General features: G+C 37.9%; 1 protein-coding gene across 1 annotated transcript; it reads left to right on the top strand.

Annotated features, from left to right (window-relative positions):
* Positions 1–49,019: 49,019 nt before the first annotated feature.
* Positions 49,020–71,544, top strand: LOC121381783 (aminopeptidase N-like). Its single transcript, XM_041511137.1, has 12 exons — positions 49,020–49,522; positions 53,193–53,360; positions 57,020–57,172; positions 58,771–58,847; positions 64,875–65,026; positions 65,562–65,675; positions 66,340–66,474; positions 66,833–66,898; positions 69,394–69,459; positions 69,891–70,066; positions 70,466–70,572; positions 71,365–71,544. Exons 1-12 carry the CDS (start codon positions 49,077–49,079, stop codon positions 71,523–71,525), a joined length of 1,821 nt encoding a protein of 606 aa, XP_041367071.1. The 5' UTR covers positions 49,020–49,076; the 3' UTR covers positions 71,526–71,544.
* The last annotated feature ends 545 nt before the right edge of the window (positions 71,545–72,089 follow it).

Raw genomic sequence — 72,089 nt, 5'->3', positions numbered from 1 at the left:
GAAAATTAAAGCACAAAGAATTAAATTTGTCAGTAGACTTTTGAGTTTAGAAGGTGAAGGTAATTGGAAATCTCTAGCAGACTATTTTTTAGGCCAGTATAAAAATTTAAATATTGATAGACACGTTTTAAAATGTAAAATTGTAAACAATAATGCAAATTTCAAATCAATGCCGAATATTTACAAAGATACACTATTAATTTGGGAAGACCTTGACATAACACGTGACACAGAAAGCTACCAACAAATTCTGTACGAACCGTTATATGACAACACAACGATAAGTAACAAAAAATACAAAAGTATACGTAGTGAAAGACTAAATTTAGTCAAAGACATATGGGACTTTGCTACGGACGACTTTATGGACTTCGCTGGTTGTTCGACCAGCGCGGCATTTCATCGCCAAATAAAAGACCTACAGGACAACTTTCCGCGACCTTTACTGTGGACATTAAAAAACGAAGACCCCTTTGATGGTGACTTAGACGCCATCTTTCGCACCAACGTAGGTGATACGAAAAAAGACGTGACAGTCACGACAACTAGGGACATATATACAGTTATGCTATTAAGAACTCACAAAGACGCATCATTTAAAACCAAATGGTTAACCATTTTCAGTGAAAACATAAACTGGAAAAATGTTTGGCAAACACTAAATTCTGGATTAATTGAAAATTACGACTTTGATTTAATTTATAAAATGATTAGAAATGTAATTGCAGTTAGAAAACACCTCTATGACTGGAAGATTGAGTCCACTCCGAAGTGCCTTGTGTGCGACGGAGTGGACTCAGTCTTGCACGCCTTTTTTCACTGCAACAAAAACAAGACTATTTATTAAACAAATTGAACCCATTTTCAAAAAAAACTTCTTGGTAAGAAATTCAAACTAAATCCATACGCAATGATTTTTGGAATCAAACATAAACCTGGTAATTATGCGTCGCAATTGGGAATTTTTCTCTGGAGTAAAGCTATAAGGGTAATTTGGACAACACGTAAATTATTAGAGGATGATAAGCCATGTAATGAAATGGCACTTTTCAAATATTTAGTTTATTCAAGGGTTGAAACAGAATACTTTGCCGCATTAGAACGGCCCAATAGAAGAGAAAAATTCTTAAAAACACTGGTGTTTCGAAGGGGTCATTGCCTCGTGCAATGACGCCTTCGACATTACATATCAATTATGAAAATTAATGGCTAAATATGCACAAAATGTAGAAAAACTAGGCCTGGACCCCCCGGCTTGTAGCTTTGGGGGCCAGGCCTGCAAACCAGGTTAATTTGTTGTAAATATCTACTCTTTTTAAATAACACACACTAAAGAAAGTAAAAGAAAACAAGAACACAAGCATGCACTAAACAATTTATTTATCATAATACAAGCACAAATACTCCTATGTACATAAATATTTTTAACATTCAAGGAGAACCTGGTTCATTGTAAATAAGTAGGATTTTGAAAAAATAAATGGGGCACCCGGCAAATCGTCCGGAAATGCCCGAAACGGAAAAAAAAAAAAAAAAAAAAAAAGTAAGAAAATAAGACTTAGTGTATTAAAGAAGTTGACGAGATTTATAAATGTAATTTGCCAGGTTTTTAACCGCTCTGGTAACTGAATAACTCGTGTCACAATCAAAACTGTTTCCTAGCTGTATTACAATTACAATTATTATTGTTATTGTTATTATTATTATCATTATTATTACTGTTAAAGGGACATTCCTGAGTTTGCTACATTGTAAGATGTTTCCGACTAATAAAATATTTCTACGATTAAACTTACATATTAAATATATTTTCCTGTTTAGAATATCAGTATCTATATATTCAATGTGTTTCTGGTTGTCTTAATATTTGTAAAAAGCCCAAACTGGACTTCGTCTTCAAATAATTTCGTACGTACGAAAAAACATATTCTAGGAAATACAATGAAATTTAACCTAGTACAAATATCGGAACGATCAGAAACACTTTTAATGGATATCCACTGATATTTTATTTATAAAAATATATTTGATATGCAATTACAATCGTTAAAAAGTCTCTTTTGGTCGATAACATCTCAGAAATTGCAGCAAACTCAGGAATGTCCCTTTAAAGTTATTATCAATTAATATCATATACAAGTAAATACATGTATTATTATATGTTATTATTTCATCCTCCTGTAAAACCATTTTGTCATGTTTGTTCTATTTATTATGCATGTTCCTAATGCCGTTGTGGAACGGCCTGAGTGTAATAAAGTTCTGTTCTGTTCAAACATCATACGATTTGCGCAGAACGTCACCCAAATGAGTTCAGTGATATAAATTAAAATCGATTATGGATAATAAACTCTCTACTAGTTCGTATCATGTGTATGTACCTCGTGACAACTATTGCACTCGGAACATAAACATGATACGAAATGGAAGAGTGATCACACGAGTGATGAAGTATAATGCCACTAAATCTGCTTTTCCTTCACTACAAATTTACCATTCAAGTTTTGTCCAGGATAAACAGCTCGGTTAATTATGTATATAGTTACTAAAGTTTGCATAGTACCAAAGGAGAGAGTTCCGTGTCAAAGTGCCAGGTGCACCGTCAAATATTTACTGAGTAAAAGCAGCTGAGGGTGTGATTGGCAGTAATATGTGGCATTGATTATTTGTGCAAATTCTATTATCCATTGACAATAAATAAATACACTTGTATTTGTTATACAGTTGTTATGCACTATATACCAGAGGTTGAAGCTAATGCGGGGTACCCCTAAAAATGGAACTACAATTTTCAGCAAAAATTACGGTTGCTATTAAAAACATTAATTAAGTCTCTTAAATGGTACGTGTCCCCCTCCCTGCCCCCATTTTCTTACAGGTAGATCAGATGTGAGGTGCCACACTTTTTATTGCTGTACTTCCTTGGTGTGTTGATACGCTGCTTATATCAGTTTTATTAGTACACATTAACATTATCGGCAAAGGGAATTGATTAGGTCTATTAGAAATTATATGCTCGAAAAATTACTTTATGAATAAAAAGATTTATATGAAATGATTATCTTATTTCGATGTTGTTTGTAATTAGACATGCTATCCTAAATCGACGCTGGTTTATCAACACATACTACTATGATTGTAATACAGACATTGGTTGGATTGCGGTTGTGGATCAGCAAGCAGCCAACTGCGACTGGGAACGATCTGACAATGCAGGATATCCTAAATTTCTCTACGCATTGAACAATAAACGAGTTACTTGAAACACGGGCAGTTAGTACATTATATGTTGCTCTTTTTAGTTAGCAATATAATCCGATTGGATTTTAAAAGTTATTATAATTTCATTAGTGATTATTTCTAAGAATGTTTTTCTTCTTTCGTGTTTGTTTACACATGTTTATCGAAAAGCACTGCACCACAAACTTGCGAACATAGGTCAGAATATGCTGAAAGAGATAATTACGTATCATCATCAAAAGTAAGGGCGGGACTTAGACCAATGGAAAAGCGCTCGCCTGATGCCTATGGTCGATGTGTTCAATAGGCTATTTCCAGTTCTACCAGAACCCCACGACTGGTATATTAAAGGCCGTAATATGTGCTAGATCCCTAGCTACCAATGGAAAAAAACGTAGCGGGTTTCTTCTGTAGTAGTGAGTCTGTTAGAGATTTTATGGCGATGAGCTACATGTTACAGGGACATTCCTGAGTTTGCTGCATTGTAGGATGTTTCCGACTAATAAAATAGTTCTACGATTAAACTTACATATTAAATATATTTTCGAATATTAGTTTCTGTATATTCAATGTGTTTTAATATTTGTAAGAAGCCCAAACTGGATTTTGTCTTCAAATAATTTCGTACGTACAAAACAAAAAATATATTTTAGGAAATAAACTGAAATTTAGCCTAGTACAAATATTAGAACGATCAGAAACACGTTTAATATACAGCCACTAATATTTTATGCCGAAAAATATATTTCACATGTAATTAAAATCGTTAAAAAGTACCTGTTAGTCGATAACAACTTAAAAATTGCAGCAAACTCAGGAATGTCCCTTTAAAATTACCAAACGTTTGACATCCAATAGCCGATGATTAGTAAATCAATGTACCCACGTTTTGTCGTTAAACGCATTTTTCATCAAATTATAACCGCACATCAATAACGTTGAATATGTATAGGCTATAATTACTATAGAATAGAATATAATAGATGTTTAACGACACCTCAAATAAATTGGCTAATGGGTGTCAAACTATGGTAAATGCAAACAGAGTAATTACTATATTATAGAAAGTTAAATAGTATAAGTATGAATATATCATAACGGCTACCATCATTTCTGATGTTCTAATCAACAGTATTATACTTACTTGATGATTACTGCCGTTTGTTATATATATTTATATAGATGTGTGTTTTCTGTTGTTTGTTTTTCTTTCTATTTTTTTTATGTCGTTTTTGGTTTTGTTACTGTTGCTTTGCTGTTTGTATAAAAATTATTTTTGACAACAATTAAATTTAGAAAAGAAAGAAATGGCCGACGTTTTCTGTTGTTTATTTTTCTTTTTATTTCTTGATGTAGTTTTTGTTGCTTTGCTGTTTGTATATTTTTGACAACAATTAGATTTAAAAAAGAAAGAAATGGCCGACGTTTTCTGTTGTTTGTTTTTGTTTCTATTTCTTGATATAATCTTTGCTTTTGTTACTGTTGCTTTGTATATTTTTGACTACAAATAAAATTTATAAACGAAAGAAATGGCTGACATGACCTTTAATGGTGCGTTACAAAACCAAGAAAAAAAAGCTCAGGTTAAAAATGCAAAATGGGTTCTCCTGATCATAATAACACCAGAGAGAGAGAGAGAGAGAGAGAGAGAGAGAGAGAGAGAGAGAGAGAGAGAGAGAGAGAGAGAGAGAGAGAGAGAGAGAGAGAGAGAGAGAGAGAGAGAGTGAGAGAGAGAGAGAGTGAGTGAGTGAGAGTGAGTGAGTCTTTTACTTTTGTTAATTGTACATTGTTGTTGTCGTATCGATAGGCGTACAGGCTCCCATTTTGTAGGGGGTTGGGGCAGGTTGTTTTTTTCCAGAATTAATCGAAATCGAAAATGCCCGAATGTGGATAACAATATTTATTGATATTAGCATTACTACAAGACGGCTATATATAGCTGAAAACGAATCACAGCACATTTTTACATGGATTACAAATGGATTCAGTATAGAATGATGCAAATACATGGTAAAATAAATTCAGGCTAGCACATTTTGTCCGAATATCTTTATCAGTTTTGAGCTATCCCATCCCCTCCCCCCCCCCCCCTCCCCCCACACACACACACCCGTCGCCCTGTCTCGTATGCTTACGATTGTAGCTCGACCTCATGTGATTTCTTTTCTTCTAATTTCAGATGTCGGTGAAGTAGATGTAATGGCAGTTTTCGTAAAGATTCGCCGTGAATAGACTTTTAAAATCAGTAAGGTGGAACTTAAAATCACTCTTGGATTGGCGGCTACAACCGCTGTTTAGAATGTTCTTGGGCCTATGATATCGCGTAATGGCGGTTTCAGTGACATGTCTTCTTTTTTCTGTTCGTTTGATTGTTGTACTAACGACTGATTCTACACATTCAGTATCGTGAGTTTGTGCTTGTGCCACAAGTACAGCTAATGAATGTGTAGACTGCTTTCCATTCTTGGATAAAATATCATCATAAAAGTTGTCTACTACAATTTGAGTGAAACGGGCGTCACCATCAGTTATGCCTGACAATGTATTGGGCATACAATTTAGTGTTTTACCACTAAATTACACCCAATGGCCGATTTTTGTTTGTGCTTGGGTGTCTTTAAACAACAACAACAATAATAATAACAATAACAATATTAATAATAATAATAATAATACAACAATTAATAATTTATTGTCGACTTATATTTCCGTACTAGTCACGAACATAGCCAAACATTAAATAGTATTCAGATAAGCCGAATACGGGTCTCGACTTTAACATGCGTAATACGATTGATTATGCATATAAAATAGAAGGAATGTATTTGTAACATGTATTCTTTTTATATTCTTATTTAGTGGGAAAAAATAAGGAAAAGTGATTTTAAAACCTTTTTGTTTTGATACACGCTTTTTAACATGAAATAATTAAAAATGCCCAAGGATGACAGTGTCATCCGCCAGATATTGGTTCTAGGATATGTCCTTAAACAAAATCAACAATAAAAAAAACCCTTAATACCAAATTTTGGGTTAGGCCAAAAATCCCCATTTCGATGCCGCAGTAAATAAAACAAATTACGTCGCTATTCAAGAAACAGATCATACGAACTGCGTCATTATTCAAAAGAGTTAACTCTTGGTCGTTTTCCTTGTAACTAAAAAAACTATTTCAATGCAGGATTTTCAGTATTTTAAAAAATAAAATTTAAATAGCCTTTATTGGAAATGAAAACATACGTAATGTAATTTTCCGATATTTGTCTACAACTTGGTAATGCATTTTCGGGATGATTTTAACTTTCTTTTATGATAAAGTTAACCGTTAACACTTAAGCAGGAAAGGTTAGTAGTTTCTAACTGCGTTCAGACACATTCATGCATTTGGAAAAAGAGCATTTCCGCTCATGCGGTGTTTGATATTTTCAATTCTAAAACAACTGCATTATAAAATATATGTTTCTCAACGATGTACACTGGACAAACACTTTCTTTAATATTTTTAAAAAAGGAAAAATCGGTTTGTCTAGCCTTCCGATCCGGTCCGCGTTTTACCAACACCCATCGCTAAAACTTGATGTCAAAAAAAAGGATAAAAGTGTCAAACAAGATACCAAAAAAATGCGGCAATCACAAGCTAAAGAGAGCGTGGACCAGTCACAGATTACAAAGTTCACAAAAACAACAGAACAGACAGACATTCCACAGATAAATTTATTGCAGATTATGGTTCAGCTAAACACCATAAGCGAGCAACTAAAAAACCCCGATCTAAATGACGCGCTAGAAAAGACAATATCTGATATCCTAAGCCGAATAGACAAAAAATTGAAAAACTGGAACTCCGAATTCTAACTTTGGAAATTAAAAATAATAATCTAGAAAAACAAAATCAAATGCTAAGAAAAAAAGTGTAAAAAACTGGAATCTGATACGAATTCCGCGTTTTTTTTCTAGCTCAGTTGCAAATAAAAAATTAAATGACTTGGAACAGTATACAAGAAAAAACACAATACGAATATTTGGTGTACCCGACGACAAGAAGGACGAAAGTGCGCAACAATCCGTCGAGTCTGCAGTCAAAATCCTTTCAAAAATAGACGTAAAAGTGACGAGTTCAGACATCGATATTGCCCATCGGACTGGCAAATTTGAACAGGACAAACCAAGACCAATTATTGGTAAGTTTGTTTGACGAATGCACAAAAACCAAGCACTGTATCAGAGAGACAAGTTAAAAGGAACCAAGATGGGAATTAGCGAAGATCTGACGGCGAAAAATGTCCAATATTTATGGAAACTAAAAGAACACGAGACGGTCGAAGCAGCATGGACGCGTGATACAAAATTCTTTGTTAAGATGAAATCATCTGGACAAATCACGCGAGTGGATCCGTCGTCGTTTCTGAACGAAGGTGCATATGATTCCGAGACCGATAACGACGACCATTGGAGCTAGAGGTAGTACTAACTTCCGGCTGGGTCAAAGTTCCAGGTGCACCCAACTTTTGATAGAGAAGTGAACACCACAAGTCCTGTGATTGGTTATAAATGTGAGTGTGTTGGTTGTAAAACAAATTAGTTTCATCTGGGCTAAAAATGTATGCAATTTTATTACATCTAGTACCACTGTGTCAAGTAGCCTTGTGCTTGGGGTACCTGTGAAAAAAAGTACTCAAATTTTGTGCGGAACTAGGGTAGTCATAGACGCTACCCGTTATCTCAGAAATGAGCAGCTTGACACCCACTTTTTTGTGATTCACTTTAAGGGTGAGGGGTGGTAGTATTTATATCCGTGGCGTTTATGTCGATTGATACGTTGCAGGTAGGAGTTTTAGCCACATATGAACTACATGAACTCCGGGCCAAAGTGGTGTATTGTCAATGGCAATATACTCAGTTGCAGACATTAACTACGACTCAGCCACCAGGATCCCATCATCCACTTCACGGGTCGCACCTCACGACAAACAAGGCGCCTCATACGAGGAGTTGTGCATTTATTGCCCGTTCTATAAAAGAATGTTCACCCCTGCACCACGGTGAGGTTAATGCACACGCAGGGGTACCATAAACAAGTCTTCAATGTCAACTAGTTACACATGTTTACAAACTACATGCTCTCCCCTGTCTCCCCTGCGCAGACAAATTTCCGGAAGATAACTGTAATCTGAGGCCAGTCACTTTGTCTAAATTTAGATCATCATGACAATGTCGACCCCTGCGCGTGCTGTAACCTCACCGTGGTGCAGGTGTGTAACATTCTCTTTGAGAATCGCCAATACAGCACAACTCCTCTTTTGGGGCACCTTGTTGGCTGTGATGTGCATCTCGTAATACTGGAATGAATGAATGTTTAACGACACCCCAGCACGAAAAATACATCGGCTATTGGGTGTCAAACTATGGTAAATGTAAACACAATGTGATGATCAACATCAATATAAAAATTCAACAGTTAAATTAAAACAGTGTAAAGAACTGTGCAAAAATACAAATATCACAGGTAGATAATATTTAAAATTTACAATAAAACGCAGTATCACGTAGGAACTGTAAAATAAGTTCTGGATGGAATCGAAATGATTCTATCACATTTCTCTGACCATAAATATCTTTTCTAGTTTCTTTGAGATGAGGACACTTCACCAAAATGTGGCGTACCGTCAGAGTACACTGACAGCGCTCACACTGAGGTGGAGGATCCTTCTTCAAAATAAATGAATGGGTCAAGTAAGTATGACCAATGCGAGCACGACACAAAGACTATTTCATCCTTCCTGTACTGTCTATAGGAGGATTGCCACTCTCCCAAGACCGGCTTGATAGCATGTAGCTTGTTCGTAACCGCACCGTCCCAATCACGTTGCCAAGTCGAAAAGATAAATTGGTTAATACTATATTTAAAATCAGTATACGGTACACCAACCCCGGCATGAGGCAAATCCAAAGCAGAGTTGGTAGCAGAATCTGCCTTACAATATGTTTATTGGCAATAGATAAAAAGACACACTTTCGTATCACCATCCCAATTAAGGGATGGTCCAGCTTCATATTACGTAAAGCTTGGAGACACGAAAGTGAGTCTGTAAAAATAATAAACTTGGAGGCTATTGAATCTTTGATTTCTTCTAAGGCTTTAATGACTGCCCAAACTTCAGCACTAAAGATCAATGCCGAGTCAGGCAGTCGTATGGAAAGACTGTAACACAAGCCACAGAATTCCCATCCCGTGATCCATCTGTATACACAGGAATGTAATCATGGTACTTGAATTTCCATGACAGATTGCTTATACACAGCAGCATCTGTGCGATCTTTCTTCAGATGCACCAGATCAAAGACACTTTTAGGTGGTGTAATACACCAGGGTGGTAAAACAACATATGAAGGAGTTTCCAAAGTGTCAGTTAAATCAATGTTGGAAAGCGACAAAAAGCGCTTAATGTGAAGACCAAATGGACGAATAGCATTTAGCCTTGCATCAAACAACTTCATATATTTGTTATCAACGTACAAGCTCTCTACATGAGATGTTCTAAATGCACCAAGACAAAGCCTAAGTCCTTGATTGTGTATAGGATCTAGCATCTGCAAGTACGACTTGCGTGCCGACCCATACACAATGCATCCATAATCAAGTTTTGACCTAACAAGAGATCGATACAGACGGAGCATAACCTTGCGGTCTGCTCCCCATTTCGTATTACCAATAACGTTTAAAATATTAAGAGCTTTTAAGCCCTTCTTTTTAACATATTTAAGATGGGGCACAAAAGATAGCTTCCTGTCAAATATAACCCCCAGAAATTTAGTCTCCTCCATAACTGGAATTGGATTTTTGTCCAAAAACAACTGTGGATCTACGTGGCAGGGTACCCACGGGACAGGGAAAACAGGGAAAATGGTTTTAAAAAATTCCCTGCAGGAAAATTCAGGGAATTTGAAATTTTGGTCTGATTTAGGGAAAATACAGGGAATTTTATTTGGGTGTAATGGAATCTGGAAAAATATCAGGGAATTTTGTTGAGTCCATATTGTATATGCATGGATATGTATACCACATCAGGTACAAATGTAATAAACCTAAGATAGTTGTGTTTTGGATTCCTTTGTCTTTTTCATGATGGTATTGAATGATAGCTACTGGTGATTTCTAGTGTATGTTTCAAAAACTATCGTAGATTTATTTTTATTGAGAAATCATCCGGTCACTATATCAAATTGTTCCACCAAGGAAAATGCCGTGTTATATGATCTACGTATAGCACCCAAAACACTAGAAGTCAAAATGGAAATAAGCGACCATTGCTCCAGAGCTTATTCTATGTATATCAGAAATGTTGAGTCATTAAATTTGGTTATGCCATACTAATGTATCATTAACAGTGACATAGTGTAGTCTTATATCTGCTTTTCTGACATTTCTGCTATACATAATAATCTTCAATGTGAACACTTATCTTTGTGATAATTAAATCTAAAACAAAAAACCTGGAAGAAAAAAATATTTTTACCAAAATATTTTTAATGAAAGTTGTGCACATATTTGGAAAAATACATTCTGATCCAAAGCCTTTATTATAAATTTACAAGGCAAGATAAGTCTCCACAGCTATGAATGACACAGGGACATTTTAATCTTAGTTTAAAATGCCCATGTATGTGTTTGCTTAAGCATGCTATCATTTCAGGTGGAAGTTTCTATCAAGCTCATGTAGACTGCCTGTAGTAATTAGACTTAGTTTTAGTTCATCATGACAACCTTCAATCCTGTATGGCTAACTGACCCTCAATTCATAGACTGGCTTTCAGCTGCTCCTGATAACCCTCACACTTGCTTCTGCAAAAAATGTCACAAGATAATATCTCTGAGTAACATGGGTAGACGGGCTCTGTCTAGTCATGTGACCTCAAAGAAACACCAGCAATGTACAAACAAAACGAATGTTGTGGGCATAGCAGCGTTCTTTAACAAGAACACAGGTTCAAATACAACTACTGGATCTTCTGCTGCTGTACCTCCAGTTAATGTACCAGGGGTGAAGGATAGTGAAGATATCAATAGACAGCTATTGCAGGAAGATAGTGAAGTTAGAGGTGAAATTATCCCTGTGCCATCTGCACCAAATGTAGCAAAATACCTTCAGAATAAGGAAACAAGAAAAGCTGAAATTCTGTGGGCCCTCAAGTGTGTAATGAATCATTTCTCATTTTCATCAAATGAAGATATGTCAGAGCTTTTCAGGACAATGTTCTATGATAGCAATATAGCTAAACACTACAGTTGTAGCCGCACCAAAATGGCATACCTTATAACATTTGGTATCGCTCCAGCTTTCAAGGACAATCTTTTGAAGACTGTGAGGGAACGTGATGTGTACACCATCATGTTTGATGAGGCCTTTAATACAGTTCTTCAGTTGGACCAAATGGACTTTGTTGTGCGATTTTGGCACACAGATGTGGTTGAAAGCAGGTACCTAGGGAGCCAGTTCATCAACCACACAAGGGCAGAGGACTTAGTGGAAGCCTTTAAGAAAGGGGTGGCGGAGCTCGATATAGCCAAGCTAGTCCAAGTAGGGATGGATGGCCCAAATGTCAATCTAACAATGGGGCAGCTACTAACTGAGGATAGGAAAGGAATTGACCCAGAGATTCCTGAGTTGCTAGAAGTTGGGGTTTGCAACCTCCATGTTCTTCATGGTGCTTTGAAAACAGGATTCAAGACAACAGGATGGGAGTTAGAGAAGCTGTTAAGATCATTGTACTGGCTGTTTCACGATTCCTTTGGGAGAAGAAGGCAGTACACAGAAATCACAAAGTCAACTGTCTTTCCAATGAACTTTTGCGCAACCCGTTGGACAGAGGATGAACCAGTTGCACAAAGGGCTATCGAGATGCTGCCAAACACCAAGAAGTACGTAGAAGAAACCCTGAAGAAAAAGAAATCCGAAATCCCTACTTGTGCATCATTCATGACTGTGAAAGAAGCTGTGTTGAACGACAAGCTTTTAGTTGCAAAGCTAGAGTTCTTCGTATTTGTTGCAAGACTATTAAAGGAGTTCTTGACCAAGTACCAAAAGGAAGAGCCACTGATCGTATATCTTGCAAAGGACATAGCTTTGCTACTGAATGATGTGCTGGGACTGTTCATCAAGCCGACAGTATTAGAGGCAAACAACAGTGGCTACAAGCTAGCAACACTAGACGTTACAAAGGCAGAGAATCATTTACCAGCTAAACAACTGAAACTTGGGAATAGCACCAGAGAAGCCCTGGAATCTGCTAGGGTATCACCGCTGCAGGTACTGAATTCAGAAATCAGTCTTGGTGTGCTTCGTGCCTTAGTGACAAAAATCCAGGAAAAGTGCCCTCTAAAGTATTCGTTTGTTCGGTCCTTGGAAGCACTTGACCCCAAGGCAATCATCGCAGAACCGGATTCTGTCCAAAGGAGCTTTTCGACCATTGCCAAGAAGATGTCGTCAGCGAAGATCAGGAGTGCTGCACAGTGTGATCGGGCAGAGATCGAATATAGGAGGATGTTGAGGGAGAAGGCAGAGGATATCCGGCAGTTCGAATTCAAACAGCACCGCCTTGATCAGTTCTATTACAACCTTCTCAGTGGCAAGGAAGAGTACACGGAGCTTTGGAGCATTGTGAAGAAGGTACTTGTAATCTCCCATGGGCAGGCTAAAGTCGAACGAGGTTTCTCAGTCAATGAGGACATGCTACAGCCAAACATAAAACAGGAAACTAGTTTCATTGAGATTGATATATGACACTATGAAGTCGCTGGACATCACAATACACAACTTCGTCATATCCGATGAGTTGTTGCAGTCCTGCAATCATGGGAGAGCCAAATATGAACTATACCTCATGGACCAACAGAAAGCTAAACTCCAGGAAGAAAAAAAAGAGAAAAGCTAGTGAAATTGAAGAGACCTACATTAAAGAAAAGAAGAGATTGAAGAGTTTAGAGCAACAAGTTGATAGCTGTGTGACAGAATCAGACAAAAAGGCAAAGGAAGCTTTGAAGAAACAAGACTTCAAACTCCTAGCCCAGTCTGTTGCTCTCAAAGAGAAGGCCGATAAAATGAGAAAGAAAGAGATAGCAGATCAGATGAAATTGGTGGAAGATTTAAAGTCAAAACTTTGATAAAGGTGAAAGTAACACTAACAAACATTTTGAAAGTAAAAGGACACACGAAGACTTATTTTGACTATTTCACTGAAGCTTTGTGTTCTGTTAACATGTCAATGTACATGCACAGACAAGTTGTTTCAAAATATAAAGACAGTTCAGATGTTTGAAATATTATTTGCTGAACTTTGAACAAATAATGTTTGTAAAGTCTATTAATATGTTACCCATCTTTTTGATTGCTGTACTAGTACAAATATAAACACAGATGGGAGTAGAAGGCTATACCAGAATCTATATACAAGTATTGCTATATTTTAAACCATAATCTTTATATTCAGCATGTAGCTTTTATATGTACTTATAATACAGCATAATGCCTAATGTTTTCCCCAAGAACCACAATGAAACTTAATTTTGTAGTTTGTATGGCTAGACAATATTAACAGTACGTAACTGGAACACTGGAAAAATAAAAAAATAAAAATTAATGAGTTGAAATGTACACACACACACACACACACACACACACACACACACGCACATATATATATATATATATATATATATATATATATATATATATATATATATATATATATATATATTGTCACAATATGTTGATTAGACACATCGTACTCCACAAGCAAACGCATTATGTCATTGGTGTTGCCGGACAAGTGGGATAGTTCAGCAGTGTGATCCAATTGGTTTATAGTGATCAAGAGCACATGGATGTATTATTGTGGGTGTCCCTAATAACATAATTTATATGGAATAACTTTAGCATTAAAAACTATCCAAGGGTGTAATTTTGCAATTCCACACAGATATTCTATAGGTGACTTAAATTATACACTGTGGCAGTTTTAATTATTTAAAAATATGGATTTCTTCAAAATAAAACTTCTTCAAAGTCATAAAGGTAGAAGGTATGCTTTCCTAAATAAACAATTTAAATTTCAAAAATACATTTGTTTTTAGAAACTACAGTTAAAATATCCTTGCGTAACATCCATGACAAAAACGTAACACCAATGAGATTCAAGACTACATGTATCCTTGAAACACTATTATTCTTGAGACTACCACTACCTACTTGTTCCTTAAATGTTTTTCTTTCTTTTTTTCAGCCTACAACTATTAAAGGCCTATTAGAATAATTGTGTGTTTCTGTATTGATAAGATACGGCCGGTCAGACAGTTTAAAAAATATACTAAATTCAGATACTGAATTTTATTTTTGTTTAAATATTAAATAAAAAATGTATTCATTAATTAATTGTAGTTACTTTCGTGCTTGTATTAAAGCTCAAAATCTATTTTACTGTATACTTTTATTCCCCATAACAAGTTAAAGTGTTAATCCTACTTTTGCTTTCACGCAAGCGCTGCAAAACTCTACTCTTAATGTTCCAAATATTTTCCGAAAACGAGGATGCCTTATAAATGCGATGCGATAAATGTGATGCCATTGTAATGTTTTCAGTACATACACTATACAGCAAATCAAACAAATTATGTCACTATTCAAGAAATAAATAATACGAACTACGTCATTATTCAAAAGACTCTTGGTCTTTTTCCTTTTAACTAAAAAAACTATTTCAATGCAGGATTTTCAATATTTTAAAAAAATAAAATTTAAATAGCCTTTATTGGAAATGAAAACGTACGTAATGTAATTTTCCGATATTTGGCTACAACTTGGTAATGCATTTTCGGTATGATTTTAACTTTCCTTTATGATACAGTTAACCCTTTAACACTTAAAGAGGAAAGGTTAGTAGTTTCTAACTGCGTTCAGACACATGCATGCATTTGGAAAAATAACATTTCCGCGCATGCGCTGTTCGATATTTTCAATGTTTAAAACAATTACATTATAAAATATATGTTTCTCAACTGTACACAGTGGATGAACACTTTGTTTAATATTTTTTTAAAAGGAAATAATCGGTTTGTCCAGCGTTCCGATCCGGTCCGCGTTTTACCAACACCCATCGCTAAAACTTGAAGTCAGTAGGGATTGCGTTCGTACCAGTGAATAGATTGTAAAATATCAATTTCCTAATGAATTAATTCTTAATTAACCGAATTTATACCATTAATTACAGTTATTACGAATTGATTATTTGTCTACTATTCAATACAGTCGAGGCACAAACAATTTAGCAAACCTTTTGCAGATCGAATATATAATAACTGAAAACAAATTCTAACAATAAGTGTCTTAAAAGTCATAAAAATTAAATGATTTGGCCTTGTTGATCTGTCACTGTGAGGTCTTGTGGCACGCACCGAATGTTAATCATCTTCCTCTATTTTAAGTCAATTTCTACGAGTCTAGTGGGCCCGATATTGGTAATTTTAAGAAATAAACAAAAACGACTCATAGTCGGTCCAACAGGGAATGCCTTTTTTATACTATGAAATTTACTACATGTTATTTATTTCTGTGCCGATGTTTTGTAAACTGTAACTTGTGCAACCTGTCGAGGCCCTCATTACACTCACGCTAGAGAATGAATGAATGAATGAATGGATGGATGTTTAACGACACCCCAGCACTAAAAATACATCGGCTATTGGGTGTCAAACTATGGTAATGCAAACAAATAAGGTGATGATCAACATCCATATCAAAATTCAAAATTTAAATAAAAACAGTGTAAAGAAGTGTGCAAAAATACAAATATCACAGATAGATGCTGACTTTTACTCAAAATTTCAATTGTGCTGTATTGGCCATTCTCAAAGAGAATGTTACACCCCTGCACCACGGTGAGGTTACAGCACGCGCAGGGGTCACGCTAGAGAGTGCCCAGAACACATCAAAACTATACGTATTCTGGCGTAGAGGACCAAAAAGACAGGATATTCAGGGTGGGATCGCCCGGTGGTATCTGCACCCCTGTCTCTAGCCACTTGGCAGATCCCTGTAAAGCAACCTCACAAAGACCCCATACAGAAGCTTCTCATGCAGCTAATGGGGGGGGGGGGGGGGTGTGTAAAAATGTAGATCCATATCAACATCTTTCGGCGCTCCATTAGATTAGGGCCATTTCTGGGCCATTTTTGGAAGGAGCATTAAAACAAGTCCCCCATCAGAAATTTACAATTGCCTGTGACGCGCTCAATAGTCACCTAGCAGTCAAAATAGAAGCTTTTATATTGAATAATAACAACATCTGGTATAAGGAAAAATACTTATTGAATATAGGGGAAATTGTAAACCAGAAATATAATTAATTCATGTAATTATTAAATTTACTTAGTATTGTTTCTCGCCTATTATACTATTATACTACTAGTATTACTAATAAAGATGACTTATTTAACAAAACTAATAATAATATTAACAATAGTATTAAAATTCCAGTTAATATTAAATAAATAAAAGGCCTGTCGGTACTCGCACCCATGGACCAGAACTAAAAAACAATTTTGATTGATTTTAATAATAATGTAGATGTAATTTCCATTCAAGAGTCCTGGATTGCAAAACTTAATAATAAACAAAAATTAACTAAGGTTTTTACAGAATTCCGTGTTATACTGGGCTCTGTTTCAATAGTGGAGTCACATCCAGGGGCGGGATCGCTACTTACATTAAAAGTAATATCTCCCACTTACTCATTCATAATGTCATGTCCATATAGTGAGTCCCTGGGGATATCCATTCATAGCTAAAATGAAAAAAATTAATTTTTAATATTTCTTATTTTCATGTTCATCCAGGTGCCACAACAAGAAATACTACTGTTAAAAGAATTTCAAAAATTATTGGTAACTATGATTCGAATTTAATTGTAACTGGTGATTTTACTTGTAAAAATACACTTTGGGATTCAAATGTTACCAATCAACAAAGCCAGATACTAGAACATTTTATGGAAAAGTATGATCTGGTCTGTTTAAATGATTATATATATATATATATATATATATATATATATATATATGTGTGTGTGTGTGTGTGTGTAGGTATATATATATACACATGTTTCATTATTAATAGGTTTATAAGCGTGTTGTTTTTCTATTTTTTTTTATCCAGATTCTAATAAACATATTTATTATTATCCTGTTCAATTATTTAGACCCAAAGTTTTTTGCAAATGTTACGTGTATTTCCTATTCGATATTTGTTTTCTTTGCATTTACATGAAAACAAACCCAAACCCCGACAGGTTTTATATACAAATCATCATATAAAATGCACGAAGTTGACTTAATGTACTTTTTAAAAATCTCTGTGTCTTTTGAATGCACGTTATTTCTCCTATAAATAACTAAGGTCATTTGCATATCAAAAGCATCATTCTATAGTGCGTTTCAAATTAATGTTCGGTTCTATCGTCCTATCCGCACAAATCGTAGTATGACCTATATTTAAGAAAATATCTGTAAACATGAAGCAGGCGCGGATTCAGGTGGGGAGTTCAAGTGACAAAACCTCAGTTTGTAAAAAAACATATGTATTAAATATTATAATTATATTGTGGAATACACAAGCGTGCGCGCTGAAGGGAGAGACAGACAGACAGAGAGAGAGAGAGAGAGAGAGAGAGAGAGAGAGAGAGAGAGAGAGATGTCATTTATGTAACGACGCACTCAACATATTTTAATCTATGGTTATAGGGAGAGAGAGAGAAGAATATGGTATGCATGCAATTGGTGGAGGTGTGACCCTCTGCACAACCCCAACCCCACTTAAGGCTTCTTTTGTATATGGAGCGGGACGTAGCTCAGAGGTAAAGCGTTCGCTCATGGTAGGTCGACTGATCGATCCCACATGGTGGACCCATTGGGTTGTGTCTAGTTCCAGCCTGTGCACCACAACTGATGTATAAAGGCTGTGGTATGTGCTATCCTGTCTATGGGATGGTGCATATAAAACGTCCCTTATTGCTTATCAAAATTGCTTATGGGAAACAGTGGCCCATGTGGCGGTAGCGAGTTTCTTTCTCACTGTCATAATGCTCCTTAACCGTTTTGTCTGACGCCACATAAACATATCAAATGCGTTGAGTGTGTCGTTAAATAAACATTTCTCTCGTATGTATGTGTAGTCTATATGCATTTCTAGTCGATTAGTTTATAGGTTGTTAGGTTGTTTGATAGTGAATGACATGGAAATAAATTGTTTTTGGTGTTAAAGAGTTCATGCATACATTAAAGTAATACTCCTGATGGGTATGGAGAAATAACTTAATCAGTCGACGAACTCATTTCTTCATCACTATCTTCGTTAAGGGGGACTATCACAGGGGGTATTTTATTTCTTATAAAACTATTTTGTTTTCTAAAATCTTCTTCGATCTTTATTACATGTTTAACTGCGTCAGAGAAATGTGTAGGTGTGACAGAGTTCAATGCATGTGCAAGTTCTCTCCGCACCGTGGTCATTTTACCATCATTATGACGAGCTATGTGCCCTTTGACTTGACTCCAGATCAGTTCTATCGGATTGAGTTCAGAATGTCTTGGCGGCAGTCTTAGACACAAGTGCCCATGGCGTTCAGCAATATCATCAGTAACAAATTGCTTTGCACATTTGTTACTTTTAACAAGTTCATAAAGAACTGGCTTTGTCATGTTACTCTCAAAAGGTATATTTTTGTTTCGTAGCCACGACTGAATTTCTTCCTTTTTAGCGTTTAGTGCAGGACATCGTGTAATCTCAGTTAATTTGTTGTGGTAGCTTGCGTTATCCATGACGATAACAGAAGGTTCTGGTAGAGAGGGCATAAGTTGTTCTTCAAACCATTTGATGAAATTTTCATGATTCATCTCACCATGATAGTCTCCGTCTGTTTTTTTAGCCTCAAAGATCAATTCACAGCCATCTATCAATCCATATTTATCACAGCCAGCATGACAAATAATAAGTCTTTTTCCCTTCCCAGTCACCGAACAGAGTTTAGGAACTCGATCAGCAGCGTCTGATTTCGGCAGGTGATTGGCGGTACTTGTGCCCGGGTGGATATCTGTCCAGTGGTGGAATGTTGTGTGGTTGACATTCACCCAGGTCTCATCTTGATACACTATTAAATACCCCTGTTCTCGTAAACTGGATATTTCATGGAGATAGGACAGTCTCCTGTCTGATATATTGGCGTCCTCAAAAATCACTTTTCCGGTTGTAGACATATGTTGGTATTTAAAATCGAGGTCATGGAGTGTTCTTCGTAAAGTTAATATGGATATGTTGATTCCACATTCTTCCCTTAAAGCCACGTTAATCTTATGTAATGTAGGTAATTCGCCCTCTCTATAAAATCTGTATACTCGTCGTCTAATAAGTTTTCGGTCGCCTTTTTTAACAGTGATTTCTGTGCTTGGATTCGTAGAGCTTAGATTTTTCACAGTTCTGTTTACTGTTGAAACCGAAACTTTAAGTGCAGCGGCAACTCGATCAACAATTCGATAAGAAGCATACCTAGGTCTACCGCGCTGATATTCATCTTCAAAATAATCGAAAACGTTCTTAATACACGATTTTACATCAACTGAAGTGTTTTTCGATTTACTCATATTTTTCTTCAAATAACAATAACAAGAATGTCGACTAATACATTTTCAATGAATTTATATACCCTACCTAACTTGTATTTTACGTGGTTTACACATTGCTACAATAGCACGTGCAGTCATAGATCGAAATAATGATGTTATTGACCAAGCAATGCTATCGTATTTTGAACATTCAGGGCTGTGTCTGCGGGATGAAAAAGTGGTTGAACCCATACGAGTCCGAACAATAGCCCTTTGGTTTTTCGCATTACAAATGTAACATCCAACCCCCAAACCCCAGCCCCTAGCACCACCCTAAATACTATATATAATATATATATATATATATATATATATATATATATATATATATATACGTATGAGTTCCCAATTTAGAGGCAAATTAAATAAAAAAATTATTATTATTTGATGTTGGTGGCCTTTGACCTTTTATCCCCCCCCCGGTCTTCTGGGTCCGGCCCTGCATTAAATTTATTTATAAATTTGGAAGGCACATTCCTGCGGTGTGTGAGGTGATTTACAGTCGATTCTTGCAGTCTCTAGGTCTACTTCAGTCGATTCTTGCCTGTACTTTTTCGCTTTCCAGTTATGCAGCCAATCCAGCAACACGTTGTCGAGTGCGCTGTGCAATTACACCCCCCCCCCCCCCCACCTGGGGGGATTAATTGCCACATACGGAAGCTTATTAGAATATCGAGTCACGTACACCGGGTCACGGGCAACCGTGACCTTGGTGTACGGAGATCGCATCCAGAAGAAAGGAAGGTGGAGGAAGAGGAGACGTGCGCCAGCGGCGGCGCAGGGGGGGTCAAAACCGGTGGCTAAACCGCCGGCGGCGACTCCTTCTGTTAGACCGCCCAACGCCACTCAACCGAGGAAGACGACCAGGATGGAAGAGGTTCCGGCGGTTTTGGCCATATGGCTAGGTGATTGCTGACCTTCCCAATCCACCCACTGGTCACGCCCAAGTTCCGAATATGATTGGCACTTCTTAAACTTTAATGCTAATCTTGTTGTGGGGCTTGAACCTACCCTTCTTGGGCCTAAATTTAAAGTAGAAATGTTTTTTATCAAGATTCTAATAAACATATTTATTAGTTTCAACAAAAAAATTGATATATTAATTTAACAGTCACCTTTAATAATAATAATAAAATCTGTTATGAGAGTGCCATGACTGGACAGAACGTCGGCTGGACTGGGGGGGGGGGGGGGATGGAATGTCGGAAGTTAGGGCTTTAAAAGTAGGGCGTCGGCGGTTTTGGCCATAGGGCTAGGTGATTGCTGACCTTCCCTTATCCCAATCCAACCACTGGTCACACCCGTGTTCCGAATGCGATTGGCACTTCTCCAACTTTAATGCTAATCTTGTTGGGCTTGAACCAACCCTTCTTGGGTCTAAATTTAAAGTAGACTTAGTTTTAGTGATGTTTATTAAATAAAGCCCCTGAATGTGTCAAGATTTGTTATTGTAGTAAATACTTGTCGTGTGTCGTTTACTGTTTATTTTTAGCCTCGTGTTATACAGTGTATTTTTAGCAAGTAATATATTTATATTTAAAACTATTGATTTTATACTCGTATGTGTGTATATATGTGTTTGTGTGTGTGTTTTTAAAATTTAATTTTAAATATTATATATAGATATAGATATAGATGTGTGTGTGTGTGTGTGTGTGTGTGTGTGTGTGTGTGGTGTTCTATGTTTGTATGATTGTGTGTGAACGTATTGGTGGTGTTTGGCAGTACTCGCCCCTGCTCCGGGGTCTTGCCTTTTTACAAATATAATTAAATGTTTTTAAATTGGCCTTATGCTATTTTATTATTAATAAGTTTATAAGCGTGCTTTTTTGTATTTTTTATATTATTTTTTATCCATATTCTAATAAACATATTTAGTAGTTTCAATATAAAAAACAGATATATATTAATTTAAGAGTCACCTTTAATAATAATAATAATAATAATATCTGTTTTTTATATTATTTTTTATCCATATTCTAATAAACATATTTAGTAGTTTCAATATAAAAAACAGATATATATTAATTGAAGAGTCACCTTTAATAATAATAATAATAATAATAATAATATCTGTTGTGAGAGTGCCATGACTGGACAGATCGACGGCTGGACTGGGGGGGGGGGGGGGGGGGGGGGTGTGGAATGTCGGAAGTTAGGGTTTTAAAAGTAGGGCCTTAGGGCGTCAGCGTTTTTGGCCATAGGGCTAGGTGATTGCTGACCTTCCCTTATCCCAATCCAACCACTGGCCACGCCCAAGTTCCAAATACGATTGGCACTTCTTAAACTTTAATGCTAATCTTGTTGTAGGGCTTGAACCAACCCTTCTTGGGCCTAAATTTAAAGTAGATTTAGTTTTAGTGATGGTTATTAAATAATTATTTTTGGACTATCCCATCAAAAATCAAATACTTGTGTGTCGTTTACTGTTTATTTTTAGCCTTGTGATATACAGTGTATTTTTAACAAGTAATATATTTATATTTAAAAGTATTGATTTTATACCCGTTTGTGTGTGTGTGTGTGTGTGTGTGTGTGTGTGTGTGTGGTGTGGTGTGGTGTGGTGTGGTGTTCTATGTTTGTATGATTGTGTGTGAAAGTATTGGTGTTGTTTGGCAGTACTCGCCCCTGCTCCGGGGTCTTGCCTTTTTACAATTATAATTAAATGTTTTTAAATTGGCCTTATGCTATTTTATTTTTAATAGGTTTATAAGCGTGCTTTTTTGTGGGTTATTTTTTTATCCAGATTCTAATAAACATATTTAGTAGTTTCAATATAAAAAATAGATATATTAATCTAACAGTCACCTTTAACAATAATAATAACAATATCTGTTATGAGAGTGCCATGACTGGACAGATCGACGGCTGGACTCGGGGGGGGGGGGGGGGGGGGGGGCTTGGGAGATGGAATGTCGGAAGTTAGGGTCTTAAAAGTAGGGCCTTAGGGCGTCGGCGATTTTGGCCATAGGGCTAGGTGATTGCTGACCTTCCCTTCTCCCAATCCAACCACTGGCCAAGTTCTAAATTTAAGTAGAATTAGCGTTAGTGATGTTTGTTAAATAATTCTTTTGGATTAGCCCATCAAAAATTAAAGCACCTCATTTATGTCAAAATGTATTGTGTAGTAAAGACAATAAAAAAAAAATTGGGCGCATCTGAAAGCACTCCTTCGCATTTTTCTTTTTCTTGTTTGGATTAGATTCTAAACATTCTAAATTGTTCAATTAAATAACTACCTCCTGTCCCGAGTCAGGCCCCTGATCATATCGGAGACATTACTCGTGAGAGGCGTGTTCGAAACCCCAGTGGTACTTGAGCTCGTAAAGCTAGTTGTCCATTGCCCATTATAAGATGAGTATTTTTCCAAGCCCTTGTCTGGATATATAAGGGTGGTCAGTCGGTTATTATTGTTAAATTTTATTAACTTACCATCTCTATTTAATTAATTTGGTTTATAGAAGTAATATTTATAAGCAAACTGCAGTTAAGTTTACATTTATTGGAGATACAATCAATACTCGTTTAATATAACTGGAGTTGAAAGAAAGCGATCTATCTATCTGTTGGAAACTTACATGTGAAGATTTTTATTTTCATTTACATATAACTGTTGAATAAATTTATAATTCTGGAAACTGGATCACTTCGGCTTTGTTATCTTTGTATGTTGTTTATATTCTCTGGACATTGTTGATATCCTTGTGACTCGGCCACAACAATACACATATACACATACATACATACATACATACATACATACATCACCGGTACGAATATGGTCGACTTAAGATCGTTCTATTTTTGTGGAACGTAGTTGGTCTGATTGGTAGCGTTCCGGCCCAACAATTGCGGGCGATTGGGTGCCACAGGTTCGGGTCTTGGTAACGGCATGAGGAAATTTGTGAAGGCAATAAAAGAGTTTAATATTCCCTGTGCCAGTGCGTCATTGAATATATGTATGTTTAAGTCAAAACCCAACATACATACAATAGAGATATTCAAAATATAAAAATACATATATAGCCAGTGCCAGGTCTGTCCACATCTGCATGTAAGTCAAACGTTGCCAAGCCATGGGGCCTTAGAACCGCGTGGTTGTTGGACCGGTACGAATATGGTCGACTAACGATCATTCTATTTTTGTGGAACGTAGTTGGTCTGATTGGTAGCGTTCCGGCCCATCAATTGCGGGTGATTGGGTGCCACAGGTTCGGGTCTCGGTAACGGCATGAGGATATTTGTGAAGGCAATAAAGGATTTTAATATCCCCTATGCCAGTGCGTCATTGAATATATGTATGTTTAAGTCAAAACCCGACATACATACAATAGAGATATTAAAAATACATATATACATACACATATACATACATACATACATACATACATACATACATGCAATACAATACATACATTACAACATATCGGGGTTTTTTTGTACAATGTTGCTAAATGACCATGTTTGTTAATGTTCCTGGAATGGGACAGCATGCCCAAATGCACCCTAAAACAAATTTAACGCACGTTGTGTGACAATTGCAGGAAATCGGCGTGAAATGGTCAAATTTTGGCGAATGCAAGTGACACTCGGGGAAAAGACTGGGGTTAGTGATGGGTAGTTAAAGCTGCAATGCTCGCAATGATGCCTCATTTTCATTTCGACGTAGACGAGTTACAAGATGCCAAGACTAAGCCTGCCGAATCGAAACATACATGGTTTTTGGCTACATGAATGTCAAGCTTACATTTTAAATTTAATTTACTTGTTATTGATAATTAATAATAACAATTGATAGGTATTGAAATAAGTGCATGTGCATTTGAGTTAGCATTTAGAAAAGAACATTTTAAACAGAACATTTGTAATGGACATAGATTTGCATGATATTCACAAATTCTTTTGCCAAATAACCACATACCGTTTTGACAGACCGTGTCGCTTGGGAAATTCCGTTGTGTAGAATTCCGTGATAAACTAGTCGTCCGGATTTTGGGTTTTCGTTGACATGAATATTGATGCATTTCTGTTGGTCCAACAGTTCTATTTCTGTCAAATCTTGCTTAGAAAAAGTTCTTTTTCGCAAGATTGTGCTCCTATCAATTATACTTGGTCCAGTTATACTGGATTGTACTTATATGAAGCATCATGTAGATGGTGTTGTAGTCGCTTCGCTGTAGTCAGGTAGATGTCCATTGTACTCGCTTAGCTGAAGGTCTGTGTAGATCTTGCTGTTGTACTCATACATTAGGTAATATAGAATTGAGATATGTCGTGGCCATCAACAATCTCAACTCTGCCATCTACCTTGTTGTACTCGCCTGGCTGTAGAATAAGTAGATTTTTGTTGTATTCTTTGTGTTTGAACGAATGCTTCTTAGCCGGATTCGCTTCAGTGTGAGAGTGCTGAATCTTGCCATCGGATCTCCACCAATTAACACAGCGTAATATTGCTGATGAATGTTAATGAATGAACAGAAGTCTTAAAGTTGGTGATGTAGTTTCTTGTATTTGACTTTCCAAATATCAAACATGATTAATAAATTACCAACATGGTGATACAGATAATATACAAGTCAGAACTCTTGGGTGAATGACACACAGGTCTCCCGACAGAGTTGACATTGCGACTGAGACCTCAAGATGATGAAAAACAAGCATTTTGGGAAAACCTGATAAACCTAGGGTTTTTTTTTTTTTTTTTATCTTGCAATAACATAATCATAACCATTGAAAAGATGGTACCCAAAAATGGTTTATACTTATGTATAAACCGAAAATTATAGTATAATTTCATTATGACAGCAGGTTTCCTTGTTTTTATGAAATATAAAAAGCATTTCTTGCGTTATTTTGCCGTTTACGAGACGTCGCCCATTGTTAATATCAGCTCAAACAATAGAACTCACGTGGTCATGCAAGACCGATTTATTCCGCATGGGCAGACGTCATGGAATATGCCCGTCTTGCATGGCTAGGGATGGGAGAAATAAAGGATCCCTTGTGGCTAATCGAAAAGAGAAGCCCATGGAGTGGCTTTTCCTTTCTAATTATAATATTATGTGGTCCTTAACCACATGACAAACGTTCGATAACTGTAACTGAAATGTGTCGAGTGCGTCGTTAAATATTATATGTTTTTCTTTCTTTCTCGTAATAATAAAGAATATAATAGGTAGTCAGGGGTTTCCCCAGGGCCGTTAGTCGTAACGGCCCGACACGCCTTGGTCCGTAAAGTAAGCGCTTTGACGGCGTGGAAGCGCCTTAAATCAATTGCCGCTACGCCTTAAATTGAAGTGCTTTAGAAAAACAATTATCACAAGTACGAGCGTGGCAGTCGACTACCTCTTGCAAACAACTTGTGTACTAGTATATTAAGCACACCTAATCACTATGACAGGTAAAAGACTTCCTAACTACTTAACAATGGACCAGTCGTCTGCTTACAATTGGTGTTTGGTAATTTTACCACATCTACTGGGACCACTAATCCGTCAGGAAGGCGCGTGCCAAGCAATCAAACTTCAAGGCCGATCAAGGAGGATGCCCATTGACAGAATCAGCTGTACCATTTAACTGAATAAAGGATAGACGAAGCATTTTTTTTTAAAGTACAGTTAAGTTGGCAATCGATCATTTCTCTCCTAACACCCCCTTCCCAAAACACACACACACACACACACACACACACACACACACACACACACACACACATACACACACACTTTTAACTTTGTAAAGTCTTTGAACCAAAGTAATAAAAACAAACCGACAATGCGTTTCAATTTGAATACACATGCCAGTTCAGGGCCGAAATACAATGTAGGCTGAGTTCCACCAGACCGAGTGAAAACAAAACTTTCGCTACACTGGTTTGTGCGCTTCACGTTAAACCAAATGGAAACGACGGACACTAATCAACTAGTTCGCGAACGTCAGGAAGAACGTTCGTTGGCTGAACTGAGGAGAGCTCTCGGCGCGAATATACGTAGTGTAGTAGTATTGGTATAAAGTGCTTCTACTGACAGTAGCTATTATCTCAGGTTGTCCATTGCTGGATTCTCGTACATGTTTCAAATCCCCTCAGTGGAGGTTGATTATTGTATGTTACATTTGTGTAATAAACCATTTCGATCCGCTGAATAATTATTAATAGGATAGTAGTCATGATGAGAACAGGGATTGTTTAAATTTTAATTTAATGTTTAAAACTCTGGTGTTTTTTGGGGATTTAGATTCAGATCTAACCATGCATGAGATATTCCAACAGTTGTACCAGTATCTCAAAAGCTGTTATACGTCATACCCTGACTGGGGGGAAAACAAACATAAATGATCTAAAGGCATACTGTCACGGATTTAAGGACCTTATTTCTCTAAAAATGGATAATAAATACAAATTACATTGATTGTTGGAAACCAAATCCAGTTATCGTATCACCTTAACTGAACCATAATGCAGTGAAATCCATGCCAACCTTCTCGGCAATTTTAGTTTTTGAATTATGGACCATTGCCATAATTCAATTATTTTTACAAAATATCATTAATAAATGGAGTATGGTGGTTATGAAGACGGTTGAATAAACTACATTTAGGGACAAATCGAACTATTTTTGTTCAGGTAATACTTTGTTAGACCATTAAATTAGGTCTGTGACAATATGCCTTTAACTAAAATTAATATTCTTAGGTCTATTTTCATTTAGAGCTCTACCTGAACGTTTGCACACATTGGTCGTTTCAATCAATTGTTATTATTATTTTTAGGGCAGTATGGTGCCATTTTGACCATTATTCATTGTAATGAACCCAATGTCATTTTGGTCAGGAAAATAACTTTTGTTACATGTCTCTTTTGTCTTTATGTCATCAGTACAACATTATAATAACAACAAGCATTAAAACAGTCCATAGAAAAGCAACATATTAAACAGTAAAAATGAATTTTGGTCCATTTAATTATGTATGTGTTATACAAGTTAACAAAATTAGACAAAGTTGAGGACCTTTCCGTAGATACTATTTAGACGAATGTATGACAACACTGCCAGGAATGGCTGTGAATTGCTGTGAATGGCTGTTAATGGCTGTGAATGGCTGTTAATGTGCAATATGTTTTACACTCTTTATAATATGGCACGGGGCGGGACATCGCTCAGTGGTAAAGCGCTCGCTTCATGCGCGATCGGTTTCGAATCGATCCCCGTCGGTGGGCCCATTGGGCTATTTCTCATTCCAGCCAATACGACTGGTATATCAAAGGCTGTGGTATGTGCCATCCTGCCTGTGTGATGTGATGGTGCATATATAATATATCTTGGTACTTATGGAAAAATGTAGCGGGTTTCCTCTCTAAGATTATAAGTCAAAATTACCAATTGTTTGACATCCAATGTGCAGGGAGGCATTTTCTTCTCTTGATCGGTTGATTGTTACCTTTGAAAAACACACTTTGAATCATGTCTATTGATTCGGAGCTCATACCCTATGACGTCACACACCGTGACCGCCATCTTTTTGAGAAGGGTCTATGGGGAATATGTATTATCAGGAATTATGAATAATACCTAAAATTATCAGGTAATATATGTAATTATTATGCATAATATGTGAAATATAGTTAGTTATTGTTATATATAAACCCTGAAATTGTTTTATCTGTAAAGGGCGGGACGTAGACCAGTTGCAAAGCGCTCGGTTGATGCGCGGCCGGTGTGGGATCAATCCCCGTCGGTGGCTAGTTCTTGTTCCAGCCAGTGCACCACGACTGGTATATCAAAGGCCGTGGTATGTGCTATCTGTCTGTGAGATGGTGTATATAAAAAAAAAAAAATGCTGCTAATGGAAAACTTTAACGGGTTTCCTCTCTAAGACTATATGTCAAAATTACCAAATGTTTGACATCCAATAGCCGATGATTAATAAATCAATGTGCTCCAGTGGTGTCGTTAAACAAAACAAACGTTTTTGTTTCATTCTGTAAAGGCTCATATAGAATGGATGCGGTGCGTGCGTGCGGTCCGACTGTTGCGTCTGTTTTTTATATATCTATTGTGTTACCACTACTATCCGACACGTAAAACTGTTGCGTCTGTTAGTTATATATCTATTGTGTTACCACTACTATCCGACACATAAAACTGTTGCGTCTATCTATTGTGTTACCACTACTATTCGACACGTAAAACTGTTGCGTCTGTTAGTTATATATCTATTGTGTTATCACTACTATCCGACACGTAAAACTGTTGCGTCTGTTAGTTATATATCTATTGTGTTATCACTACTATCCGACACATAAAACTGTTGCGTCTGTTAGTTATATATCTATTGTGTTATCACTACTATCCGACACGTAAAACTCGCTTTGAAACATGCACTGTATATCAAGCTTGACAGGCGGGGGTTGGGGGGGGGGGGGGGGGGGGGGGGGGGGGGGACGGAGGGGAAACAACAACATTGCAATAAACTATTGATAATGTTTGGATTATGTTTCCGCTGGTAAATGTAGATCTGCCGTTCCTAGACGCAGTGTAGCTAAGGCGTAAAGATAACTGTGTGCATCCTGGAACATCGCGAAAAAACAAAGGGTAGGATAACTTGGCTTTACAAAAATAATAACCCTTACGGGTCCAGATAAAATGTTATGTAAGTACTCTTTTCAACTATACATTAAAAACAAAAATCCACGAAGAAAAGTAATAAATGATGTCATCGAAAACAAAAATTAGGGCTGGCCATTTGTTTTCTAAGTAGGGTTGGAAATACTCTTTTAGGCCTATGCATCACAGATATTGCCACAGACCACAATGATTTACGCTATATGTTTCAAGATAGCATTAGTGGCTATAGCACTTTTATTAATATCAGCAGGCCCATAGTTGTTATGCACCTTTGCCTGCCTGAGGGCAACATACTCTGAAAAGAACAACCCCTGTTGTCCAGCTCTTTCTCCCAGGATATTGGTTTAAACAAACACACCCACTAAACCTGGTCGGAGTACACCCATTTTACACAAAAAAAACACTACTTTTGCATGGGCCGGAATGACAACGAAAAAGTCTTCAATGTCAACATGTGTGTATGTCACATTCAGTCTAATAGTTGCCACGTCAAAGCTGCCTGCCATGGAATGATTACTACTTGCGCGGATACATTTCTGGATTTTGGTCAACCAAATGGGAAGATAACTGTGATCTGAGGCCAGATGATCTGCTGAGTCGGAAATGGACCACACCTAACACAATTGTATTACAACTGTAGAGTCCGGTAATATATTAAAGGGACCAGCATGAGTTTGCTACAGTTGTTAAGATGTTGTCGATTAACGAAGACTGTTTTAACGACTGTATAATTACATGTTAAAATATAGCTTTCTGCACAAAATTTAGATTTTTGCCAAAAAATATACATTTTGTAGGCATACATACATATTTATGTATAAAATAATATTATGTGCACATTGCGAGGAATGGTATGTAGTATCGGGTTACTATCGATATAATTCTATAGTAAATGGGTAATGCATACATAGCAATAATATATAATATAATAATATATGTCATGTATCAATGTTGTCTGGTCTATGCGTGGTAGCAGTGTTCAAATACTCACACAATTTAATTAGTTGTTTTGAATTGTCGCTGGACAGCAGTTGAGTTAATTTAAATGTTGATGGTTTATTATAATAAAAAGGTTTAATATATTTATCTCTTATGTTACTGTAGAAAGGACATACTAGAACAAAGTGATATCCGTCTTCTACTACATTCATATTGCACAAACTACAAATTCTATTATTCTTGTCAATATAAAAACTTAGCTATATTTGATAACTATGTTGTATTTGACCATTTGTAGATGTTAAAGTTTGTTTTAAGTGGGGTTTTTTTAACGACACCAGTGAAGCACATTGATTAAAATCGTCGGCTGTTGGATGTCAATCATTTGGTAATTCTGACTCGTAGTCATCAGAAGAAACCCGCTATTTTTTTTCATTAGCAGCAAGGGATCGTTTATATGTACTTTCCCATACCACGGCCTTAGACCAGTTGTGGTGCACTGGATGGAACGAGAAAACAATTGTTTAGTATTGTCTGTATATACATAGACATCCAGTCTGTCTAGTTGTCGGCATTTTCAGACACCTATGGAATGACCGTAAATCTGAACGACAAACAGCCGTTTGCCACTCCCAGACAAGTTTACTAGACAGACAGACAGAAAAAGTATTTATTTACGTCTCACCTTGTGTACAGATTAATATAAAAACAAGATATCAACAGCAATAATACTGTAATACAGTAGTAAACGTACACAAGCCACTCCTATGGAGTTATGAGAGACTTAAATATTAAAAGACTACCAAAAATATTTAAAAGTAAAATATGTATATGTCTATATGTATAAAAATCTTTGACGACGTAATAAAATAAGATTGCAACTTTTGACTGTAATTTTAACAATATCCGGCTAGCTTAAAAGTAATTACATGTTTTCTTTATCTAAAAGGTTATTAAAGTTTACTACAGCAGCTACTGCCTTTCTAACGCGATCTACTCTAATTTCATCATAAAGAGGACAGTGAATAAGAACATGTTCTTCAGATTCTGCATAATTAACACAGTTAAAACAGGTTCTTTTGTGAATCTCCAATAGACCTCTTTCACATTCCACCGGGCATGTGCCCGTTGCGGGGAACTCGAGGACGCAAACCGCGAACTCACTCGAGATCTCGCAAAAATAGACCTGTGGACAAGTTGCGGGGCATAGACAATGGGAGGCCACGCAATAGGAATGTGAATATATCCATGATTAATTATTCTATTAATAGGGAACTCGAAAATTCTGTCGACATCCAACAAGACTTATTGGAGACATTTGTGAATTATTGCTTATCAAGAAATAAAAAATAGTTTGTTGTTAACGCCCGACAAACCATCGGTTCGGATTCGTACGCAATAAATATCGGACATGGGCTGAAATAATATTAATATGTGCGTGCGTGTATGTATGGAGATATTTATTGTATTTAACATAATTTAAATATTTATAAAGCATTATACGGATAAATACATTCAGGATTCTTGTCGAGATTTCTTTTCCACAAGTTATTTAAAATTTTGTTCGATATTTGAAATAAAATTAAATGATACATATGAAAGTTAAGCTATAGTATATAAAACATTAGAATCAGGCCCGTAGGAACGATATCTGGAGTTGGGGGAGGGGAGGGGGCACAATCTGTAGTGGAGGAACACAGTCTAGTTGGTGGTGGGGGGGGGGGGGGAGCAAAAGCCATATTTTAAACCGGGTTTATAAAAGTGGGGCTATAGTTCCCCCACCTCCGACTTCTTGGTTGCTACCGACATGAGAATGGTCAGAAATGTAACTGTATTGCATATACAGCTATTTAAATTCGAAGCAAGATTATTTAACCTAAGAAAGATGTAAATTTTATTTATAACTGATTAGACTAGCCGACAGCTTGATAATAGAGCTGCAAACTCAGGATGGTATCTTTATTATAAACTCATGAGGGTTTATTATGCGCAGTCATAAGGTACTTCGTTTGAATGTTTGAAGCAAACATATTAAAGGGGCATTCCCGAGTTTGCTGCAATTTTTAAGATGTTATCGACTAACAGAGACTTTTTAACTATTATAATTACATATCAAATATATTTTCCTGCATAACATATTAGAGGCTGTATATTAAACGTGTTTCTCATCGTTTTAATATTTGTACTAGCGTAAATTTAATTTTATTTCCTAAAATAACAAGAACGTCTGTCCGAGGTTCCATTTGCTGAAAGTTCGATCCTCCTCAGTGGGCCCGTTTGATTATTTCCCGTCCCAACCAATGATCCATCAAAGGACATCGTGTATGCTATCCTGTATGTGGGATGTGAGAAGTATGCCATGTATCATTTATTATAAATACATTGGTACGACTGAAAACAAACGGTTTCTTGTCGTGGCTCTGTGACCAGGCCATTTTACATGCACACCACAACTTAATGCAACTTGTTAACGTATATTTCGCAACAAAAGTTCGTGTATTATTCTCGAGTGTAACCGGCGTCATCTCATTGTTTGGCAAGGGTTCTATATATATATATATATATATATATATATATATATATATATATATATATATGGGGGGGGGGGGGGGAGCCTTCGGCGCTCGCGTTTGATGAGTTCCATTTACATATAATTTCGATTCTTCTTTTGAGCCGCGTTTACTCGGTTTCTGACGTCATGCTAAGTTGTAGGTTTTCGCCTGTGACGGCTCATATATGTTTTAAAACTTCGTAAATATCAGATATTATTTCAAGTGAAGTTGTATGTATCTAATATAAATGATAGTGAAAATAAAAATAATAAAATAACATAAATAAATACATAAATAAATAAATAATTAGTGGATAGACATGTAACATTGATTAGTAGTTGTACGACTGGGTTTTTTTTTTTAATGAAACGATAAGGGGAAAATAGAGCTGTGTTAAAGGTCTATGTGAGTTATGGGTTTTGTTGTTACTTTTAGGGGGAAGGGGAGGCATATTTTATTAAATTTTAAATACTGATACATGTGGAGAATTAAACATCACAAGAAATCCGCGTGAGTATTGTTAAAAGTATTAAACACATTCCACTAAAGTTATTTTATTGTATGAATCTTTTAATTTTGCGTTGTTAAAATACTCTTGACAGGCGGCTCCAGAGACTTCGTCTAAATTAATGTTTCACTGCTTTTGGTCTTAAACCATTCCGATGTAAACTTTAGTAGACCGTTTTTCGCAGCCATTTTAACATCTTATACGAAATATGTACGTTAGTCGTTAGAGATTCACAGTTCCTACGAAGCTACTCACGACGTTCATGACAACTGTCGATCATGCCCCTCAATTTGTATATAGCCTCGATGTCGTCCAATTTGGCAAGGGACGGTACTCTTCGCGCACATGCGCAATGGGAATGTGACAGAGGTCTATTTGTGAATCTCCAATCTACCTGCTTCTAACCTTAAAGGCGCGATACCACTACGAAACATTAATAACGCACGTCGATATGACTTAGGCACAGGCGTAGTAACATAAAATCCAGTGGTGAAACCATGTTTAAAATTTCTATATGTATTTCCTCCATTTTTTCCTAATGTTTTTGTTTTGCGTTTCTGTTATAGAAATTGGATTTTTAAAAAGATTCATTGTATTATTAAAACCCAGAGCACTAAATTTTCTGTGAAAAAAAAAAAAAAAACTAGCACCGGGCAGAGTTCATTAGTGACATACACTCATGAATCACTGTCATAACTGTGTTCGCGAAAGCTGAACCTATCCTGCCCCACCGGTGACTCCCGCCATGAGTACAGCCACACTAGCTGTCAAATCTGTCACTTCATTTAAAACGATGACACAATAATAAGTGTGCAAGCGTTTCACAGAAGAGATGAAAAAGCATGCATACGTTCACAACGACAGAGCATCAGCCTATTGCAATAAAAGAATATCACTATAACGTTCCACAGCAGTTCTTGTTTTGCTACGGAAGACTGAAATGACGACTTCAGACTTCAGACCATAATTTTCGTGCCCATATCCACAAAGGTTCGAGCATGCCCACCCCGGACTTAGCCTCGGACTTCGCCAGTGACCAATTCCGGGGCGGGAGGGGGGGGGGATAAGTTTGAGGTGGGCGGAATTTGGAATAAAATTAGTAAGTTCAAAAATTATCATGTCTGGTGAAATTGAGGCCAAACAAAAATTTTGACTGCTCATCCAAAATTGAAGGTGATTAGAGCAATTTAGACGGACTGCCAAAAATAAAAGGTGTCAGACTATTTACAAAAAAACAACAACAAACTTTTAGAAATGACGACCAAAAGTTTAAACTCTGACAAGTCCATACTCACGGAGGCTTGGATGTTGGAAAGGTTGGCTAGGGGGAGGAGAGCCACACCCTCGTGTCCAGATGGGGGATCAGCTGGTGGATCTCTGGCTTCGCTAGCAGTCTGGTGATCGCAGGATACTGTTCGCTGAACACCTTCTTCATCAAACAGTGTATAGAAATGTTGTCCATCTCTGCAAACAGTAGAGCCTGGCTGTAGCGGTTGTGGTGTGTTACACACACAGCTGTTCGTCCGTCCTTGAACGTCACTGGGTGCATCTCAAACCCCCCCTCCGTTTGGCATGTCCTCAAAGATCCTACACCTCGGAACAGTGAGCAGCCTCTTGGTTTTTGGAACGTCCAAGATAAAGCAGTTGGCGTAGCGTCGACTCAGCTTCCCTTGCAGAATCCAGGGCTCCGCGGTGTCTCCGTACTCTGCACCTTCGGGTGGTGGCTGTGGCTGTTTCGGCGGTGTCCTGGTGGTAGTGGCCGCCGTCGACGCTTCCGCTTTTCGCTTGCCAAAGGCACCTTGACGGTCCTGCGTCCCACCTGGTGTCACCGGTAAAGTTGGCGACGGATCCGGGGACGCAAAAGTAGGCCGAGGTGGAGTGGGCCGCCGAATCGGAGTTTCACCGATCGCTGTATTGAACTCCGCTGCTTGGCCCGTCTTTAAAGTAGAAGCTGGGCAGGTCGGCGCTGGTCCCTCTTCCGTCCTCTTCTCTGGCTAAACAACACGGGGCGGCGACGCAGAAGGAGCCGCTGCCGGCGGTTTAGCCACCGGGGTTGCCCCCCCCCCCCCCCTGAACCGCACCTGGCGCGTTTTTCCTCTTCCTCCATCTTGTCCTCTTCTTCTGTGGTGCCGCGTCGTCGTACACCAAAGTCACGGTTGCCCGTGACCCAGTGTAAGCGACGCGGGACTCCAACAGTAGGCCTCAGATTACAGTTATCTTCCCATTTGGTTGTCGAAAATCCGGAAGTTTCACCGCGCAAGTAGTCTGCTGTTTGACTGTGATTATTTCATGGCAGACAGCTATGAAGTGGCAACTGTTTGACTGAAGTGACAGGGGATAGCATGTAGTTTGTAAACATGTGTAACTTGTTGACATTGAAGACTTGTTTGTGGTAATTCCGGCCCATGCAAAAGTAGTGCTTTTTGTGTAAAATGGGTGTACTCCGGCCTGGTTTAGAGGGTGTGTCTGTTTAAACCAATATGCTGGGAGAAAGAGCTGGACAACAGGGGTTGTCCTTTTCAGGGTATGTGTCCCCCATGCAGGCAAAGGTACATACAAAACTTCACGGGCCTGCTGATATTAATAAAAATGTTATAGCCACTAAGGCTATATAGAAACATATAGCGAAATTAATTGTGGTCTGAGGCCTGATATAGTTCACACATTACACCGGTTAAATGCTTGATTCTGATGAAAGAATTATAACCAGAGAGGTGAAATTACACAGACTGATTGTGCATACCACAAGGAATATGAAAACTAATTTATTTATTTTCTAAATATTTTATTAAATTAAAAAACATTTTTTTTGAATTTATTAAAAATTAAAATTAAAATGTTCAACTTTTAAATTTCAGTATCCTCCAAAATAGCATAAAATGACCTCTAATGTTACTACAGGTTGTTGCAATATTTTTTAACAGTTTTGAGCTAATAATTTGGTAAAAAAGAGCAAAAGTTGGATTTTGTTAGTCAATATTGAGATTTTAATTTGTTTTACATATTGAATTTTAATGAGTTTCTCAATTATTGCAATTGGACAGAAGATCTAAATATAATGAATATATCACTACTAAATGTAATTAAACACTTTAAATAAATAGTATACAGTTTTTAACAAGATTAAGTACTCTAATAATACATTTCACCTACATTTATGTAAATTACACACTTCAGTCATTTTTCAAAAATGGTCTTTTATCCTTAGAAAATCTAATAGGCTAATATTCTATGCTGTCTGAATGTATTTATTGTGTTCAGTAATCAGATGCTGGTATACTTGTCAAGTTTATTGCAGAAAATGTGCCAAAAAGGTTAACATTTGGCTTGTAATACATATGGCAGAATAATCCATAATGCATATTCAGTGGTCATTACTACAAACATCCTTCCAATCAAGAAATACTACACTCAGGTATCCCAGACACTGGCACATGACTACACTTGTTAACAGTTATCACTGGAAACTGAAAAATATGGTGCAAGTACCTCTTGGTAGGATTTATATCAGCATTTTGTGACAAAATCTTCATTTTCAAAGTTGTCGTCAACAAAAAACATATTATGGTGTATACCTAAGTAATATCTGTAGGGCATATTCATATTAATATGCATTTATATGGACTGTTTTGCCTTTTACAAAGTGGCTACATGTCTAATACAGTAAATGAAGTAGATTAAGTAAATACAGCAGGTCAAAATTGAATATGAGGCCTATCATGTCTAATTTTCCCTGAAATTAGTGTGTAAACATTTGTTGCAAATGGCCCCAATTTTGTGACTTTCACCATCCCTCTGACACATTTCTAATAATGTATCATGAATTCAGTCACCATATCTTTACTAAGCCTCCACTTATCATATCTAAAATGCAAAATTTTACAGTTTTAGATTTTTTTGTTTTTCAAACATTTAAATTTAAGTTTAATATTTCATTAAAAATGAAGTAAAATCTAATAATTGATTTTTTTTCCTTTAAATATTTCAAAATCTTTCCAAGACAACACTGTGCAGATAGAACATATGTAGAAGAAAAATATAGCTGCTCATTGTATGAAGAAATTCCAAAATTTGATAAAGTTATTACATTTTGAAGTTGGTGTCCCTCAAGTTTCCATTGCTAAAATTGGCCATGGCAAGGCACTGTGGTAGGTGTTTTAACACAGCCTCTGTATACTCTCATTTTAAAGGTGACATACCGATACTTACTGAGCATTGCTTTAATATGTATATCATTGGAATGCATTAGTGTGGGCCAGTTTTTAGGGGAAAAAATGGACTGATAGGCCTCAGATTACAGTTATCTTCCCATTTGGTTGTCGAAAATCCGGAAGTTTCACCGCGCAAGTAGTCTGCTGTTTGACTGTGATTATTTCATGGCAGACAGCTATGAAGTGGCAACTGTTTGACTGAAGTGACAGGGGATAGCATGTAGTTTGTAAACATGTGTAACTTGTTGACATTGAAGACTTGTTTGTGGTAATTCCGGCCCATGCAAAAGTAGTGCTTTTTGTGTAAAATGGGTGTACTCCGGCCTGGTTTAGAGGGTGTGTCTGTTTAAACCAATATGCTGGGAGAAAGAGCTGGACAACAGGGGTTGTCCTTTTCAGGGTATGTGTCCCCCATGCAGGCAAAGGTACATACAAAACTTCACGGGCCTGCTGATATTAATAAAAATGTTATAGCCACTAAGGCTATATAGAAACATATAGCGAAATTAATTGTGGTCTGAGGCCTAGTACTCCGTAACTTGCGATGAGTCCCCCCAGGTGGGGGGATAACTCAAGAGAGCATGTACTAACGGCTAGCTTCATCAAGCAAGCGACTCGGGAATGGGCAACGGGCAACTCTTTTTACGTGCCCCTATCCACGAAGGTTCAGGCACGCCCACCACGGATTTAGCCTCTGACTTCGCCAGTGACTAACTCCGGAGCAGGAGGGGAGGGGGGGGGGGGGGGGGTAAGTTTGAGGTGGGCGGAATTTGGAATAAAGCCATTTAGTAAGGTCAACGCGAGCGCGGACCAAATAGCAGACACTTCGTAAACTTGAAGTACACCGAGAGGGAGCCGTGCTCTGATTGGCTGAATTTCGATTCCTCGGTGAAGCCTGTATTTTACTAAGTCTACAAAGAGTAACTGCATCCAAAACATGTCCGGACTCTAAAATTTAACCCAAAATAGTTAAGACTGCTCAGCCAAAAGGTTTTTAAGGTGATTTTGAGCAATTGAACGGGCGCCAAAATAAAATGCGTTAGACTACTTATAAAAAAATAAACATAAGAATTTTGAACTGCTTCCAAAACGTTTAAAGTCTAACTAGCCCAAAAAAAAGAGGTTGTTACCTGTCCTAGGAAAGGTTGTTAGCGGGGATGTCGTCACGGAGAGGCGATGAATAGGGACGAGTCCAGATGGGCGAGGGCGTACCGGTTTGCGGACTTGGCGATGCTCTCGGTGATTGGACGGTAATCTTCCCCGGCAACGGTCTTGATGACGCGGTGGATGGTCGGGTTGTCCATTTCATCGAGAAGCATCCCTTGGTTGAAAAGTCCCTTCCGGCGAACGGTAAGGCAGATCCCTCGCCCATCGTTTATCGTGATCCTACGCACCGAGAACTCTCCTTCAGTTCGTGGCAGAGGTTGATAAGACTCCGGAGTCGGTCCACAAAGGAGCTGACGGACATCCCCAATGTTAGTCTTCACCAGCCTCGAGTAGCGTGTTGGTAGCTTGCCGGCCTGCAGTGACCAAGGTTGTTCAGAGGGCTGGTCATTCACTGGAGATGAAGTAGGTGGGGGCGGTTGTATCGGCGGACTTGGCTTGGCTGATTGGTCGCCTGGTGACACTATCGCCTTTCGTTTTCCAACGAGTACAAGACGGGCCTGGGTCTCTACAGCGCCACTCTTCCTGGGTGGGGGTGGCATCGCTGGAATCCCGGGGGTTGAAGTAGTCGGGGTTGATGGTGGCGATTCCATCTGGGCCTGGTTAAGGACCGTGTCCGCCACTGGCGAGTCGTCGACTGTATCCTGCAAAGCTGGAACAGCTGGCCTCACTGGTGTTGACTTGGGCTTGGGGGGTACAACGGGAAAAGTCGCCGCCGGTAGTTGAGCTACCGGTTTTGACCTCCCCCGGTCCGCCCCTGGCGCGTCCGTCTTCCTCCTCCTTCTCCTCCTAGTTGGTTTCTTTACCGGGTCACCGTACACCAAAGTCACGGTTGCCCGTGACCCGGTGTACGCGACGCGGTACTCCAATAACACTCCATACGTTGTTATGAGTCCCCCCAGGTGGGGGGTAACTCCAGAGAGCATGAACATACGTCCTGCTTCATCGTAACAAGAATTGGAATGCAAGAATCGAAGTGGACTCGGGAATGTGAAATGACGACGTGCAGTAAACTATTTATAATGCTTGGTTTAACACCGCTTTGCTTCAACCCAGTTGCAAAACATTGGTGAGGAGTGTATCTTCGATATTTGCAAGGTTTCGAGTAATTCACTAATCATTGTATTCTACTCATCTTTAGGTATCGGAGACCGGTTGTTGTTTTCTCTGTTGCTCTTAAACATGATTTTATTTAGAAAAAAAATCATCATCCATTTTGATAGACTTAATGTCTGGGAGACATTAATGTCAGCTTGTTCAATATTTAGATCACAAATAAATGCTACAAGTCTGCCATAATCAGTAGTAGAAGATCAAACCGCAAGCATAAGCAGTATTACTTAACCACATTTACTTCAAAAATGGTTCTTTATTAGATGATTTCCATGGACTATACGTAATTCTTGAGTGAATATTTGACACCCGATAGCCGATGATTAATAAATCAAAGTGCTCTAGTGGTGTTGTTAAACAAAGTTTAATTTTATTACTTGGAAATTCCAGGAATTATACACCCTTTTTTGTTTACGACACGACTAGAGCACATTGATTTATTTATCATCGGCTTTTCGATGTCAAACATTTTATAATATAGTCTTTGATAGAAAATCCGCAACATTTTTTCCACTATAACAGCAAGGGATCTTTTATATGCACCATCCCAAAGATAGGATAGCACATACCACGGCCTTTGATATAGCAGCCGTAGTACACTGGCTGAAACGCGGATCGATCCTTGAATGACCGCGCATCAGGCGAGGCTACATCCAGCCCCATGTCGTCAACTAAACGCACGTGGATTAAATAAATCGGATGATATCTCAGCCGTATTGCTGGGAAACGGTTGGAAATTTAGCATCGATCATCATTTATAATATATACTCTTCAAAAAAAGTAGGGGAACTCTAATAAGAATTTAAAATTGCCAACACTGTAAGGTATATTAACTGTGGGGAATGGTTATATGATAATAGTGAATTGATTGGGCAAACATTACAACCGGTAGTTCAGTATTACAGTAGGTTTTATGACCACCAAAGATCTTAAAGGACGATTGGGGTCAGAAGTGAAATTTGAAAGTTGACGGTTTTTTATCAGTAAATCGCAAATTCAAAGAATAAAAATGACTAAAAATAAAACAATAACTACTGTATGATCAACAGAATGAAAACATATTTGACAGAAATAATGTTCCACAGTGATTAATGGACCTTCCTGGAAATTGTCAAAATCGAGAATGACACCCCACGCACGTGATGTGTTTCGGTGTGTTGATAAACAGACCTGAACGTTCTTTACTAGGATGCCTGGTCAAAACGTATGTTTTAATAGTTCAGGTTCCCCTATATAATCGGTTGGCCCCAACCGATCAACTTTCGATTACACAATCGGTTAGAATTATATCAGAATAACAAGGATTTGAATAATGAATCGTGCATCTGCTGTCGTGTTCCCCAGGATGAAAGAAAGTTTGATTGCTCTAGTGGTGTCTTTAAACAATCATCGGCTATTGTATGTCAAACATAGTCTTATAGAAGAAACCCGCTACATTTTTCTATGAATAGCAAGGGATATTGTATATGAACCATCCCACAGACAAGATAGCACATACCACGACATTTGATGTACCAGTCGTGATGCACTAGTTGGAAAGAGAAATAGCCCAATCGGCCCACCGACGAGGAACGATCCCAGACCGACTGCGTATCAGGTGAGCGTTTTTACCACTGAGATACGTCCCGCCCCCTCCCCCCAGAATGAAGACCTCATTTCACGCTTAATAACTAATATATGTTTGCGTTATGTTAACATAAAACCAAACCCTTACCCGAACATATTCAGTTCACCATTTAAAACGGATGAACAACATTTTTACTGTAAACAGTTTCCCACACAATCGATTGTGGATTCTTTATATCGGTCGAGCTAAATCGATAAATGTTCGATTACAATCGGTGAATGGAATATCACCACTTAGCCGAGTACACGGAATATTCAAATACAACAAATACTAGTTTTGGGAATCGATTTTAATTACATCATCGATAATCAGTTATGATCGGTTGGCTCCAACCAATCAACTTCCGATTACACAATCGGTTAGAACTATATCATCTAGGCACCACTACAAATGGCCAATTTTACCTAATTGATGTATTTTAAGTGAAAATAAACATAAATCTCAACATATTTACATCAGTTCCGTCATCTAAAACATAGGAACAACAATGAGAGGTCTTCTTTCTATAGTCTTTTTTCGTGCTTATATCCAATTAAGGTTCAAGCACGCTGTCCTGGGCACGCACACCTCAGCCATATGTCCAGGACAGTGGGTTAGTTGTTAGTGGTTAGTGAGAGAAAAAGAGGGTGTTACACCTTCCCATGAAGTCGTTGAAACTTGCTCTGGGTGGGAGCCGGTACCGGGCTGCGAACCCAATACATACCAGCATTATTTCCGATGGCTTAACCACGATACCACCGACGCCAGTGAATGACAGTAAACATTTCCCCATACAGTCGATTATGGATTTTTTTTTTTTAATCGATCATCACATCGGTATAGTTAAACCGATAATTTTCCGATGATAATCGATCGATGCCGGGAACATAACTAGCTATAGACGAGTACACGGGATATTCAAATACCACACATACTACGTTATAAAAAAAACACGTCTTGAAGTTGATCTGGAACAGGCGGATAGTTTTTCATCACTCGCAAGAGCCATCTGGTCCGAAGTGGCTGATCTAGATTGCACATCCGTGACACCTCAATAAATATACACTGTTCCGAAGAGCTCCTCAGGTGGGCTAGACAACATGGAGAATGTTTGTTCTCGGTTGATCTGCAGGCAGCTAAAGCCGGCGTGTTCAGTAAACAAGACTGCGCTGCTATCACAGAGTGCTATTCATCCTGCGCGGTTTTTCTGTGGGCGGATTCCAACAAGATCGTAAACACGTGTGTAGGTCCTTCTCTCATCTTAATTATTGGTGCAAGTACGTATTTAGCCGTTCGTGTAAATAAAAGGTCAAAACATCGGTTTAAAACAAAAAACAGACAAACGGATATAACTAGTTTAGCGAATAGACAAGATGCGTAAATGTTTTCTTTAGAAAAAACAACAAGAAGAAATGAATGACGGGAGTTTGGGAACTGTAATTCCTAGCTGTTTAAATTAAGACAATTTGAAAAAAAACCCACAAGAAAAAACCCCACCCAAATTGTTTTGTTTTTTTAAATAAATCATCTAAGATCTGAGGAGAATGATCTGAGTGGAGTTAAATGTGTCAGCTGTTGTAGAGAGAGATATATACGACTAAACTGTTTTAGGTAGAATAAATATCATGACTTTTTTATTTACAAGTTTGAACATGTTAAATAAATTTTTTTATCTGTTTTGTGTAACGACATATCTAGGCCACATTGATTTATTAGTCATCGGCTGTTGGCTGTCAAACATTTGATCATTCTAGCATATAGCTTTAAAGAAAACGCGCTACATTTTTTCCATTCGCAGAAAGGGATCTTAGACATGAGAGTAAATACCACAGCTTTTGATATGCCAGTCGTGGATTACTGGTTGCGATGGGGTGGAGGACAACCAGGGAATGTGTCCATAGATGGGGTTCGACCCTATGACCCAGTGTATATCAACAATTACAATTAACTATATTAGATACTGTTTATGTAATCTACAATAAAAGAGATTTCTAAGGGCGGGAGTAGGGCTCACAAAAGTACAAAGGGGAATTTTGGTTTGCTCAAGGCATATGAGCCTAGATCCCAAAGGGAGTGACATCGGGTGCGGCGTTTCGGGGCATGCTCCCGAAATATTTTGAAATAAACATTCTTAAAAACGCGTTTTCAGGGCAGTTTATATATATATATATATATATATATATATATATATATATATATATATATATATATATATATATAGTGGAATGAATAATTAATGAACGTTTAACTAAAACCCAGCACACACACACACACAAACACACACACACACACACACACACACACACACACACACACACACACACACACACACTAACAATAGTCTAATGGGTGTTAAAACAAGTAAATACACGTACATCTATATTGTGGATGATGAATTTTAAAATAGATAAACGGCATTCCTGTGATCCCATCCACCATCACCTCTCAGGATCCGCCAATGAAAGAGATTCAGAAGAAGAAGAAATTAAAGAGAGACAGATAGAGAGAGAGAGAGAGAGAGAGAGAGAGAGAGAGAGAGAGAGAGAGAGAGAGAGAGAGAGAGAGAGAGAGAGAGAGAGAGACAGACAGACAGACAGACAGAGACAGAGATACAGAGAGAGAGACACACGCAGAGAATATAAACCGCCCCTGTTTGTGATTTTAAAAGGAAGATATTTATCACTGGCTAATATAATTAAAACTACATATACGGCGAAGAGGTCGGCTGAGTTAAAGACTCCGACGTGCCTCTCTGGCGTGGTTCGTGCGATATGCCAGCTTGTAACGAAGGTACTTAGATTAGGGCGGCAGTAGATTTTATCAAACTCGACAGCGAGGAACATTTTTTTTTTATTTATCTGCGGATAGGTTACTATCTAGAGAGGCTCCTAGCTGGAAACATCCCACATTTATCTATGCCGATACATGTCGTTCCAGTCGCCAATCGGTGTTCATCAAGCGAAACTGGCATAGTAGATTAATAAAGAAGATTTTATGTGCGCTTTTGAACTTACCACGAGACAACTGTACTTTACCGCAAGGTGTACGGGGTTTGTATGGTTCAGTTTGAGGGAATGTTTGACAAAAAGTTAGATTGAGTCAAAATCTCATTTCACGGCTTTTCTAGCGAGTTTTATGTCACATGTTGTATATTTTATTTGGTATTTTGTGTTTGTTTGGTTGGTGTACGATGGAGGAAGGAAGAGAGAGAGAGAGAGAGAGAGAGAGAGAGAGAGAGAGAGAGAGAGAGAGAGAGAGAGAGAGAGAGAGAGAGAGAGAGAGAGAGAGAGAGAGGAATAGGAGGTTACAATAATAAAATGAAAATCGGTGGACGAGCAAAAGGTTGTAATCAGTTAAAATCATAGCAAGCGGCAAAAAAAGGTCATATTTTCTGCTAGGCGCAAAACACAACACAACAAATAAAATAACCAACACCACCACTACATCCAAAAGAAGAAGGAAGGAAATGTTTTATTTAATGACTCACTCAGCAAATTTTATTTACGGTTATATAGCGTCAGACATTTGGTTAAGTACCACACAGATATAGAGAGAAAACCCGCTGTCGCCACTTCATGGGCTACTCTTTTTGCTAAGCAGCAAGATGTCTTTTATATGCATTATCCCACAGACAGGATAACACATACCACGGTCTTTGATACCAGTCGTGGTGCACTGGCTGGAGCGAGAAATAGCCCAGTGGGCCCACCGACAGGGATCGATCCCAGACTGACCGCGCATCAAGGGAACGCTTTACCGCCCCAACTACATCCAAAAAAGCAAACAACAAAACAACAAAAGCAAATAACCAACCTTTACCACGCAACCCAAAACTGTTAGAATTCGCAAGCAGAACTTGATATTTAGCAAACATTTAATATTCATCAAAGGCATATGATTCTGAAGATGAGGTATTAAATGCTAGACTAATTTACTTTTAAAAGCTGGTTATGGAGTAAAAAGTCTGTAAAGTGTGTACGACACCACTAGAGCACATTGATTAATTAATAATCGGTTATTGAATATGAGACGTTTGGTAATGGCAACTCTGACACGTAGTCATCAGAGGAAACCCACTACAGGGTGTATACTACCAAGTCAAATCCCATAGACGACAATAGTAACATATATTGCTAAAACTCCTACCTGCAGGACATAAACGCCACGGATATAAATACTACCACCCCTCACACTTAAAGTTAATCAGAACAAAATTGGGGGTCAAGCTGCTTGTTTCTGAGATAACATGTTTCAAGCACAAGGCTACTTGACACATTGGTACTAGATGAAATAAAATAGCTTTTTTTTTTTTTTTAACCAGATGAAACTATTATTTTTTGACAACCAACACACTCACATGTATAACCAATCACAGGACTTGTGGTGTTCACTTCTCTATCAAACGTTGGGTGCACATCGAACTTTGACCCAGCCGGAAATTATTTGGTTCAGTACTACCTAAATATTTTCTAATGCAGCAAGGGATATTTCATATGCACTTTCCCACAGACAGAAAAGCACATACCACGACCTTTGACCAGTTGTGGTGCATTGGTTGGAACGAGGAAAACAAATCAGTTGAATGGATCCACCGAGGTGGTTCGATCCTGCGATGCAAGCACCCCAGGCGAGCAATAAACCGAATGAGCTAAATCCCGTCCCCTCCCTCCCCCTGGTTATGGAGTATTAGCTCGTTCAGTATCTATCATTCACTAAATACTGCCCCGTCGGTGGGCCCATTGCGCTATTTCTCGTTCCAGCCAGTGCACCACGACTGATATATCAAAGGCCGTGGTATGCCCTACCCTGCCTGTGGGATGGTGCATAAAAGATCCCTTACTGCTAATAAAAACGATTAGCCCATGAAGTGGCGACAGCTGGTTTCCTCTTTCAATATCTGTGTGGTCCTTAATCATATGTCTGATGCCATATAACCGTAATTAAAATGTGTTGAGTGTGTCGTTAAATAAAACATTTCTTTCTTTCTTTTATTAAATACTTGGATGTTAAAGCACATGTGGATTAAATAAATAAGTTAATATGGGTGCACCCACAAAGTTTTAGTTTTTATAAGATAATACCTTATTATGTGACATATCCATGCTTTATACACTGGATTCTGATGGCATTTTGAATTTCAGACGATGAGGTGCGAACTTCAGTACCCCCTTAGTTCTGCGCCTTAACTATAAATTATGCGTAAAGACATGAAGAAACTGTATCATGATTTACGGAGGGCGGCTGTTTTCTACGTAGAAACAAAATCAAAGTCAAACTCCTCTTTTATTGGCGTACAGTTTTCCTTTACAAAATCTCAGGTAGATTACACGTTCCTTATATGTTTTAATTCAGACCTGAGCCAGTATGGGAGATGGCGCTACCTATAAAGTGGAAAACGCAGCAGCCCCAGCACGGAAAGGGTGTTTCGTGTCCCCCGTCCTTGGATCCGTGTTGTTGCTGTTGACGTTGCTGATAGCAGTTGCTGTTGGCATCACCGTGTATTTCGTAACAAGCGGGGAAGATGTGTGCAAGTGTGTAACTGGGAGCGATTTGAGTGTTGGACTTCAAACCACACGTTGTATTGAAGATGGCTCTCAAATATGTAAGTGTTTAAATAATGTTCTGATAATTATCATTAATGCGTTTTTTGTTTATTTTTGTTTTGTTTTTTGTTGTTGTTGTTGTTTTCAAAGGGGAAAACATATTGTATTTGGATTTTTTAAATATTAAAATAGAAAAGCATATTCACTAAGAATGTTCATAGGAAAACTGCCTCCCCCACCTCCCCAACACACAGTTTGGCAAAATAAATAACAATAAAGTGCTTGTACATGTCATTTCACTGTGACATATGGTGTAGAAACCTAGTTCTGTCATCAAACAGGCTACACTTTAAAAACGTTTTATTATTATCTTTTTTTTTTATCGTTTATTGACCTTAACCCTAGACACAAAGATGGCAATGTCATGGTTGAGTCCTGACATCACTACTTTACATTCATTTTAAAAGTTAAACATTATATTTAATAATTATATAACAGTAATAATGAACATTGTTACACAAAAACATAGTTTTATCATATTTGGGGTTAACACATCTTCGCAATCCAAGTTACAATTTCATCTAACTACTGCATTTCGGAATGGTAACTTGATTGGGTTAACAGTGAATCTGAAAATTAAAAGAAAAAAGTTAAAGGGAAGAAAGAAAGAAGGAAGGAAATACAGAAAATAAGATAGAATGAAGGAAAGAATGAATGAATTAAAGATCAGATTTGGAAATAGAAAATAGTACATATTATATTTGTTTCCGCTTGTTTGTGTTTTCTTTCATGCCTGTCGAAGTTACTCTTATAATTAATAGCAACAAGTGATGAAACTTGACCAGTGGTTAAGCCATCGGATATAAGGCTGGCAGGTACAGGTTTCGCGGCCCGCTACCGGCTCCCACCCAGAGCGAGTTTTATCGACTCAGTGGGTAGGTGTAAGACCATTGCACCCTCTTCTCTCCCACTAACCACTAACAACTAACTCACTGTCCTGGACAGACAGCCCAGATAGCCAATGTGTCTGCCAAGGACAGCGTGCTTGAACCTTAATAGGATATAAGCACGAAAATAAGTTGAAGTGAAAAATGGGGGAACTAGAATTACATTTAAAAAATATATATATATATATATATATATATTTTGTTGTTGTTGTTGTTCTTGGCTTTGTCTGTTTTACCTTTTAGTGACCTGCCTAGAGATTTTCGAAACTATCTTAGCGCTACGCCTTGTAAAGAGAGCAGATTCTAGTGGGGTGTTATCAGCCTCCGTGGTATAGTGGACTTGGACTTTGAATACAAGCTGAATGAAAATAAATTTAACATGAAATGAAAGTAGTGCAATTGTAATCCTTAATGCCTCTTTTTGAAGTAAAATACCGTTTATTTTAAATGAGAGCCCCATCCCAGATGTGAACTCAGAGAGAGAGAGAGAGAGAGAGAGAGAGAGAGAGAGAGAGAGAGAGAGAGAGAGAGAGAGAGAGAGAGAGAGAGAGAGAGAGAGAGAGAGAAACAACAACAAATGAAATGTAAAATTCCATTATTAGCTCTTCCGAAAACATGGTGACCTCAAAACCTATGCCAGTAATAAATTAGTCTCTTGAAGTCGAATTTGCCTTTAACTTCTCTTTGTTTGTTTGTTTTTTATTTGAGCTTTTTTGTTGTTGTTGATCTTTTGTTTGTGTTGGTCTTTTGTGGCGGGGTGTGTTTATTTAATTATTTGGTTTTGGTTGTTGTAGTTGTAGTTGTTTGTGGGTGGGGTTTTTTGTTGTTGTTGTTGCATAACAAAATTTAAGATTCACCTTAATGTGCATTTAAGTGCTTATTTTGCTTTCTTTTCTTTATAGGCAACTCCACAGGCAAAATGTTTTCATCAAACGCAAGCACAACCGCAAAACCCGAATCATCTGACGTCATCGATTATAGACTACCTACGTCACTGACACCTGTGCACTACGACATCGAGTTATTCCCTAACATCTACAGCAGTAATCCAAAGAATTTTACATTTAGTGGTACCGTTGTTATCGAAATAAAGGTTTTGAATTCGACGAGGACAATAACACTTCATGCTGACGCCTTTAACATTACTGAGACTTCCATGCAGTTATTAGATGGAGGGAAAAGGCTAGACCTTCCAATCATAACTTACACGCATAGCGATGACGTCAGACAGTTCTACGTCATTCATTTGGACAGGGAACTCCAGACAGGCCAGACATTCCTTTTAACAATGAGATTCGAGGGAGAAATGCGCCATGACTCTGTCGGTCTCTATACAACATATTACCTCGACGGCGAAACTAAAGTGTATGTTGATATTTTAATTGTATCATTATATCACCCTTTAATGGAGTTAGATTTCCTGTGTGATAGGCCTTTACGTAGTCTCAAATGACGTGGCGCGTTTTCTGCATTTATACTTTGGTTATGCTGGGGTGTTGTTAAACATTCATTCATTCATTCATTATACTTTGGTTTTGTAGGATACATTTTACGAATTCACTATATAACTTGTCTCGGTGAAAACAGATCCTTAAATGTATAACAGATATGGTATGCACTTTACTGACTAAAAGACAATGTAAAACAAAAACACACAAGAAACACACACCCGAAACAAGACAAACAGAAATAACAATTTAAAATTTTTTAAAAATATATTTTAAAACCCCAGGACACCAAAATGCGTTTTTGATACACTAAACCATGCTCTGGAACCATGGGCGTATGGGGACTCTTTGATTTAGGGGGGCTGGAGGGGTTGATTTGCCCGAAATTTTACCCAGATAAAAACTGCCCGAATTTTCCCCACTGTTTTGCCAGAATTTGGGGGGGGGGGGGGGGGGGGGGGGCAATTGCCCCCCCCCCCCCCCCCCCCCGGTCGTACGCACATGTCTCGAACTACCATTGTTACTATGGTAACACTTCCCAGTTAAACATTATGTTAGCATGTTGGTAAACGAAATGACATTTTGTTTTTATTACGTTTGGTATGGTGTATGCAGCATAAATCACGAGACTCCAAAGACCATTAGTTTTGCCGGCTAACATGACATTTGACCTTTAATCCAATTTCATGCATGCCACTGATGTATAGTCCGTCCTATCCTCCTACAATAATTATTTTTGTAAATAATTTCAGTTTGGTTTTACGTAAGAAAAAAAGTACTACTACTACTACTACTACTACTACTACTACTACTACTACTACTACTACTACTATATTGGTATAAAAATGTGAAAACAATTGGCTCAGAAATAAATAATTTGTAGTAAATTTCATAGTATGAAATAGGCGTTCCGAGTGGGACGGACTATAGTGTTGTGATGAAAGACCGGAAAGCATGGAAGATTGATGTATGACTGGTTATATATTGTAACTTCATCCAGTATGTTACCATATTTTACATTTTGTTGATACTCATTGGGCAAATATCCATTTCTGTCAGTGAGGATATACTACTTACCCTTTTGGGTAACTCTAACATACTTCTGCAGGCTTTGTCAGTGACCTTATTGCATGGATAATTTTCATAGTTAGTCAAAAACTAATTTTTTACATATAGTTTTGCTCTTGTCTTCTGATCCACATAATTGGTTCAGTGATTGTGTTTTACATTTTCACGTGAGTTTTAACGTGTTTCTTGTACCGAGGCTTTTTTTTTATCTTACATCAAGACCGCATGGTATTACCTTTATGTTTGAAATAGTAATGTTTTTAAGCTACCCGGGTAAGTAAAGGTCACACCAAAGATAATTGCTGGTATATAAATCAGTAATGTCAGTTATACTGTTTCAAAGGGTGACATTACATTTTACAAATAAATAACCCTTTAATTCTCTTTTTAAAGGCTTGTTTTCAACTACCAGTTTATTTGTACATGCACAATACATAGCGATTCACAGCCTAAAGTAAAACGGAGCTGGGTGTAGTGTAGCGAGCTCCCATGACACGTATCACGTCAATATTACGCCAACCATTGTTCATGAACTCAACGGGTTTGTTTCCGTATTTCCCAGAGAAAATGTCACAATTACCACGTTAAATGCACAATAGCTTCCGAGTAAACAGTGTACTGGCGCGTGATTCAATAAACATTTCTTTTTAATTGCATACGATAACTGCTGCATGTGTTCCATAAATATGCAGTTAACGGATGATATAACAGCACCCTATGGGTAATTCACCTAGCATAACCATAGCAACTGTAAATGGAGATAAACAATCATCCGCTGCCATGCTGCTACAACCACAGGTGCCCTGAAATTATATTGAATACAGGAGTTAGAGATATCAAGAGGATCACTATTCGTGTCTAAAGAATCAATCTAATTTAATATTCCATTAGTAAGTCCTTATCTCTCTTCATCTGTAGGAGCACAGTTATTTAACACACGGGAACAAAAATGTATGATTACGATTTATAAGCACGGGCCCAGTTTTTTTTTTTTTTTTGCTGTTGTGTTATTGGTTATGCTTGTTTTCTTGCTCTCTCTCTCTCTCTCTCTCTCTCTCTCTCTCTCTCTCTCTCTCTCTCTCTCTCTCTCTCTCTCTCGGTTTCCCCCCCCCCCCCTCTCTCTCTGTCTACCTCCCTCTCTCTCCCTGTCTCCCTCCCTCTCTCTCTCTGTCTCTCTCTCTCTCTGTTTCCCTCCCCCCTCTCTCTCGCTCTCTCTCTCTCTCTCTCTCTCTCTCTCTCTCTCTCTCTCTCTGTCTCCCTCTCTCTCCCCCCCTCTCTCTCTCTTTCTCTCTGTCTACCTCCCTCTCTCTCCCTGTCTACCTCCCTCTCTCCTCTCTCTGTCGCTCTCTCTGTTTCCCTCCCCCCTCTCTCTCTCTCTCTCTCTCTCTCTCTCTCTCTCTCTCCTCTCTCTCTCTCTCTCTCTCTCTCTCTCTCTCTCTCTCTATCTCTGTTTGTGTGTGTGACTCTGTGTCTGTATCTTTTTGTTTGTATATCTGTTGTATCAGTTTGTTTCAATTTCACTATATATGTATGAAATAATCTCTTTATTAACATTTAGAGTATTGTTTTATTGATACCTTGTTATGCCATCTATTTTTGTTTTGTTTTATGGTGTGAGGTTTGTTTTTGTGTCGTTTTTGTTTTAGAAATAGTATGTTAACCAGTATCCTTTACAATATTTTCGTGATCTAAATATGGTTTAAATAAGGTACACGTGATACACGAAAATATGAATGATGATACACATCTAAAACCCTACTACTGCCTTTCAATGTACGGCTACAAAGACGCCACTGAATTCACGATTAAATCAAATATTGTACTTCTACAATACAAGCAATTTATCTTTTTTGTATGGTATTATGAAATGTTTGTCTATCACTGATGGGTCGGGAGAGGTGCTTGCTTGGCAGGATCGAACCACCTCGATGGATCCATTCAGCTGATTGGGTTTTATCTCGTTTTAAATAGTACACCACAACTGGACAAAGGCTGTGATGTGTAGTTTCCTGTCTGTGGGAAAATGCATATAAAAGGTCCCTTGCTGCATTAGAAAAAATGTAGCGTTTCCCTCTGATGACGATGAGACATTATTACCAATAGCCGATGATTAATTAATCAACGTGATCTAGTGGTGTCGTTAAACAAAACAAACATACTTTTTAAAACCATTACGGATTTACTCTCTGCCGTTATCAGGTCATTAACACGTAGGTGATAAACATGAATTTAAACCTGGAATTCCTCTCTGTTTGGGGCGAGACGTAGCCCAGTGGTAAAGCGCTCACTTGAAGCGCGGTTGGTCTAGGATCGATCCCCGTCGGCGGGCTCATTAGGCTGGTATATCATAGCCCGTGATATGTGCTATACTGTCTGTTGAGTGGTGCATATAAATGGAAAATAATGTAGCGGGTTTTCGAAATTATCAAATGTTTGACATCTAATAGCCGATAATTAATAAATCAATGTGCTCTAGTGGTGTTGTTAAAAAAAAACTTTTTCCTATCCGTTTTCAACAGGTATATGGCGGTCAGCCAGTTTGCGGGTCCGCACGCGCGGAAAGTGTTTCCTTGCTTTGACGAGCCCGCGCAGAAAGCGACGTTCAACATCACCGTGCTCCGTAAAGCGAACACTCGGAGGAATTACAGGTGTTTGTCGAATCAGGAGCGACTACGTACAGATCCCAGGTAAATGAGTGTTGCTTCACTAACCTCACACCGTCCTCGGTAATGTGTGGTTAAGCCATCAACACTAACATTGTAGCATTTAGCAGATCAACCGTTGCAGCGGGAACTACACTTTCTCTCTCTCACCGCTCTCTCTCTCTCTCCGACTCTCCTCTCTCTCTCTAAGCTCTCTTAAAGTAGTACTGAAACCAAATAACTTCCGGCTGGGTCAAAGTTCGAAGTGCACCCCATCTTTTAATAGAGCAGTTAATACCACAAGTCATGTCATTGGTGATAAATGTGAGTGTGTTTGTTTTAAAAAAAATATATTCATCTGTGCAAAACATGTATGCAATTTTATTTCATGTAGTACCATTGTGTCAAGACCTTGTGCTTGAAACATGTATGAGGTGCGTCACGGGGATCCTATAATACCCGTAACCGAATAAAACACGATTATCCAAATATCTCTCCTAACTGTATATCTATTAGATCTCTCTGTATCGGGCAGTTTAAAACCCTAGTGGCTCGTCTAGGTATGATCAGAGATAAGATCTGTATATAAAGTATATGTAATATTGCACGTTAGTTCACTAGAAAACACAACAAAACACAATACACTTTGGAATCTGTATTAATACTACGCTGACAAATGTACTGCCGCAATAGTTAATTAACAACAACAAATAATAACAACCCAGAACTGATCACTTAATTAGTTAATCTCTAGGTGTCTAGTTTACACAATATTCTAATCACTTCACCGTCACACAACACCCACACGTGTTATAATTGAGAAACGCTGCCCGGGGAACTTAATTAGTAAAGGAATTACAACTCTATTCCTAACTGGTTAATTTTTAATTAACCCTTAACTACTCATACAGTAACCTTGTAATACAGACTTAATACTGGTACATATCACCATAAAGACAATAACCTACAGTTTACCTAGGTCCTGTAGGATGACTGGCTAAGCTTTAATAATATTAGAACAATGAATCCTACAGTTTACTTCGTCAGATTACCGGAAACACCGTCTAAATAATATTGGTATAATACAGTATTAAAATATTTAAAGTCACATCAGTCACATTAAGGTTATACAACAGAGCAGAATAATATTTACCAAGTCCAAATGGGCGCGTTCCCCGGAAGCCTTCCAATATGTTTCTCCCTGATATCTCTAAAACCCTAGTTATTTATTATAAAAACCGAATATCGCCTGGGGGTACAAGGCGGCACCGAATACCTACAAGTGAAATTTCCACAGAGACCAAGACGACAATTTTCCTTAGATGGCCAGACTTGATGTCGCCTAGTCGCCAAAATGACGGTCGTAAAAACCGCACTCGCGGAGGTATTACGTAACTACTGGCCACATGGCCTCCGCACCTGGTCCGGGTGTGTATTATAGGGTACAGCTCGACCACTGTATTACGTAACAAAGTGCCCACCTGGGCTTAAGTGCATATTGAGACTGCACACGGTCCTCTAAAACAATTAATATCGCCACAGGCGAAAAGAAATAAGAGCATGTTCCGTCACAAGGTGCCTGTAAAAAAAAGTACTAACATTTTGTGCGGAACTAAGGTAATCATAGATGCTACCCGTTATCTCTGAAATGAGCAGTTTCACCCCCCAATTGTTTCTGATTCACTTTGAATGTGAAGGGTAGTAGTATTTATGTCCGTGGTATTTATGTCGATTGATATGTTGATAGGTAGGAGGTTTAGCCACACTTTGTCGTTTATGGGATTTCATTTGGTGGTACACACCCTATAGCACATATTCAGTGCATAATAAACAATATTATGATTTGGTCGTTTAATTTAATTTAAAAATATTGATTAATTAGCCGTTACTGGACCATGATTGTTCACAATGACCTTGACCGTGACAATAACTACTGTACATTGCTCTGAATGGAGTTTCTGTCAAAGTTAGTACTGCGGAAAAGTTGGTTTGGGCCTATAATTCATACTGTAAAGATTTGAATAATTTATTGTTACGTGGTGTTTGACTTGCCATATACAACGGCTCTTAAATGTGGTAATATATCTAGGCAACCTGAACTTAGATTTTAATAGCAATTTATTATTTTTTATTAAAAATAACATGTGCCAATAATGGTTTAATGGTTTTAATTTTCATTAACAAAGTTAATTTTTCATGTATGAAATTCTAAACTCTCAAATGTCTTGATTTTTATTGTCATTTTGACATATTTATAGCGTGCTAAGTTATATTTTAGACAAATTATATTTAAATTTGAAGAAAAACTTTATCAAAGTCATAAGTAAAAATGTTGTCACTATTGCACCTTCTGTTCTTATTTATACATAACAATAAGCTTGGTAAACATATATTTAGGTCTCAAGATCAAATATTTAAAGAAGAAAATCACTTAGTTTGCTCCCGTGAAGTGCATGTTAAGTTTATATCAGATTCAGAACCAATTTTTCCAGATTAGGTTATCTACCGTGGTGCAAGTTGATAATTTATGGTTAAAGCTGTATTACCTAATGCTACTAATCACGGGCGTAGGAAGGTGCCAAAAAGTAGGGGCACGCACACACACACACACACACACACACACACACACACACACACACACACACACACATATATATATATATATATATATATATATATATATATATATATATATAAACCATCGCTGCTGCTACAAAGTGGGTGGCACATACCACCCTTGTCACACACACCCTCCGCTTCCTACGCCAGTACTATCTAAATAATATGTCGAATTACAGATTATAGGAATACATCCAACTTGTATATTGCATTCATCTGGATTAGAAAATAATGAAAGAACACAGATGTTCGGGTTCATTTGAAGGTATACACCCTTAAAGCAACATCACAACGATCTTGAATGTCTTTTGAAATTGGACTGAGAAATCGCAAAGTTTCCGGAGTTTAGTCAATTGTATAAAATGAAAAACAACATTTACAAATGGCGCTGATATTTGTTAAACCAGTCGATGGTCGAAAGTAGGAATGGTGTATATCCTATAGAGTGGCAGTCCTCCTATAGACAAAGCACCTAGCATTGATTCTTGGGATAAGTCGAAACATTTTTTAAAACATCCTTTAGATATAAATGCGATTTTGAGTACGTTTTCTATTTCAGGTTATAACAGGCGACACAAATCGAAGAATGTCACATTATTGAAGAAAAAAAAAATCATATGATCTGTTTTATATGTTTAACTGTATACAGCATGCTAGCATAATGGCAGTTAGACCTTTAACACAGAATTAAAGAAGAAGAAGAAAAAACAAAATCATATGATCTGTTTTATTTGTTTAACAATTACAGCATGCTAGCATACTCGCAATTAGACCTTTACCACAGAATTAAAGAAGAAGAAAAAAACTAAATCATATGATCTGTTTTATTTGTTTAAATATATACAGCATGCTAGCATACTCGCTATTAGACCTTTAACACAGAATTAAAGAAGAAGAAAAAAACTAAATCATATGATCTGTTTTATTTGTTTAAATATATACAGCATGCTAGCATACTCGCTATTAGACCTTTAACACAGAAGAAGAAGAGAAAACAACATAAAACTCCAAACAACAACAAAGATTAGAAAATGATTGAAACAACCGGTGGAGAGGACTGAATATATAATATGTCCTTCTTACAGACCTGGCGGCCTCCTCGCCGACGTGTTCAGGAAAACTCCTCCAATGTCTACCTACCTGCTAGCCGTTATCGTCTGTGACTACCAGTACTTAGAAAATGTCACACGTGACGGCGTTAAAGTGAGTTTATACGGTAATGATACACTCCGTACATGGTAAGCTTTATACACTTTCGATATGTGTACTTCTGTGTGTGTGTCTGTGTGTGGTGTGTCTGTCTGTGTGTGTGTGTATGTGTGTGTGTGTGTATGTGTGTGTGTGTGTGGCTGGTGTGTGTGTGTGTGTATATCTGTGTGTATATGTGTGTGTATGTCTGTTTGTGTGTGTATGTGTGTGTGTGTGTGTGTCTGTCTGTGTATGTGTGTCTGTATGTGTGTGTGTCCGTCTGTGTGTGTGTGTGTATGTGTGTGTGTATGTCTGTTTGTGTGTGTGTGTGTGTGTGTGTGTGTGTGTCTGTATGTATGTGTATGTGTGTCTGTTTGTATGTGTATGTGTGTTTGTGTGTATATGTGTGTGTGTCTGTTTGTGTGTGTATGTGTGAGTGTGTGTGTGTATGTCTGTTTGTGTGTGTGTGTGTCTGTTTGTGTGTGTTTGTGTGCCTGTCTGTGGCTGTGTGTCTGTATGTGTGTGTGCCCGTCTGTTTGTGTGTCTGTGTATGTGTGTGTATGTGTGTGTGTCTGTGTGTGTGTGTGTGTCTGTCTGTTTGTGTGTGTATGTGTGTGTGTATCTGTTTGTGTGTGTTTGTGTGTCTGTCTGTGTATGTGTGTCGGTCTGTATGTCTGTCTGTGTATGTGTGTCTGTCTGTGCATGTGTGTTTGTGTGTGTGTCTGTCTGTCTGTTTGTGTATGTGTGAGTGTGTGTGTGTGTGTGTGTGTTTGTTTGTTTGTGTGTGTATGTCTGTATGTATGTGTGTGTCTGTGTGTCTGTCTGTGTCTTTGTGTCTGTATGTGTGTGTGTGTGTTTGTGTGTGTCCGTCTGTTTGTATGTGTGTGTGTGTTTGTGTGTGTCTGTCTGTCTCTGTATGTGTGTGTGTATGTGTGTGTGTGTGTGTGTCTGTCTGTGTGTGTGTGGAGAGAGATGAGATAGTGGACGACAAAGATGAGGGGGAGAGAGAGAGAGAGAGAGAGAGAGAGAGAGAGAGAGAGAGAGAGAGAGAGAGAGAGAGAGAGAGTGACAGAGACAGAGAGGGGGAGAGGGAGAGAGAAGGGAGGAAATGGGGAGGAGAGAAGAGATGACAGAAAGTAAGAGCGAGCAAGATAGTGTGTGTGAACAGGAAAAATTACTTTTATTTTTTGTATGATCATCCAACATGTCTATTGAATTTAAAGCTATAAAGTTGATGGCGAAACGCTGGTGAAAGGTCATAGCAAGAAATAATTATATCAAGACAGAGTGAACATATACCTGCATTGTTAAAGTTACTTCGCCATCAGAATACTATTAATTTGAGCATAATGTCTGTTAAAACAGTTACAGTACCATGCGTGGAATATTCTTTTATGCTCATCCTTTGACTCTGTTTAAGCAAGCTATTGAAAAGTGTTTAGCTTCCGTACAGGCGCACACTGTAAGTGGCAGATGGCATCCATCGCCAAGTCCGCCCGTTACACTTAAGAAAGTCACAATCTAGCATAGTTGTAGGAGTTACATGTATCCGTTAAAAGTTAATACTATTTCATTTGTATTAGGATTGTTATGGGTTTGTTTTGCTTTTTAAATCACTGATGATTGCTTTTTGTTTTTATCGTTTCAGTATCGAACGTGGGCGAGCTCAAATAAGATCCAGTTTGCTCAACGTGCACATGACCATGGTGTTCGCCTGTTTGAATGGTACAACAGTCACTTTTTACCGAAATATCCACTCCCCAAATTAGGTATGTTGACGACGAGATAATTTTAGCAGAATGGTACTTAATCGGGGCGGGGGACGGGGTGCAGAAAATTCATTTTTTATCATGAGAACAATAAAACTTTATGTTAAAGGGACATTCCTGACTTTGTTGCAATGCTATAAAGTTTCCGGCTAATAAAACCTTTTTTAATTGTTAGAATGACAATTTACTTACATTTCCTTGTCCAGAATATCTATATCTGTATATCCAATGTGTTTTTGGTCCCCCAAATGTTCGTAGTAGCTCAATATGCATTTTTGCCAAATATTTTTTCGTACGTATCAATTTATTTTTCCTTCAACCGTCAAATAAAGTCTATTTTTAGACGGCGGATTCCCTTCGACTTGTCATGCATTTGAAGCGCATCACGTGATCCTTTTGTGACGTAGAGCACATGTAAATACCATGCTGCCTGGTCATTTCGTACCCTAGTCATTTCGTACCATTGCAAAAAGTCATTTCGTACCTTAGTTATTTCGTACCATTGTGAGAAGTCTTTCCATACCATAGTTATTTCATACCAGTATTTAAAAAAACGAATCGACCATAGCATAAAAGCAGTGTTTTTTTGTTTTGTTTTTTAAATTTACTTTGACAGTTTGAAAATCAGAACACATTATTGTGCAGCATATCGTTATTGATTTACCATAACACCTGTCAACTGTTATTTCCATTTTACCTGACAAGAGCCGTATTTGGTATGTACTACTAACGGCCAACTTCGAAGTTTTCTGAAATTGGCCCCAATTGACCAAAGTGTGCTTTTTTTTACATTCATAATTAATAAATATGCTAATAATAATAATAAATAAATAAATAAATATGAACAATTTTTTTCAGTTACCAGCTGAAATGGTCGAATATTACTTATTATTACTTATTATCTTATTTGTTTAAGAAATAAACAATAACAACCACTGAAAACATTGACTACCCTATCGATTACCAAATCAGCCAATTGCTCATGTTTATTTCTTATACACAATGACAATATATATAAAAAAATTGCTGATCAGAAACGCCCTTAAATTAACAACAAATATGTTTCAGTGTATGGTACGAAATGACTTGATCTTTTTTTAGGGACAAAATTAAATATTTAATGATTTATAAAGTCAGTTGCAGGTGGTGTTTGCATCTTATATACGTAATTAGATTGGGTACGATATGACTTTCACTTTTGCAATGGTACGAAAGGACCAAATTAGGTACGAAATGACTATGGTACAAAAGAACCAAGCTACGAAATGACTATGGTACGAAAGGACCAAGGTACGAAGTGACTAGCAACCGGCCGAAACGACCAGATACCCATAAAATTGCACCATCACAGTATTATGAATATAATGCTTGGGTTGGGGCGAGTTGACTAGTGGACGAAGTTCTGATCTTTCCAACATCTATAGATCTCTATAGCTATAAGTACAAGTGACCCTAACCCTAAATGCTAGAACGACCAAAAGGCTTGCCAAACCGAAGGTAATAGAAAAGAGACAAGATCAAAAAAGTTGTTGAAGTTGAAAAAAGAAAAGAAAAAAAAGAACATTATTATGAAATCTTGGAACATTATCGGCATCATTTCTACTTGTTTCTTTTAAAATGCGTCCATTCGTATCGCTTAGTTTAACGAAAAAATAAATTGTAATACTACTGACTTGTAGGAAACAAATGGAAAGTCGTTGGTAATCAATGCAAAACGTCAATATTAAAAAATAAATAACATTAAAAACGTGCTTTCCATACGGTTCTTGGACAATTCGTCCACGGACGATTGGTCCACTCGATGACTGCATTTTTTTCATACATATTAATAGTTATTTCTTTGACATTGTAATCGTTTCTTAACATTATTTTGTGGTATACTATAACCAAAAAAGTAAAACAGAGTTAGAATTCAACATTAATATCCATTTTTTATTAACTGTTTGTATTCATTATCATGCCCAGGACGATTCGTCCACTGACGATTCGTCCACTCGCTCGTACATTATCTCGCATGTCACGATGTGGTAAATAGGTAATGCAAGCCTCCGCGTCGGAAGACTTTATTACCCCCCCCTCCCCCATGTCATGTTCTCCTTCAATGGCGTACATAATATCCACTGTACCCTCCCTCGTCAAATGTTATCCCCATATGCCTAATAACCTCGAAATAAAATAAAAACTCGTTGTCTTCAATTCCAATATCATTAAATGTACATTAAAAAACAATTCAACAAAAAAACAAATGTCATTCAAACAAAGCGTGTTGTTTTAGACGCGACTTGATTCAACTTTCCGGATCTCGTTTCACGGACTGCGATTTTGTGTTTCCGTTGACTGGTGATCGCATTGAGTCAGTTTTATCGGAATCGAACGAAAGGATCGGCGATCTCCGTAACCCCCCCCCCCAAAAAAAAACCCCAAAAAAACCCCACCACAACAAAAAACCGCGCACTTTTGAAATGTGCATCTGCTAGATCGGGGAACTTTCTCGGATTGAATCATTGCTAAAACTAGGTTGTAGAATCGAACTTTTTGTTGAACTTTGGAGTAATCATCTATCAACAATCGGAGAACTTGGGTCATAACCCCTACCCACCCCCCTATGAAAATCTCAACGGATTTACACGATTTGGAAAAACGACCCTTAGAGACCCAGAAAAATCGGAAAATCCTTTTCATTGATTTTTTTTACACAAATGTATTACAGGTGAGTTTACTAATCCATATTACTGTCTATTTTATTAGCTTTAAAGTCAGGAATGTCCCTTTGTTTCTACTTTACTGCCCACCCCTAATCATTTAGGGTAGGTACGGCTCTACTTCTTAATAGAGTTGGTTGTACTAATTGTAGTAATTTTAGTAGTGATATTGTTGTTGATGATGGGTGTTGTTGTTGTAGGATAGGATCTAAATAATATTGTTAAATACTCCAATGTATGCATAATTATAGCTCATGTTCCCTCTAGCGCTGGATATCGGATCCCACTTATCGTACGAGCTGTTATAAAAACGTATCGAACGAGCCAAAGTGAGTTGAAAACGATTTTAAAAACGAGTTGTAAGATAAATGGTATCTAAAATAAAGTTTGTTTAACGACACCACTAGAGCACATTGATGTATTAATCATCGGCTATTGAATGTCAAATATTTGGGTAATTTTAACATATAGTCTTAGAGAGAAAACCCGTTACATGTTTCCATTAGTAGCAAGGGATCTTATTTTATATGCACCAACCCAGATACATGGTAGCAAACACCACGGCCTTTGATATACCAGTCGTGGTGTACTGGCCGGTACGAGAAATATCCCAATAGGTCCACCGACGGGGATCGATCCTAGACCGACTACCAGCTTCTACGACTGTCCTGTATCTCGTCTGAGCGCTTTTACGATTCTCGTCGTAAAACCAAATTAGTTGTGGAAATTACAACGCAACTGTCGAGTTGGCCAACTTCGTTGTTACAGTCGACAGTCTGATACTACTATAATGCTAGGTTCAGACTATCAACTGTCGAGTTGGCCAACTTCGTTGTTACAGTTGACAGTCTGATACTACTATAATGCTAGGATCAGACTATCAACTGTCGAGTTGGCCAACTTCGTTGTTACAGTTGACAGTCTGATACTACTATAAAGCTAGACTCAGAATATCAACTGTCACGACGAAATTGGCCAAATTCGTTGTTACAGTTGACAGTCTGATCCTACTATAATGCTAGGCTCAGAATATCAACTGTCACGACGAAATGGGCCAACTTCGTTGTTACAGTTGACAGTCTGATCCTACTATAATGCTAGGCTCAGACTATAACTGTCACGACGAAATGGGCCAACTTCGTTGTTACAGTTGACAGTCTGATACTACTATAATGCTAGGCTCAGACTATCAACTGTCACGACGAAATTGGCCAACTTCGTTGTTACAGTTGACAGTCTGATCCTACTATAATGCTAGTCTCAAAATATCAACTGTCACGACGAAATGGGCCAACTTCGTTGTTACAGTTGACAGTCTGATCCTACTATAATGCTAGGTTCAGACTATCAACTGTCGAGTTGGCCAACTTCGTTGTTACAGTTGACAGTCTGATACTACTATAATTCTAGGCTCAGAATATCAACTGTCACGACGTAATTGGACAACTCGACGGTTGCGTTGTAATTCCTCCCACTCCCGATTTACGACGGGTGCGCTTAAATTAACAACTAAACGATAAATAATAAACGATCGTATACGACGATAATCAAACGAGACAAGGTTCCATTAGACCAAATCAATTCCTATTGCCGATAATGTTAACGTTTACTAATACAACTGATATAACCAGCGTCTCAACACACCCAGGATGTACAGCAATAAAAAGTGTGGTACCTCACATCTAATCTACCTGCAAGAAAATGGGGGGTCACATATCATTAAAGAGATTTAATTAATGTTTTTTATTAGCAACCGTCATTTTTGCTGAAAATTGCAGTTCCATTTTGAGGGGTACCTTGCATTAGTTTCAACCTCTGGTATATACTGCATAAGAACTGTATAACAAATAAAGGTGTGTTTATTTATTGCCAATGGATAATAGTATTTGCATAAATAACCAATGCCACATATTACAACCAATCACACCCACAGCTGTTTTTACTCCGTAAATATTTGACGATACACCTCGATATTTGACATGGAACGCTCTTCTTTGGTACCATGCAACCACAAACAACTGGGCAGGCGTTACGGTAGACGTCGTGACGGCAGAACGTTGGCCAACTTTCCGCTGGCGGTTGGTACTATCGAGTCTAGTGTTAGACGTCATATTGTAATTAGTTTTAAGGTTAACCCACACGTCACAGAACAATCAATGTCGGACGTTCTTATATTATTGGATGTTATGATCTGGTGACCCGGTCGTCATGGTGGAGCAGCCAGTCACTAGTTCCAAAAGTTATCCCCAAATGTATGACGTACGGCACTGGACCCATACCATCCGATGTTCTGCTTACCAACATGCCTTGAAAAGGCTTATCAGCCAAACAAACCGAAAATCTAGTACACAAGCCCGTGTACCTACCAAACCACCAAGGCAATTTAACACTTCTGCCGATTCTGTTAAAGGGACATTTCTGAGTTTGCTACAATTTCTAAGATGTTATCAACTAACAGAGACTTTATAACGATCGTAATTACATATCAAATATATTTTTCTGTATAAAATATTACTGGCTGTATATTAAACATTTCATTTTATTTCCTAAAATATACTTTTTTCGTACGTACAAAAATATTTGAGGACAAAATCAAGTTTGGGCTTCTTGCAGACCAGAAACACACTGAATATACAGACACTGATATTCTAAACAAGAAACTATATTTAATATGTAAGTTTAATCGTAGAAATGTTTATTAGTCGGAAACATCTTACAATGCATCAAACTCAGGAATGTCCCTTTAAACATGTTGGAGACGATGTATATCTATAACGGGACATCTCTTACAACGGGGGTGTAAGAAATAAACAGGCCAGTGCAAGAGAACAATCGAGCTTGCATAATTAGTGTGTTATATTTTGTCATCAATACAAATAAATTAAGTGCAGACACTAAATATATATGATATTAAAGTAGCTTCCATTTTTTATCGTGTTTATGTCCCGAGTGAAATAATTGTCAGTTGTCACGAGCTTTAGCGAGTAACAATGAAAATTATTTCACGAGGGACATAAACATGGTAGCGAGTTTAATATCTTATTTATTACCCATAATCGATCTTAATTCATATCACTCAACTCGTTTGGTTGACGTCCCTGTAAGGTTGTAGTGCGCCAATCGTTAACGTCGGAGTGTTACGTCCTACTTGGCGTTCTAGTGGGCCGTATCACTGAGATATGTGCCAAGATATGTTTGACCATATGGATAATAAATATCATTGTAACATAAAACGTTTAGTTTTCGCTTCGTACATCGAGCTTTTAATTTAACTGTTTCAGATAGTGTCCCGTTACCGAAGTTTAAATTTAGCGGAATGGAGAACTGGGGAATAATAACCTACAAAACCGATATCTTATTCGAGCCAGGGGTGACAACTGCGGCCACAGAAAACTGGATGGTAGACGTTATCTCCCATGAAATATCACACCAGGTGAGACAGCACGCTATTAACCGGCCTCGGTGGCGTTGTCGTTAGGCCATCGAACTACAGGCTGTTCGGTACAGGGTTCGCAGCCCGGTACCGGCTCCACCCCAGAGCGCGTTCTTAAGGGCTCAATGGGTAGATGTAAGGCCACTACACGCTCTTCTCTCTCACTAACCAACTAACAACTAACCTACTGTCCAGACAGACAATCCAGACAGCTGAGGTGTGTGCCCAGGACAGCATGCTTGAATTTTAATAAGCACGAAAATAGTTATAAATTAACTTAAATGAAAGCCAAACCAAATATTTTATATACCGGGGTAGTGCTTCTTTTAGAGCACTTGCATTATTAGTTTGTAATTAATGTACTTCTATTTTATTTCAGCTAATCGAAAAAGCATGTTTAAATGTTCTCAAATGTTCAGTCTGTGCGTAGTTTATTTGAAACAATTATCTTTAGTTAATATAGTTTCAGAAAAGACGTATATATTCTCTTGCTTTGAGTTGTAATATGCTTCTCTGTTCTTTTTCTTTATGTTAGTGGTTTGGAAACTTAGTTACGCCTAAGTGGTTTCGATGGGTGTGGTTAAACGAAGGGTTTGCTTCGTTTTGGGATGCTACAGTCTGCGATAAGCTCTATCCTAAATTTAGAAAGGTATGTAGTAGTTTCATATGTCATATGGTTTAACAGTGTATTGTTGACTGCATTTTTATTTGTGTGTACGCGCACGTAGAGAACATGTATGTAGCTCTCCGTGTGTGCGTGCGTGCGGGTATGTGTGTGTGTGTGTGTGTGTGCGTGCGTGCGTGCGTGTGTGCGTGCGCGCGCGTGCGTGCGTGTGACTGAGAGAGAACGAAGAAGTAAGACAAGATTCAAACTGGTTTTGTAATAATTAATTGACCGTTTTACTCCTTTTTTTCCCCACTAAATTGGACAATTTTGCCATACATTCACTCTGATACATTCTTTTAGTTTAATATAGGTTTAGGTCAGTGGCGTAGGGAGGTGGGGGGGGGGGGGGGGGACACGGCCATAGCCCCGTCAGGGTTTTTTTTAAACTATTAAATTTGATAAAATCATACATACATACATACATACATATATAGTGTGGATAGCCCTCCAATATGGGTTATCCCCCTCCTCCTCCCCCCCCCCCCAATATAAAAGCCGGGTTACGCACTTTTGTCACTTTGCTTTTCATGGTACTCATCCCATATTCGTCACAAGACATGTTATTGAATTCTTTTCAAATGCTTGCATAGAAAAACAGTACAAAAGTTATAAACTTTGATTTCATAACTTTAAATTGGGGTTACAGGGGGATCTAGAGATCGTCGAGTCTGTGTATCCAGTCATGGTTCAGGACAGTCACGCGACATCGCATGCTATGACGTATGACGTTAACAGTCCACGTGACATCGACGCGTCCTACAACACCATCACGTACAAAAAGGTAAGATTGTCTTTCATTATTAACACGGTGAACGCTCCTATACGTAACAAAACCAGTGTGTGCGCCACCAGATGCTCAAGGTAGCATTACACCGTATAGTATCTCAGCGAGTGAAACGTTCGAAGTGCACACAACTTTTCATTCCACGGTTAACACTACCAGTGTTGCTCAGAGGAAGGTAGCTTAATTACTACCGAAACATCAGATATTAACTATCGTTATAAACAGAAATACTGAACATGTGTAAATTGTCCCAATATCATTTGTGATTTTCGTATGTTATATTAAAATAGTATGTATATATGTGCTATTGATACTGTGTTCCTTCTACTAACTGCCACGTTTTATTTTATGCCAGGCTGCGTCGATTATACGAATGATGAGAGATATCCTTGGTGAAGACGTCTTCATATCTGGGCTGAATGTAAATCACTTTTCTTCAGTGTACTTTATTATTTAAGCATTTAGAATAGATGATCCAGTTCTGTTTGATACATAAAAGGCCCACCACATCGCTATAGTTTCGCAATGCTCGCTTATCTACATTATCCAGGTCAGCTGCAAACACAATGGCCAGCTTGTTTTTCTTCAATTAGCGGGACGCCAGTAGAACTGGGAATTTACGCGATTTGCGCAGGCGCTGAGCTTCTCACATGATTTTGAACAAATTTAACTGTCTTGATTGAGGGGTCGTCTCATACCTCCAAAATATATTTATACCCATAGAGGTGTGGTACAATACCTTTCCAGGGGTCGGTGGGGGATTTGCATTGAAATTTTGACAGTGACCAGCGCTTGGCATACGCGTTACATGTAAGGGGGGTGTTAATAATTACGTAACGCTCTAGGGGTAGAGGAAGAGGGCGGTATGTTCGATATACGTAACATTTATGAAGACTATATGTTATTTCTATTCATTACTTAGACCTAAAAATGTGGTGGGTTCTTTTTAATGCGCGGTCGGTCTAAGATCGATCCCCATTGGTGGGATTGTTCCAGCCAGTGCGAAATGACTGGTATATAAAAGGCCATGGTATGTGATATCCTGTCTGTGGGATGGTACATATAAATGATCCCTTTTTAAAATGTAGTGGGTTTACAAGGCGCGTGTGCAGGGATTTCAGCGGGGTTGGGGGTTATAGACTGCGTTGAGCGAAGTTTATATGTTCCCCCAGATTATATATTTCATTTTTTTTTTTTTATCTTGGTCAGGGAAGGGTTTCGACCCCCCAATACCCCCCCCCCCCCCCCCACATGCGCCTGTTTCCTCTCTTAAATTATATGTTAAAATTACCAAACGTTTGACATCCAAAAGCAGATGAAATAATATTTATTTGAATTTGTCGATTTTACCAAACGTAAAATTAAAAAGTGAAAACGGTCATTTTCTACTTTAGTATATTTGATTAAAAATATATACAAGATCAATGTGTTATACAAACTAAACTTTGAAAGTTCTACTAACACTGTCTTTATAAAATATTAATTCTTAAAAAGGAAGGTACGATTGTCGATAGTACGTTGTCAAGATCAAAACCGGTTTTAACGAAAGAATAGTACGTATCCTCAACGGAACGTTCTTTGTACAGCGCAAGAATTCTCATTTCATTTTTTTGAGACAAACCCTACAATTTCAAATCCACAAACGCACCTGTTAACTGAAATTGACAACAGGCTGTCGTTTGTGGTTTGCCGAGCAATGGCCGCACAGGCGACAGATCGAGCGTATACTTTTGACGTTCTCCGTTCATAGCGAACACACATGGATTTTTTAAAAGTGCATTTGAACTTGTTTTTCATATTTGTGCATGATATTATTATATGGTAACCAGACACTGTAACTTTAAAGTCATCACCATCGCAATCGTCATCATCGTCACAATCCTCATCATGATGACATCACCATCGTCATAACCATCGCAACCATCACTGTCATCAGTATCGTCATGACAACAATCACCATTATTTTCATCGTTATCACCACCAACATCAGCACAATCATAATGCCACTGGTATCGTTACTAAATTTGAAACGCATATTCAATTCAGATGCTTCTAAACAGATGTATCTGTTAAGAAGTATATGATGTGGATAGTAGGGGTGGATATATTGTTTCTTCTGTTTATAATTATTATTATTATTATTATCGTTCCTTTGCTTTATGCAGAGATACGAATTTTGATTATAACAGTTTTCTCATTCAACTTTGACATCATCACCCATCGTCATCAACGTACATCATTGTAATTCTTGCATTTGTTGTTGCTGGAGTCTTCGCAAGCCAAAGGTCCTATGCACGGTGGTATTAAGTATCAGTTTAGAATAGGACCTTAGGGTTGCGACGAGCTGGTTTTGCCTTGCCTCGGTATGTTTACTATGTTCAGATCAACTCAGTAGAAAACAAACTAAGAAAACAAATAGTTCCATACCTCATTCGGTGTCATCTCCCATCCCCAACCATTTTGAAAGGGACTATCCTGAATCCTAGCAAAATTATGTTTGTGCCCCTCCCCCCCCCCCCCCCCCCCCCCCCCCCCCCCCCTTCTGCTACAAAATAAACATGCATTTTGTTTTTTCTGGGGGTTTTAAAAACACTATCTTACCTTAACATGCTTTAAAAATATACGGCATTATTCGGATAAACACATTTGGGATGACCTTTGACAAAATTATTTCAAATTTCGTTTCCCGTTGGAAGAAATAATAAATGTGTACGTATGAAATACGTCGAGGTTAAGTCATTAAAAGCAAAAATGCTAATCATTCCTGGAACTCGTAAATCAAACAAATAATAATAAAATTTAAAATGGTATTTTCTTATGTTGAATTACATATATTCTGTGTAGCTTAAGCGCATTTTAATTGTCTTATGATTTAATAAAAATAATTTGATTAATTTTTAATTGCTTTTTATTCAGAGATATTTTCAGAAAAACGCATACAGTACAGTTGATCAAAATGACCTGTTTGCGGCACTTAACGAGGTAAGGACGTATGAACAATCCACAAGACGGTCAGGTTAATCCACGTTAAATTCGACTGTCGACTAACATTGACGTAATGGCTCATTTTTGACTAGCAGTGTTATGCAATTAGTGAATTCTGTTAGGCTTATGGGTTTAAAATTAAAATATCAATATTTTTATTTTCATATCATAGCAGGGCCCCAGTTACACAAATGGTCTTAGCACTAAAAGGTGGTTATGCACTTAAGGTGATCTCAAGGCTAAAATCGCTTCGTGTAACGGTTAATTAACCTTTAACTGGATTAGCCGTATAATATACTCAACACAAAATATTCTTTATTGATTTTTTTTTAATGTTGCATTACTCGTGTATTTTAGCTCACTATTCATATGTAGTATTATAGCCTACATTACAAATAAAATAAATCGATCACATTTGATATTTTCAGGAGATATTAAAAAGGGGCAGACAGATTAATATCACGGCGGTGATGGACTCGTGGGTTAACCAGAAGAACTATCCTGTTCTAAACGTCCGGGTAGTAAGTGCTGGAGTCATGCACGTGCAGCAAGAGCGATTTCTTTTGAAGACAACGAATGACTCGACGGATTCCGCACAGTACGGGTAAGTTTGTTTAGGAGTACTGACGTACTCATTAGTTTAGTCACAAAAACAATACTAGTAAATTTAGTTTTTAATTCGTTGTTTATTGTGGTGTTTGGTTGTGTGGTGTTTTGGGGTGGTTTTTTGTGGGATGATTTTTATGGATTTGTTTGTTCTTTCTGGTTGTATTTGTTTGGGGGTTTTGGGTTTTTTTTGGCGGGAGTGGTGTGTGTGTGTGTGTGTTGTGTTGTGTGTGTATGTTTGTGTATGTGCGCGCGCGTGCGTGCGTGTGTGTGTTATGTGCGTATGTGTTTTCGCGCCGTGTCAGTTTATCAAATAAACCATAATAACCATCCTAGCATTTATAAACACACAATTCATTATTGTATTTTCATCGTGTGTAATTCAACTTCCTTTTAGATACAAGTGGCAAATACCAATTAGTTTCACCAGTAACCGCGAGAAAAATTTCACAAAGTCACGAAAATTCGAGGACCTGCAGTGGCTGTCAAAATTTGAACGAGAGAGTGAGTAGTATTCGGTTGTATTTGTAAATACTGTATTTAAAGATACACTATCTTCCCTAACACTGCTGCTTACAGACAAACCTGTGTTAAACAGTCACCAAATGAATTGTATAAAATGGGATCTTAACAAATGTGGCTGTTAATATTATAGGTAGTACTAAACCAAATAACATCTGGCTGGGTCAAAGTTGGAGGTGCGCCTAACTTTTGATAGAGTAGTTAATACCACAAGTCCAGACATTGGTGATACATGTGACAGTGTTTGTTGTAAAAAGATTAGTTTCATCTGAGCGAAAAAAATATGCTATTGTACATCATCTAGTACCACTGTGTCAAGTAGCCTTGTGCCTTGTATGGGGTACATGTAAAAATGTACTCGACTTTTGTGCGAAACTAGGGGTCATGTAAAAACATCTGGTTATATCGAAAATGAGCCTTTAAAGGATACCATTTTTTTCAGTTAATACTGTGGGGTAGGGGTTGTAGTACTTATATTTATGGGTCATAGTTTGAGTAATATATTGCATATAATGTTTTTAAACACAAACGTTAACATGGTCGCCTTTGGGATTTTATTTGGTATAGTGCACCCTATTCAAAGGACGGAGAGTTAAAATTTACATATTGCAACTAAAATAATTGCATCATAATCGTCGTCGTCGTCGTCGTGGTCAACATTATCATCGTCATCACCATCATCACTATCATCATTCCATATTTTCTCAACCAAGACACATACTCTTCAAAAGACATGGTGGAGATTACATTCACACAAATAATTAATCATTTTAGAAATCATCAAGAGTTCGATTATTCCGGAACCTACTGAATCAGGCAGCTGGGTCATAGTCAATCTTGTACAGTCCGGATTTTACCGAGTGAACTACGAAGATACCAACTGGTTGGCTTTGATACGTCAGCTAACCGTGAATAACTCGGTGAGTGAAAACTAAATTCATCCTAACATTAACACCAAACACACACACACACACACACACACACAGAGAGAGAGAGAGAGAGAGAGAGAGAGAGAGAGAGAGAGAGAGAGAGAGAGAGAGAGAGAGAGAGAGAGAGAGAGAGAGAGAGAGAGAGAGAGAGAGACTCCAAGAAAACAAGCATAACCCATAACCAATAACAACAGAACATCCAAAAAAAATACCTGGGCCCGTGCTAATAAGCGTCCAGATTCAATCTCTAATGACGTCGCGCGCCTATAATTTGCATGGCGTTGTCATGACATTACTGTCTCAGACTCCATTAGTCTCGAGTCTAGACTCTAAAGGTTTTATAAGCACCAGGCCAGTTATATAAATTTAAAAAATCATACATTCAAACTGTAATATTTTGTGTCAGGGTTCGACAAATAAACTAACTGTGGGTCCTGGCTAGTGAATATTTGGCCTAGGCGTGACAATTATCAACCGTGTTACCTAATACATAGGGCACTAGCCAACGCTACTGTGAGGGCTGGTGACTTTCTCAAACATTTGTAGAACACTACTTTATGCATAGTACAT

Source organism: Gigantopelta aegis, chromosome 9 (genome assembly GCF_016097555.1).
Source record: "Gigantopelta aegis isolate Gae_Host chromosome 9, Gae_host_genome, whole genome shotgun sequence".
Taxonomy (NCBI): Eukaryota; Metazoa; Mollusca; class Gastropoda; order Neomphalida; family Peltospiridae; genus Gigantopelta; species Gigantopelta aegis.
Note: the sequence above shows the minus strand (reverse complement) of the source record. Positions and strands in the feature narration are given on the sequence as shown.

What these genes read in the sequence shown, in the direction of transcription:
- LOC121381783 (XM_041511137.1), top strand. Translation starts at nt 49,077, where the DNA reads ATGTTTTCATCAAACGCAAGCACAACCGCAAAACCCGAATCATCTGAC. An exon ending in ACACCATCACGTACAAAAAG is followed by an intron (nt 66,475 to 66,832) that starts GTAAGATTGTCT and finishes ATTTTATGCCAG; the next exon opens with GCTGCGTCGATTATACGAAT. An exon ending in GTCAAAATTTGAACGAGAGA is followed by an intron (nt 70,573 to 71,364) that starts GTGAGTAGTATT and finishes TAATCATTTTAG; the next exon opens with AAATCATCAAGAGTTCGATT.